We start from the raw sequence: 72,089 nt of genomic DNA, 5'->3' as shown, positions 1-72,089 counted from the left end.
ACAGCTCGAGGACTCAATTAATGTGTTTAGTAGAAATTAATAAATCAATGGATCCATCATCATTTAAATTCATCAAGCAAGGGACCACTAGGAAGAGAGTGCACACCAGAGTTACTGGGGAGAAGAGACAGTCAGGGTCTGAATGGAGCCCCTGAGCACCACTCTGTGTGATGCCATGTGTGTAATGATTCTGGGGTGTACAGTGGTGAGGGCTGGAAATTCTGGATTTGTACAGTTAGCTGAAGTGTATGGATCCCTGCAAAACAAGCAGAAATAGGTATCTTGATCTTTTCCATACTTTTATTTATCTATTTTATCTGTAACATCACACTTAGACCTTGATGTCTGAAGAATAGTTTTAGGTTGATGAATTAAGAGCTACTTAATATTTTGGAGCCAGAGAATGGGCAGGCAACCTTGCATATGAGACAGATAGATCACTGGAATGGGAATTCTAACAGCTAGACTCAGCACAAAAATTAACCAAGGAAATCCAGCTTTGCTACTCATGAGCTATTCAACTATATAAAACTGCTCTATACTTCATATTTATCAATTGGGTCAAATATCACCTATTTTATCCAGTTAATGAAATTAACAAAAAAAGAAGCAAAAACCCCAGCACAGTGTGGAACACATACAGCAGGCTCTATTCTTGCTACTCTTCTCCCCATACCTCCTTCTGTTCTCTTGACACTCAGGGCAGCCCTCCTAAAGTTTTTAATTTGTAAATAATTTTCACTAAGGCTTGATAATCCTGTCAAATATTTGATAATCATATTGTTATCTTAAAGGCAAATGTAATTATAAGAAGTTTTCACAAGAGGGCATTGGCTGTATTTACTGAGCCAGTGATCAGATATGCTTATCATATTGGCTGGCCTCACATAATACTAGGCAATATTGCCTCGCGAGAAAGCAAAGACCTTGGGTATCATAAGGAAGAGACCATGTTGCAGTGGTGGGAGCATCAGCTTAGAAAATAGAAACCCTTGTTTGAGCATCCTTTCACAATTATCCATCTGGCCAAACTTGGCTTAATTGTTTTTAACTGGAGAAAAACACCAATAATACCTTCCAGAGTTTGGTTAAGATTAACTAACAAAAAATTGACAGCATAATTTATAAATCAAAAACATCTCCAATTAGTAGAAATTATTTGTAAATAGCTAAGAGGAGGAGTCAGTCTCTGAAGCATCCTCTCTCTCAAAGACACAGAACAATCCTCACCCCATGCCCTGTTTACACAGCCCATGGAATAAAAGGGTTTCCTATCATCTCAGCCAGTGATTACAGGCTGTTGGTATCGAGCACAACCTTGCTCCACATCACAAATAATGGACCTTTTTTCTTCTTTTTCCAGGCAACAGCATAAGCCACGTTCAGTGGTGCAAAGCCCCCTTCTTATTGACAACTGGCATCTCTTATCCCTGCTGTGTTTTTTGGTCTCTCTGCACAGTCCTTACCTACTCCACTTCCAGATATTGGCATCAAGCATCAGCATGTGGAGATCTTCAGAGAACACTTGCTAATCGATGTCTGTGCTGGAATGAGATCAATCTAATGAGGCTGACAGGGAAAGAGAAAAGAATATGCAGGTATTGGGATAAAATAAGATGAGAAATCAATTACTAGAAGAAAGCGTAATGTGTATGAACATTTCAAAGCTAGGTGTCTTTCCTCCCTGGCTCTAAAAGAAGGCAGCAGCCCACCTTGGTAAAGAGAAAACTTCCATAAAAATAGTCTTACAAAGTCCCCTGGGGAAACTGAAACCAGACAAGAACAGGAAACAGAGAGGGAAGCATGGCTATTCTGCGCTCTCCTTCTGGAAGACCTTTCCTCCCCTCACTTTCTGGGCCTCCCTCTGTTTTTCCCTGTGACCCCTGCATACTTTCCGCAACTCGCTCCTTACATATTGGCAGCCCATGTCCAGCCCTCAGCCCCTGATGGCAGGGATCTGCAACTGGCTTCTTTCCCTCTACTCCCACATCTTCTCCCTGGGTGATCCCACCCCACCCCCCACAACATCCAAATATGTCCCCTGGGCTAAGCTATTCTTCTTGTGTGCCAGATGCACCCCTCTGAGAGATGGGGATAGGGCTGAGTCTAGCAGAAAAGCCAGGAGAACTTGAGCTGAAGAGTGTTAGCCGGCCATCAAACCCAGAGGATGAAGAGGGGGAACCACGGAACAAGGGAGCGGAGGGAAGTGGCTCCCAGTGAGGACCACAGGCCCAGAGTGGACTGGCTCTGCCCCTTTCAAAAGGGTCCCTCCCATATCATGAACACAAATTATGTAATTATTCATGCACCCATTAGTGTTTTCTTCTTGGCAGATCATGAGCTTCGAGAAGCTGGGGCATTATTAATTAGTCATTTTTACTCCAAGTGACCAGTACAATCATACAAGGACTGCTCCATAAGACATTTTGAAAACAAACATTCTTTATCAAGCAAATAAAAAGACAGTCATATGGCTTGAAAAAAAATCTCAACTCACTATTCTTTTAGGTACTCTGAGGGCACTTTGCATGAAAAATTCTTTTGTGGAAAAACAGCAACATTCTAGAGGAGGAGTCAGTAAGACCTAGTTATTGTCAGCAAATGAAATCCTCAAAGTTCAAGGTGAACTCAAGACATTTACTATATTATACCTCTAATGCCAATCCATATGGTATTGAACAGAAAAACACTCCTAGATCTGTAGTCCTTTCCGTGCCATGTTGAGACTCTCTAAAATATTTTAGCCAGTTCACTTACCTTTAGTATACTATTAATTACACTGAGCATCTATTTCTAAAGTCCATTACGCTATTTATAAACTCCTTAATTTCACCATTGACTACTTATTTCTAATGTTAATTATGTTAATTAGCAAAACATCTGGTGTTGACCAGAGTTCAAGATAACTGAAACCCCTCATTGCCATCTGCGGAGTATGTATTTCTGATTAAAAAAAGCCATAACTTCTGCAGTTTAGCTTAAACTATCACATGCATGATGTCATACTGTCCATGCACAAGGATTCTAAAGAAAAACACAGATGTCTTAAAACCTATAATTCCATCATCTCTCTTGGTCTTTGGCACTCTTTAATGAGCGGCCATTTTTTCTGTGCAGCTGACTAAGCAGCCCCCATTTGAGGTCACCACTTTAATCTTTAAAGATTTTAAAATACAGATTCCAAAAAATAAGTATGCATATGTTAATTAGCCCAATTTGGCCATTCCACAATATATACATATTTCAAAAGAGCAATGCTGTACATGATAAATATATGCTATTTTTATTTGCTAATTAAAAATAAATAATTGAAACAAGAAAAAAATACAGAGGTTCTAGATTTCCTCTGCAGGGTAGGAAATAGACTTTTGTAAATACAATGCTGAATTTTCTTTCCTGGGGCAGTGGTGAAGAAAAGCGATGCTAATGCCAGATGTTCTCTTAATAATTCACTCTTTTGCATATAATTTCAACTAACACTTTTTTCTACTTCTCTTTTCATTGATAGGGTTGTAATCCTTACCTATTATTAAGAAAGCTGAGTGTAAGTTGAATAAAGAGTCATTACTCTTGTGGTAAGAAAGAAGAAAAATAAATCCAAAAGGAACAATTGGAAATGTCTTTATGGGAAAAAACAAAAAACTTCAGGGAGGAAGGTGTTCAAAATGGATAGTAATTAGGGAGACATTAATGGGAATCCTGTGCACTAAAATGCAAATTATCGAAACTCAAACTGACCAGGCTTCAGAGGGGAATCCGGACCAGGAAAGCTTTAATGCTTATAATAATGTTAATGCTGGTGAAATGTGCATGCAATATGTTCCCCTGGAAAGCTTCTCTTCTTAGAAGTAGTTTATCTAATAATGAAAGAAAAAATTATACAATTAGAATAGCGCCGTTCTGAAACCCCTAATTAACTAATGGATGACTGTCAATAGCTATTAGCATCACAGAAAGAGAGACATCTAGATATGATGAGCCTCTTGTGAGAGTTACACAAAACTACTATTAAAGTAGTCTTGTAAAAAAAAAGAAGAAGAAAAGAAAAAACCTGAATTTGATTAAGACTTTAGATCAATTGATCAGTTTACAGGAAATACAAGGGACAGAAGCACATGGTAGATAATACCACAGCATTGCCGTCAGTGTAATCCACACTGTGGTCATCTCTACACAATGGGCCTGTCAGTTTCATCAACCAAATAATTTCCAAAGGAGGGAATCTCTGTGGGAGCAACTTTATGTACAGGAAATGAAGAAGCATATCAACTAATTATAGTGTATGTAGCTTATTTATGCTCTAATTCAAATAAACAAACTTTTAAATAAAATATAGGGCCTTGGAAGACATGAGACTATATCTTAGAATTATCAATGACAGAATACATTTTAAAGATAAAATTGGTATTGTGCTATGTTTATAGGAATTCTTATATTTTAAAGAAACCTACTTAGAGATTTACAAAATAAAATGCCATTAGGTATGGGATCTTTGGTAAAATAATTTGAAGTGAAGAAAGGAATTTTGAATATTGATAAAAAAGATTGGTGCTTTTGCAATAATTTTTGGAGCTGACAGGTACATTGGTTTTAATATACTTTGTTACTCTCTCATATATATACATATATATTTATTATTTGTATATACATTCATTTCCATAGTAAAAAAGATAGACAAAAGATCAAAGTATTCCTTGAATGCTGTTTAGGTTTTTCGTGTGTTGTTTTGTCTTGTTCGGTTGTGTTTTGACTTTCATTTTGTTTTTCTTTGTTTTTATATTACAAACATGACACTTTTTTGTGTCTCTCAGCTCTCAGCTGGCCACTTCTGTTTCTGGTCAGTATCTAGATGGGACAAGATCATAGCACAGAGACCACTGGGTGCCAGGCAGAGACTATACTGTTTTATCAATTTAGTCTGAAAGCCTGGCAATGACTCATTGCTTGAGTTCTGTTTCCTGGACAAGGTATTATTAGCAAAACAGAAACAAAGGTTTGAAGAATTTTAATTTGAAACATAGATGGAGATGAGCAATATTTTTTCTGTGTTTCTTGTAAATAGATGACCTCCAGACCATACTCCAGACCATATATATATGAATGTATGTATATGTATGTGTGTATATATCATATGTATGTGTATATATATAAATTTGGATTTATTAAGTTGGTGCAATTTATTTATTATATATGAATGTTTCAAATATATGTACATTTGAAACCTAAAAATGTATTTTATTTTGAAGTTGTGTTTTGGATTTTTCCCAATCCAACATCTGTTTGGTAACAGTCGTAGGTTCACACAAACACCTCCAAGCAAACATACACTATTCCAGTTATCCACCCTATTTTAAAGAATAGACCATTTTACACAAATGTGACATGTGAGTCAGATGTCACAATATTGCAATTCCCTGGAAGCCCTGACTTCTCTCCTGCACGTGGAACCAATCTGCACCAGCCCTTCCAGGGCTCTGCACATCCCAATGCTGGTGTCATCCAGCATGGATAGACCCAATCTTTTAAATTGGGTCTTTTAAACCCAATCTTTTAAATATCAGCTGGCACAAATATATAAGTGACACAAATATTTTTAGTTGAATAAATACTGAGTGCATGACTGCATTGGAATCAGAGCACGGAAAAGATGAGAAATGACTTTAATGTCCACCCACATGTGGGAATAGAGTATCATGGTGTTATGCCTCTCAGTACCTCTTTATCTGGCTACTGCCTACACATCTTGCAAAACACAGCTCAAGCATACCTCTTCCAGGAAGCTTCCTTGATCCGCAGTGCCTGAGTTAAATGCCCAAATTCCATGTGTTTGCCTTTAATATATTCTACTATCGTAAGAAGTGTGCTAGTCTACTCTGCCCCAGTAGACTGTGAACTTCTTGGAAGTCACTGTATATCTCCAGCATCCATTAGAGAGAAACATGCACCCCAAGCGTTATTAGGCAGACCAGAGAAACATGTTGATGATTGTTTACCAGGGAAGCTGGGATCCTCTCAGTTTATATGATGTTGTTTATCTGCCCAGTGTATAATAGACTCCCTTTTTTTCTTTGTAACAGATTCCTATATTAAGAGGGAAACTTTGGATTAACATTGTATGTCACATTTCCCAAACTCTCCTACATATAAGGGTGGTCAATTGTGTATAAAAATAATCCAACAAGAGGGGTTTTCTACTAAACAATTACAGGGAGATGAGTGAGTCAGCTTTAAGATAGAAGCCATTCTGCACTACTCCTCTTTTTTGTTTCTTATTCTCCTATTACATGGAATGTGGACATGAGCACTGGGACTCCAGCGGCCATATTGTGTTAGGTAGTCATCTTCCAAGGATGGAAAATTAGAAATATGAAGGCGGGCTAGGTCCCAGACAATAGAATCACCACATCGGCCCTAGACCATCTAACTCTGGACTTCTACATGAGAAAAAATAAAGACTTTTCTTGTTCAGGCTATTATATTTCAGTTTCTGTTACAAAGAGCTAGAGTAAATCCTAACTTACATAACACTTAATGCTCAAGTAGTGTTATATAGTGTATGACTGTTCAGGAAACCCCTTTGTAATAACTCTTCGCTAAGATGTTTACAGCAAAGGTGATTTGTGGAATATTTCCCAGATTCTTGCAGAGAAGTCAGTATTTGCAGTCATTCTAAAAGCTGTATTTTAGCTATAAAATGAAGTGATAAGGGAGAATCTGAGGATCTGTAGGATTACAAATGTGGAGGGTAATTTTGCTTGTTCAAAGAAGTAGAAGTCAGAAAATACTGAGAAGATAAGGGCTGAGCTGGAAAGAGTGGTAGGAGACTCCCAAAGGCATGACGAGAAGGCAGTTCTGGGAGCAGGAATAGCCTATTTCCTAATGATTGGGAGATATGAAAGTGGTTCATACTTTGGAGTAGACTGCAATGACTTGGTTTGATTCATAAAAAGGAATGTGTAGGTGACACAGGTCAGTGAAACAGTGGTGTATTAGCCCTTTTCTGTGTTGCTATAAAGAAATATCTGAGGCTGGGTAATTGATAAAGAAAAGAGGTTTAATGTGCTCATGGTTATGCAGGTTGTACAAGCATGGCACCCGCACCTGCTTCTAATGAAGCCACAGGAAGCTTAGTGTCATGACGGAAGGTGAAGTGGGAGACAGCGTGTCACAGGGTGGGAGCAAGAGAGAGGGGGCCAAGGTCCTACACTCTTTTAAACAACCACATCTCACGTGAACTAACTTATCGCTACATCTTAACAACATAACAACTTAACACCACTCACTTATCACCATAGGGATGGAGCTAAACCATTCATGAGGGATCCGTGCTCATGATCTGATGACCTCCCACCAGGTCCCACCTCCAACAATGAGATTCACACTTCAACATGAGATCTAGAGGGAGCAAATATCCAAACCATATCAAGTGGTAAGGAATGGGGAGGTCAGAGGAAGAATCAATGTGTCAGAGATGGCCAAGGAGGCCTTCTTGGAGAGGGACCTGTAAGCTCACCTCTGTTTGTATTCAGATGCAATCTTATGAGAAATGCCAATTTTGATGAAAATAAAAGTGGAGCTTCTCTACTTAAAGTAGCAGTGGCGTTTGCAAACTGTGCATCTCAACTTCTTAACTATTTACTCCTGCCACAGGGATCATTGCGGAACCACCACAGGATCCGACAGCTCTGGAGAACACACTTTTACTTTAGAGTCAGTTTTATTAACAAGAGAGTAAAGTTTGTTGAAAAGAAGATGAAGGGCCTATTCCACTGCCCCTAAAGTACTCCCAGCTAAGTGATTGCCTTTCCAACAAGGACAGAGAAGAACAACACTATTGATAATAGTCAGCTCTGCTAACAGTATCTGAGTCTGTATGTCTTAGGCTACAATTTTACATGTGTTATTTCATTTCATCTTTACAACAGCCTTATGAGAAATAATTTGTTTGATGGCAGAGTAGGGTGACTATAGTTAACAACAATGTATTGCATATTTCAAAATAGCTAGAAGAGAGAACTTGAAATTCTCCCAACCCATGGAAATGATGAATACTCTAGATGATGAACACCCCGGATAGCTGGCTATGATGATTATATATTCTATGCATGTAACGAAATATAGCATGAACCTCATAAATATGTACAAATATTATGTATCAATAAAAAATAAAAGAGAAATACTTTGTTAATATTTCTAACATAGAGACAAGAACACAGGCTCAGCAAGAATAAATAACTTGTGGAGTTTATACAGCTTGAAAGGGCAGGGCTGGGATTCAACCCAGCCCTGCTGAGAGTAGAGCCTGTGACTATCTGCACAATATGAGGCGTTGGGGTCACGGAGATGGCCAGCTTTCTTCTTTCAATGACCTGCCCATCAGAAACAGGACTTGACCTCTTACTCCTCACAATCCCCCATATCACCTAGCCCTTGAAGAATTATGGTACTTCAAAAAGGTGGCATGTTCTAGGGATTTTAGGGGAGAGAGCTGGGCTGGGAATTTAGACAAAGACACATTCTTTTTTGCTGTGTGACCTTGAGGAATGTACACAAGCTCTCTGAATGTCAGTTCTTCATCTCTTATTCAGGATAATAATCCTCCCACTTGGGGATTATTGGGATCACTAACTGGGATGTTTCCTTCTAAATCCCCAGCTCACTGCAGTCCTTATCAGCAAATAGCCCTCTACACCTTGCCCTCCAGCCCAGTGCCTCCCCCAGGCTCTGCACATTAAAATACACTCCGCAAGCCATTCATTTGGAGGCCACCACCTCAATCAGATAATAAGCTGCCGGGGTGCTGCCTCCATTGCCAGCCACCTGTGCTTCACAGAAATCACATTCTGTTCAATTAAGTGGACTCTGAAGTACAGTCACATGGCTCTGTCATTTGCCTGATTTAGAAAAAAATAAAATAAAAGCAAGGGGTGGGGTACAATATGCACTCTGGCATTCTGGTCAGCCAGTGTGTGATATGAAGACATAAACAGAACGCTATTTTAAAGACCGCATTTGCAGCTCCCTGCCAGCCCTGAGGGTTCTGTCTAAGCCCGCTTGAGGCATCAGCCCTGATTAGAAGATTTAGAAAATCAGAGTAATGAAAGCAGCCAGCCACATGTGACACCAATGGGGCCACAGAGGTCTGAGGGGCGAGTTAGGTGATGAGTTCTCTCTTACACAGATATTCCTTTGAAATCCTCTTTTGGCATCTGGCACAGTCTAAGTAAAATGTCTTGTCCCACTCTTTTATTCACAGCAAACGTGGATTAAGTATTTTGTTGGTGCAGGGAGCAGAGATCCCCTCTGCAAGATAAGCTGAACTCCAGGGCCGCTGCGTCACTCACTCAGTGCACAACCTTAAGAAAACGCCACACTGCTCTGAATCAATGTTCTCTCATAAAATGGGTATGACAATAGAGTGAAGGTCAAATCATATGACATACTTTTGAAATCGGGAAGCACTGTCAATATGTCTGCTCTTTATTTTTTACATTTTTTTAACATATATTTTTATTACACTTTAAGTTTTAGGGTACATGTGCACAATGTGCAGGTTTGTTACATATGTATACATGTGCCGTGTTGGTGTGCTACACCCATTAACTCGTCATTTACATTAGGTATATCTCCTAATGCTATCCCTCCCCGCTCCCTCCACCCCACAACAGGCCCCAGTGTGTGATGTTCCCCTTCCTGTGTCCAAGTGTTCTCATTGTTCAATTCCCACCTGTGAGTGAGAACAGTGTTTGGTTTTTTTGTCCTTGCTATAGTTTGGCACTACTCACAATAGCAAAGACTTGGAACCAACCCAAATGTCCAACAATGATAGACTGGGTTAAGAAAATGTGGCACATATACACCATGGAATACTATGCAGCCATAGAAAATGATAAGTTTATGTCCTTTGTAGGGACATAGATGAAGCTCTTTTTTTTTTTTTAATATGGAACTTGCATCAGTGAAGGAATAAAAGGCGTATTGGTTTGTTATTGCTGCTGTAACAAATTGTCAAACACTTAGTGGGTTAAAACAACACAAACTTATTATCTTTCAATTCTGGAAGCCAGAAGTCTGAAATAGGTATCCTTAGGCTAAAATCAAAGTGTCTGCAGGGCTGTACTTCTTTGGGAGGCCCTAAGGGAGAATCTATTTCCTTGCCTTCCCCAGCTTCTAGAAGCCACCCACATTGCTTGGCTTGTGGCCACATTCTTCCATCCTCAAAACCAGCAACATCAGGCCAAGTCTTTCTCACATGGCCATCTCTCTGGTTCTCTCTATTCTGCCTCTCTCTTCCACTTATCAGAACCCATGTGGCTACATTTGGAATCCAGACAATCCAATGTAAGCTTATTGGTACTTTAATCCATTTGCAATTTTAATTTCCCTTTGCCATGTAACATATTCAGAGGTTCTGTGAGTGAAGACATTGACATATTTGGAGGGGCTATTATTCTGCTGACCATAAGCAGTTACTGAGCTAGGGTGGATAGAAATTGTAAACAAGACAAACACCAGCTCCTTTTATTAGGTTCATATTTATTTGTAATTTAAGTCCCAGGTTTGAATTCTAGTTCACCATTTTCACATTTTCTAAGCTGTGTGGCCTTGGGCAGTTAACTGAGCCTCTCTGGGCTTCAGTTTCCTCATCTGTTAAATGAAAGTAATAACAATAATGCCTATTTTCTCAGGTTATTCCTGGGTTTAAGTAAGTTAATACATGGTCAATGTTGAATACTCTTCTTGGCCTATAATAAATTGGTCAGTAACTAGTGGCCATCTTTATGGTTATATACCACATTTGTTTAATGAATGAATGAATGAGTGAATTAATAAGTAAATATAGAGAAAAAATAATAGAAGTGTTGCCTAATACAGACTCTGGATGTCAGGTAATCAAAATTGAAACTACATTCCACAGGGGAAAAAGAGATAGAGCCACTTTAGACAGGATTAGAAAAGGTGTCTTAGAGAAAAGACAACAGATTGTATGTACAAACCAGGTGCCATTCTGCTAAGGAATTATACAAATTATCTCAAGGAATCCTATTAATATCCCATCTGATCAAGAAACCTGAAATTCAGAAAAGTTAAGACGCTTGTCTAAAGTCACACAACTTGTCAATAGCAAATTCAACCTTGTAATCCAGTTTGTCCAAATCTGAAGTTCATGCCACCCAATTATTCCTCCCCATTGAGAGGTTAAATATGGTCACTGTGATGTTCTGTGTGTCACATAGAACTTGGCTAGGCTAAGATGCTCAGTTGTCTGGCCAAACACAAGTCTTGATATTGCTGTGAAGGTATTTTTTAGATGTAACTAAGTTTAATAACTTTGAGAAAAGTTGTTAGTAATGCGTATGGGTCTCATCCAATTAATTTACAACTGTAAGAAAAGATTGAGGTTTCCTGAAGAAGAATGGGTTCTGGAATTCTCCTCAAGACCACAACATGGAACCCTTGCCTGAGTTTCCAGCCTGCTGCTCTGTGGAACTCAAACTCAAAACTGCAACCTCAGCTTTTACCTGAATTTCCAGCCTGCCAGCCTATCTTGCAGATTTCAGACATGCCAGGCCCTACTATTGTAACCACCCAACAGATTATTCTTGCCCTCTGCCCACCTAGAGCTGATTTATCAAAACAGGGGAATGGCAATAGAGAAAGATCTTTACATACCTAGAGCTGGCTAGATGGGAGACTGGAGTATCATTATTACTCAAATCAGCCTTCCTGAAGGGAAAATTAGCATTTTTCAGATATTCTGGGGCTGGGGGGGAGTAGGTGGATAAGGAATGGGTGCTGCTGATTAGTTGCGGATGCAATCATAGGGGTGTGGAAAGTGGTCCTCCCACATGCTGAGTTCGCTTCTGGTTGGGGCCACAGGACAGGTTGGTGGGTCAGTCATCAGAAATGCAAAAAAACAGAAAAAAGACATTTCAAAAGGCCAATCTTACGTTCCACAATAGTGATACTATCTGCAGGAGTAATTGGGGAAGGCATAAATCATGTGATCTCTTTACATCTATACCTTAGCAGAACCCAGGCTCCTCTCATCCTCCTAAATTGGTGGTCTCTCATTAGCTTTACATACATGGAATAGTTTTGCGGGAGGGCTATGATTGTTTAAACTAGAAACTAAGTTTATCCTAAAGTTAACTTGGCCCAAATCCAGAAATGATAGGGAAGTTTGAAGGTTAAAGGCAAGATGAAGAAGATCTCTTTTACTGTGATAATTTTATTACTATTATATTGTGATAATTTTATTACTGTTATAATTTTTGCAAAGATGGTTTCACTATTATATGAGTTACTTCTTTAAAATCTCCCTTTCTTTCTCTGTTCTGTTTCTCTGGAGAACCCTGACTAGTGCAGTCATTCTATTCTTTGTTCAAACACAGCAATGCAGATTTGTTTAATTTAGATCAGCTTTAACAATCTAAAGATAACACCAAGGTATGCGTACAGTTTGGTGAAAAGTGAATTTGACCTCAGTCAGGATACTGCATGCTAACCCTGCCTCACAGTTAACTCCCCGTGCCCTTGCGCAAGTCCTCTAGCCTCAGAGGCACCAGGTCCCATGTAATCCAGGTACTCTCACCAGTGTTAGAAAATAATGAACCTGACTCTCGAGAGACACAATGTTTACTCTGGCAAGAAATCACACACAAATCTAGGATACGGTTTAGTGTGTGGTTACCCTTGATTAAACCTTTACAAGTCCCAAATGCTGTAAAACACAAAGGGGCATGGACTTGTTTAGAAGCTGAGTTTTATTGCTAAGAGACCATTAGTGATTGTCATTGTCACCATCCTCTTTCTTCTACATAGAAATAGTGGTGACCTAGAGAGCAAGTGACCAGACTAGGATCAGCTGGGAGTTGGCAGCACGCAGAGTGGGTCCCACTCTGAGCACTTCCAGTGAGTGCTCTTTAGGAGTTCCTATTGTGATAAATGATGTCATTTCTTCCACCTGCCAAGAGGTGCAACATTTTATGTCAGGGTTGCTCTCATTCTTGAGACTGGAAGTTTTCCAGAGAGGATGATCAGGAGGCCCTTTTCACAGAAGAAGGACATTCACAGAAAATGCCAAGTGCTGATTTGCCTCCACAAAGAACCTTAAGCAGTGTCTTCCAAATGTCAGTAGCTTAGGGAAAGACAATATCCAGCCGCACAAATTCAAGGCCCACCTCCGTGAATAGTAATTATTCAAAAGTGTCTCTTAATAAAAATGAGAGGTAAAATGAATTTTCTTATTTTTTTATTTTTTGTTTCCAGAGGTGCTTGCCATGTTTATCCAGGCCTGGGTCAGCGAAATGTTGGTTCTGCTGTGCTCCAAAGAGTCAGGCCCCTCACTATTAGACATTGCTGTTGGTCTACTGTATTCAAGAGAGTTTGCCACTATTTGTCATCCTAGGAATTGGCTAGAGCTGGCAGGGAGTCATTGTCTTGAAAACTGCCCCAAGAAACCCCTAACTTTTGGACTTGATAATAAGATGTGATTTTCCGAAGATAGGGTTACAAGACGTTAAGAAGTGGAGACAGTGAGAGATAAGGCATTAGAGACTGGTCTCAGCTCTCCACTTCATTTGCAAACTATGTAGTCTTGAGCATTTTTTTCTTTCTCTAAGCCAGCCATAAAAAGGGGTTTACATTTATCCCCGAGTTCATGCATAGATGAAAAACACCTAGGATATGTTCAGCACCCATGAAGTGCTTCCTAGCTATAAAACTAACACTTCTATTAGATTTGGAAGTCTTTGTTAGGGGTAGAACAAAGCCCCGAGGCAAGTTTTAGCCAATCACATTCGGTTGTCTAAATCTTCTTGCCTTGGCTCATGGTGGGTTCATTTTGACTATTAAGACTCACTCATTAAGACTCTAAGGCACCACTTACAAATGGTACGTCACGATTCTTCCTGGAAATGTTGATCTCAGGTTATAGGAAAACTACCAGCTGAGACCTGGGAGTACAGGAAGGGTAGTGCCACTCTGCAGTAGATGGTCCTGGAATTGAAACCATCCTTGCAAAAATTACATCAGTAAGAAAATTATGGCAGTGGGGGGATTTTATCTGGCCAATCTCCATCCTGCTTTTAACCTTCAAGCTGCCAGGTGTCGAGTTTATAGTTTAAATGATCATAGCTTTTCCCCAAAACTCAAATGCCTTTGTCAAGTTAATGAGAGACCACTGGGATATGAGGATAGAGGAATCTGAATTCTGCTAAGGTATACACATAAAGAATTGGCATCCATTATTGCAGAGGTCACAAGATATGCAATTTCCCCAATTACTTCTGCAGATAACACCACTATTGTGAAACTTAAGATTGGCCTTTTGTGGTATCTTTTTAGGTTTTTTGCATGTCTGACACCCATGGTTCCACCTGGACCTGACACAGCTCCTACTGCGCCACCCAGAAGTGACTCAGCACAAGAGGACAGCTGCAAGTCTCTATGATTTCATATTGACCTAATCAATCAGTGGCAAGCACTCATTGCCAAACTGCCCCTGCCCCTTCTCCCAAACTACCTGTGAAAAACCTCTAACCCCCAAACCTTCTATGAGATTGACTTGAGTAATAATTCTGTTTTCCATATAGTATAGCAAGCCTCACATCAGTTCAACTCTTTCTTTACTGCAGTGTCATGATCTTTGTTTGTGCAGCAGGCAGGAAGAACCTGTTGGGTAGTTACAGAATTCTGTAGGGTTGCATTGTGAAACATACACTCTTCCCTTCTTTTATTCATTCATTGAACACATTCACTGAACAAGTCACTTTTCAAGGGGTTAGGGACACAGCAGAGGAAAAAAATGACTCATCTACCCTTATCAAGTTCTGTGATGATGGGGTAGGGATACAAAATGAAAATGCAGTACAAACAAAGGAAAAAATATATATATATAACATGATAATAATAAAAAAATGCCAAGAACAAATGAAAGATGATGTGATAGAGAGCGATGGAAGGGTGGGGTGGCATTGGATTAGGCCATCAGAGGCCCTCTTAGAAATGTGACAACTGGGCTGAGCCACAAGCTAAGGGTACAAAAGTCTGTACAGTATCCCAAAGAAAAGGCACTGGATGACCTATGCCAGGTGAGGTGATGAGGATGAGGAGAGGGGAGAAGGAAGAGCAGATATGCATACCAAGCTCTATATGTGGGACTAGAAACTCTTACAGCTTTTGTGCTTCTCCCCAGAGAGAAAGTGAGCTCCTTCAGATGAAAAGCCAAATCCATCTTCACCATCCCCCAGAACTCTCCCCTTCTTAGGTGGTTCTACATAAAAATATGAAGATATTTTGTAAGCCTGATGAGTAAAAGCACTAACATTGCCTTCCTTGTACAGCACAAAACCTTGAGAATGATGTCTAGAAATAGTAAATGCAACTGAGCAGAATCTCCCCCAGAGTTGTTTAGTAGAGGCATGTAACAGCATGCAAAGTAGTCACACGCATCCTCTCTGTCTAATTCACTGTCTCTACTGCCTCTTAATAACAATAGAGTCTAAGCACTCCATGTGGCTTCTGCCCACCTGCTTGGGAATGAGCACCTGGAGAAAACCAAGCTCCTTGTAGTAAAATGCAAGGTTGGAACCTTTAATCTTTAAAACATGAAGCACAGCATCTTTTTTCTGGGCTAGCATCTGGACATGGCCCTGGAGGAGAAAGAACTGCCCTGTGGAATATGGCCAAGGCTGCTCCTCAAGAGAGAGCATCTACATGAGCTTGTGGTTTCAGAGGGAAGAGCGCATTCCAGTAGGTCCATGTTTCCAGGGAGATCTAAGGACAGTGACTCTATTGATCTCCTAGGGTTGTTGTAACAAATTAACACAAACTAGGGCTTCAAATCACAGAAAAAAAGTGTTCTTTCATTGTCCTGGAGGCCCAAAGTCGGAAATCAAAGTGTTGACCTGGCTACTCTCCCTGTGAACAATCTAGAGACGCATTCTTCCTTACTTTTTCCAGCTTCTGATAGTTTCAGGCTTCCCTGGTTTACGAGAGCAAAAACTCCAATCTTTGCTTCTATCTTCACCTGACCTTCTCCCAAGTGTATCTATGTGTCCTCTGTGTCTTATAGGGACACAAATCATTAGATTTGGCACCTACCATAATCCAGGATGATTTCTTCTTCAGATTCATACCTTATTTACATCTGCAGAGACCCTATTCCCAATCAGACAGACATGAATTTTGGAGGATACTATTCAACCCCCTTCAGTGACCTCTTAAATCAAGGGAGAGTTTTGTAGCTTGAGTTTGTGGGGTTTGAAGTCTAAAACACAGAATAGGATTTAGGTTCTATGAGATTTTAAGCATATCCAAATTTTCTAATCTTCTGGAGACAGTAAGAGAGTACTTAATTTTGTATATTGCTTTTGTTTTATTTATATAATAGAGATGCAATTAAATGCTGTCCAAATAAGGATTAATTTGAGGACTGAATAAAAGGTCAGTTTCACTAAAACCAATGAGCATTTGGCATGGTAGGTATAAATGTAATGCAGAGGTACTAAAATGAGGAAAGCTCAGCTGACACTATATATATATATGTGTATATATATTTACCTATTTTTTTTTTTTTTTTTTGAGATGGAGTCTCTCTCTGTCGCCCAGGCTGGAGTGCAGTGGCACAATCTCTGCTCACTGCAAGCTCCACCTCCCGGGTTCACGCCATTCTACTGCCTCAGCCTCCTGAGTAGCTGGGACTACAGGCGCCTGCCACCACACCGGGCTAATTTTTTGTGTTTTTAGTAGAGACGGGGTTTTACCGTGTTAGCCAGGATGGTCTTAATCTCCTGCCTCCCAAAGTGCTGGGATTACAGGTGTGAACCACCATGCCTGGCCGCAGCTGACACTATATTTCATGTTATTTTGGAACACAAACATGTATCATACATGTAAAGACTTAGGTAGTATGTATTTAGTCATTTGTTAAACTAACTGATGACTAAGTATTAGTTTAATATTAAACATATATGTAGTGACCATCTGCTATGGTTTTATTTTCACTTTTTCTGTTGTGATTGGAGTTTTCTGTGTGTAACATGGCCTAGGAGACTTCTACTGCCACTGCAATGCTCTGGCTGATGTGAACGTGTTACCTGACAGAGGATCTTAGAATGAAACAAAAAAAAAATAGCTGCTTAACACAGCTTAATGGATCTTTATTAGCCAGGCATGTAGTCCCAGTTACTCAGGTGGCTGAGGTAAAAGAATCAATTGACTCCAAGGGTTCGAGTTAAAAGTGAGCTATGATCGTACCACTGCACTCCAGCCTGGGTGACACAGCAAGACTCCATCTCTGTAAAAAAAAAAAATTAAATTCATGAAAGTAAAACAAAAAGATATTTTACAGATAAACTTAAAACAGTTTTTGTAAGACAAAATAGAAAGTCTGATTTCTATTTTTTAAATGTTTCAAAGCAAACATGTTTTTACATGTGGTTTTTTTTTTTTCCAGAAAAGTATTATCTGATTTGGGATTATTGCTATCACACCTCCAAAAGTAGGCTAGGAAAAAATAGTGACAGTATTTCATCAATACGGAAATAAAATGAATTTTTAAAAATATAAATAATTGAAACCAATTTACTAAGTACAATTATAAAATTCCTTAGACACGTCTCATTAATTAGAACCCAGATAAAAATATATGATCCTGCCTAATAAAGTGCTGGAATTTCCTTTCCCTCATTAACTGCATGACATTGAGAAATTTACATAATCTCCCTGAGCCTGCTTCTTTAACTGTCAGGTTTTTCACACCTCCTAGAGGACTGTGTGAAAAGGAAATCAGATTTCACATGTGATATGCTCAGTGCCATCCCTGGGGGGCAGATGCCACAGTCTGATACCCCCTTACACCAGTCACACGTACTTGGGGTGCATCTTGAGATGCAGTGAAATGACCTTCTAGATTCTGAAACCTCTTTCAGCTGTGAAAGTTGGTGATTTTAGAGCAAGCCCATGGACCATCAGAGGGCAGATGTGACTCACGGTGCAGCCAATGAGTTAACTGTAATTGAAATAATAGTGCGCCTTGAGTGGCTTCTAAGGGTGTTATTGATACCTTCTCATCTAATCCTTCTATCAGTGTACTGATGCTCATGGGTATTCACATTTTGTCAATGAGAATATGTGCACAGAAAGGTTAAGTAGTTGAAAAGATGGTAGTCTCTCTCTAAAGCACATTTTTAACGCTACCTACTTCGTTACCTCTTTTTCTTTTTTCTTTCCTTCTTCTCTTTCTTTCTTCTTTCTTTCGTTCTTTCTTCTTCTTTCTTTCTTTCTCTCTTTCTTTTTTTTTCTTTCTTTCTTTTTTTTTTTTTTTAGAGTTTTGCTCTTGTCTCCCAGGCTGGAGTACAATAGCGTGATCTTGGCTCACTGCAACCTCCGCCTCTTGAGTTCGAGTGATTCTCCTGCCTTAGTCTCCTGATTAGCTGGGATTACAGGCAGGTGCCACCATGCCTTGGTAATTTTTGTATTTTTAGTGGAGATGGGGTTTTGCCATGTTGGCCAGGCTGGTTTCGAACTCCTGACCTCATGTGATCCACCCACCTTGGCCTCCCAAAGTGCTGAGATTACAGCACATCATGTACACATCATGTACAGCACACATGACACATCATGTCAGATGTGTGTTTTTAGGTGGAGGCACTAATTGCAGTAAAATAAAAACCCAGCTCCATCAGCAGAACATAACACTTACCCTCATTCTTCCAAGGTCTTTTTGGCAGGCTGCCTTCGCCATGTTTCCTCCCAGCAGCTAGAATACCTTGCCATTGTGATCATATAGTATTACAATAATCGACCTAAGAGTTGCAACAGTCTAGGTCAGCTACTAGTCCCATTTACCATTGGCTGGGGCATCCCGTTAGGGAAGAAAAGCTGTATCACATTGGGTAAACTATTAAACTTACTTTTTCATCAAGTTCTTATCTTAAAATCTCACTTAAAATAATAGTAGCTCTCCCATAGGGCTGCTTTTAGGATTAGATGGGATGACACAAGTAAAGCATTTAGTGTCTGATACTGGGTAAACTGCTCACTAAGCCTTGGCCATTTATTATCTCAACATTTGCAGAGTGAAAGAGAGTAAGAAAGTGGTGGTTGTTCGTTAACTATTAGCAGAAAGGTTATAGCAGAGAATAAGTGAAGAGTGATGTGTCTGGAACAGAAAGCTTTAAACAGAAGGCTGACTCTACTTTTAGTACATCTACTTTAGTACATCTATAATGAAAGCACTCCTCCTGTATTTCTAAGTTGTGTTGAAGTGATGTAATTCAGCATGCTTGTTGCATAAATAATACAGCCTTTGGAAAGAAAAACCTGCTGGTCTTTTCTCCCTGCTGTGGGTCAATGGTTATCCCATCCAGCCATATTTCGGTAACTAGAAATTATCTCATCTCTCTGCCTAACAAGGGCCATGCCTATCTTGATAAGCTATTAGAACCTAGACTTACCAGTGTAGCTAAAGCATCCGTTTCTCCCTGAGGCCTGCTGAGGTCCACTAGAAGACCTCAGTTTGTTTATTCATTTAATATTTATTGTGACCCTACTATGGACCAGGCACTATGTCAGGTACAGAAATAAAATGGTGAGCAAAACCAGGCATAATATTTGCTTTTGTGAAGATTTCAGTATGTTAGGAGGGTCAGATTTTAATAAAGTAATTTCATAAATAAATGTAAAGTCACACTCATATAATGTGTTGCAATGAGGCGATAATGGAATGTGGGTATGTAACAGAGAAATGGCAGGTAAGTCAGAGTGGGAGAGGCTAATTGAGGAAACCATCATTGAGCTAAAGTCTGAAACAAGAGAGAATGACTGGCAGATAAAGATGTAAGCTTGTGTGTGTTTAGAGAAAGATTACGGGTGTTAGGTGTGTACTGAGGGCAGCAGGTGCATTTTAGGAGTTTTCAGAAAGGGGAAAAGGCCCTGCAGCAAAAGAAACATGATGTGTCTGAGGTGGTGAAGGGGGTGGGGTGGCCACAGAGGGAAGGTCCCCAAATCCTTGTGATTGTTGGTTTCTCATTTTTATGTGTGTGCACATCCAAGCTCTTCTAGAAGAACACTGTTCAATAGAACTTTCTGCCATCATGTAAATATTCCATGTCTGCACTTTCCAATTTGCTAGCCACTGACCACAGGTAGCTCCTATGAACAAAAGACTGAGTTTTGATGTGATTTAATTCTAACTATTTCAAATATACAAAGACTGATGTGACTGATGTCTTCCAAATGGACTCCCTGGTTCTAGAGTTTGTCCCGCAGACATCCAGGATCAAATCTCTTTGAAACAGCCAAGTATAAAGGGGTCCCCAGAGAAACTCCGACTGGCCTGTGCACTGGGAGAATAAGGTGGAGCCATGGAAGTTTCAGCCCTTTGTAGCCAGGAGGAGCCTGGCCTCTCCTGTACTGGGGTGGAACCTGGAATTCAATCTGTGAGGCGGGAAACTGGCTAGCAGGACTCTAGGTTTGCTGAGAGTCCCTGTTTCCCTTTTTTGCTTTTTGCCCAGTACATTCCATTTTTCTCACCCTTCAATGTGTCTGCAAGCCTAATCTCTCATGGCCATGTGACAAGAGCCCAGCTTTTAGCTGAACTAAGGGGACAGTCCTACGATATCTTAAGTCCATGATTATTCCCTGATCTAACTATGTTATACAAAGTGCCCCCAAACTGTGCCATTATATAGAAAATACTGATTTGATATTTATTAGAAGGAAAATGAGGGGGAAAAGAAAAATCAGAAAGACAAATTGCAAAGGAATAATTGCAATCTTAATCCAGCATTTTGAGAAGAACTATAATATTAATAACGCTAGTGCTAATTGTCATGATGTAGCATTGCCACCACTAATCCATCTATTACTATTACTATGATGAGTTAAATGTTTCTTGAGGTTTCTATTTATGTGCAAATCATTGTTTACATGTGATCTTTACAATAACCCTGTGATGTAGGTGGGATTTTTTTTTTTGTCTCCATTTTACTGACGAGTAAAATGAAGTACAGAGGGAGGACCCATTCTATTTGGCATAGATGTCAATGGCATATCATTGACAACTATCTACTCTTCCTCAGGGGAATATGTTTGGGACAAAAACCTCCCTGCCTTTCCAGATCACCTATTCTGTTTCTGAGTGTTCTTGATAGTTTCTTAATTTGTGAGAAAAAAAAAAAAAAGTCTCTTTCTAATTTCATCCACTAGTTGGATCTTCCGCCCTTGGAGCAAAGAAGGGCAAGCTAAAACCTGAATGGAAAAGCCAAGCAATGGCACCTGCAAATAGGAAAAACATACAATCATGAGAACAGATTTCCATAAAACTGTCAACTCTTAAGCTACATAGGTTCATGGTGAGAGGCTATTTGAAGGTCTCCAGATAGTCCTTTGCTTGTGAATACTATATTAAACAACACTAGAGGAAGCAAGCACTTAGACAGCTTCAGGCAAGGAGGACTGCAGCGAATGCATTGCCTCACCAAACTTCTCCAATTCTTCAGTTTTCTTAAATGGCACTTTCTCTGAATCTTTCTTTACATTCCACCTTTAGGCAGAACAAATCATTGCCTCTGCAGTGTTTTCCTAACCACTTATCTGCACTTCTAATTTTAGCTATTTTGCTCAACACTGTACTTCTAGCACCTAAAATAAGGCATGACTCAAAGCAAGTTCTACATATTTGTTGAATGAATTAGTAAAGGTCAATGGTGCTGCCTTATAATAACTTGATTGTATAGTAATCTGTCTCCCAAGAGTATAAACATTTTAATTCAGGGATTTTAATGGCTGGCAGGTAATATCTGAGGATAGAGAGGGCTTCACTTATTTAGTTTGCTATATATGACGTTGAGTACCTTAGGTGAGTAAGTTTCATTGATCTTTGCACAAACCTATGGGTAGATATTTTAAAGGTAAGAACATGTTAACTGAGAGAGTTTATATAGCTTGTCCAACTTGGTCATTATATTTTAACATATACAAATAGAGGAATCAAAAATATTTATTTCGCTGGCTTCTGTCCCATCTGTATCCCCAAACTCACCCATGTATTACCTTTTCTTTCTAATATGAACTTGGTTCTAGTCCATTTCAGTGTTTTCAGGCTGGAGAAATGTATGGTTCTCCTTGTTCGTTTAGTTACACGTTTTATTTCTTATTTTTTCCATCACTTCTGTCAAGGGATTTATTTGTTTCTAGAAATCTACAAGTGGGGGGCAATGCCTCACAGAATACTTGAGAACTTTATTATATGCCTAGTGAAAAGAGTGCGCTTGCAGTGAGCCAAGATTGCGCCACTGCACTCCAGCCTGGGCGACAGAGCAAGACTCCGTCTCAAAAAAAAAAAAAAAAAAAAGAGTGCCTAGCACACAGAGAGGGAAATGAAGGAAGGAAGAAATAAAAGAAGAAGAAAGTAACGAAAGGAGGAATGGAGGGAGGGAGGGAAGGAAAGAAACAAAGAAAGAACGATGCAATGCAGTTGAAAGAATACATTTCGGTATTAGGAAGATCTGGTTTCACACACTGTGTGACCTTGGGAAGCAACTTAACTCTCCGAGTCTCCTTTTCTGTATCTGTGCAGTGAAGACAACACCCGTGTCCAATATTTGTTTTGAGAATATTTTAAAATCAAGGATGAAAATACTAGGAGAAGGCACATTGCAAGGGTCAGCATGCATGTGTTTTCTTCACTCTGTAATTTGTCCTGGGATAGGGGTTCCTACTGGACTCTGTGCACAGAAGCATTAAATGATGTCCACAGTGGGTGTGGGAACCACAGTCTAGTTAATCTGATTGTACATTACTTTGCTGCCTGCTGAGGTTTTCAGGATGAACTAGTTACAAATTATGATTTCAGGGTTGTTTTTTTTTTTTTTTGGCTGAATTAGACCTGGCTGATAGAGACGAATAATTGTGATAATTTTTCTTCTTAATAAATCATGATAAAAGTAGTATATATTTACACTACAAATTTGGCAGATAAACAAATAAGGAAGGCAAACTATAAATCAATGATGACCTCATATTCAGAGAAAGTCACTCTTTCTAGGCGTTCTCTTTAAGGACGTGGGATTTTTTGTTTGTTTTTGTTTTTTGTCCCTAACTCCCTTCTCCAGTTCTATATCTCTGATTTCTAACATAATGCCTGGCACATATAGCAGGTTCTTAAAACACCTTTATTGGATTAATGGATATTTATATAATTGGGACTGTATTTTCTATAAGGCTGCACATCTTACATTTTTACTTAACATTATCATCAAGAGTGCTTTAACATAGCATTAAACATTCTTTGATACACCATGAAAATAGATGCATAACATGCAATCTTGGGCCATACTATTATTTGTTGAACTAATTTCTGAAGTAGAGAAATTTAAATACCTTCAACATTTTCAAAATTACTAATATTACCATCATAAATAAATATCTTCATTAATAAGTACAGAGGGATAATTGATTGACAGGTCTCAGAACATTGGGAGACCATCAAAATCATGCTTGACTTCTTTAAAGAAATATTCCTTAATATAGATGAAACTAAGTTTATTTTGAGGCTGCTGATGAGTATTGTGAAACTGCAGGCTATAAAGTATTTGATATTTTATATGTCTACCAGTAGTGCATGAGAGCAGTCATTTCAACCTTTGCTCATTACAAACATTGATTTTTGTTTTGGCTAGTTTGCAGTTGACACATGGTACCACATTGTTATGTTAATATTTATTTCAGTGAGACTGGAATATTTATTTTCACTAAAATTATCCAGTGGGATCAAGATGCCTGGTGAAGAGGCAAGTCAGTGTTGGCATGCAAATCTTTCCAAGGCCTCTAAGGAGGATGAACGACAAGCCTGGAAAACCAACACGGAAACAAAAACCCTTCCAGCTTACACTTATGGGGCAAGGGTGGCAGCGAAGATCTGCTCATGAGGAACAGAAAACACTTTTCATTGCTAACACAGATAAACCAACTAATTATTCCTGTTCAAAAATACAGATTTGGTTAAATATTGAAATATTGGCAGAAAGCCCCAAACGCTAAATTTTGCGGTTTGGTTAATTTTAGACACAAACAAAACATAGATAAGTCCTTAAGTGCTTCAATGTAGTATATTTTCGTAACTTAATAAATTCATTTCATCAAACATTTATTATCTGCTGTGTTCCAAGCTTGCCATTTGGATTGTGCAAATCAGTAAGACATGCACCTCTCTTCAAATTTCTCATCGTTCAGAGGAGAAGACAGAAAATTAAAACAGCACTCAGTACAAAGTGTAATTCATGTGATAACACACATATCTACAAAGTACTACAGGAACAGAGAAGGGGACACATAAGGAATGACAGGTGTTGTTGAGATCATTCTTAAGGGATGAATCAGAATTTACTATGTGGCTGAAGATATAAAAGATGTTTCAGAAAAAAAAATTGACATATGTGAAGGTACATAAAATCCTAAGCTGTCTTTGCATAACTTTATACTCTTCAATGTGGCTGCACTGCAGAATCTCAACACTAAGATATCTAGTGATCAGGATGATAAAGTAATTACACAGGAGATTATAAAGACGTATCTGTTGAATGCGAAGGAGATGGAATTTGCCACAATAATGATTGGGAGACCTTAAATAACTTCAAATAAAAAGATTTATAATTAGAAACATCACTATTTTTTTCCATATTGAGAATGGATTGTAAGTGGGAGGTGAATGGAAGTAGAAAGGTAAATAGTCTTGGTGATATTCCAGGGTTCCAGGAAGAAACGACAACAGACTGAGTGAAGATGTGACAATGCGACTGGAGGGCAGACGTCAGTTATAAGAAAGGTTAGGAGGTTATAGGAAGGCAAATAGTCTTAATGATATTCCAGGGTTCCAGGAAGAAATGACGACAGACCGAGTGAAGATGTGACAGTGAGACTGGAGGGAAGACGTCAGCTATAAGAAAGGTTAGGAGGTTATAGTCATTTGCTTCTAGGAGATACTTCAGTAACAAACCACTCCAATTTTCAGTGGCTTACAAAAATGGCTTATTTCTCACTCATTTTGGTTTCTCTAGGTCATTGGGCCTTTGCTCATGTCTCTTCTCATGCTTTGGCTTAAACTGAAGGAACAGCCCTATACAGGACATCTATTATTATAGCACAGAGGAAAGGAAAGAGAATAGCCCCAATATTCAATGACACTAAGGCTTTTGCACCGATGTAGCATATATCATACCCTTTCATACACCTTTGGATAAAGCAACACTTATGGCCAAGCCCTCTAGGAATGGAGATATATAATCCTTTAAGGGGAGGGAATGTTTGAGAACAAAAATGTAATTCATCACAGGAGATAAAACGAAATTAACTTAGAAGTTCATTCATTGCATGGGCCAGTGTGGTAGGGCTTGAGGGAGAATGATCAAACAGATGGAGACATCTAGGTTGATTCTCATGGTTCTTGACTGGCACTGCTTGAAAGAGAAGGGTGCTATTCAACAAAATGCTAAATATGAGAGTCACCTATGTTCAGAGAGGTAATGAGTTCAGTCTTGAAAATATCAACTGTAATTTCCAGGTGCAATTGTTCAGTAGCTATTTCTCTTTATGGGTCTCTAGCTCACATGTGATTAAATCTATTGACCTAGTTTTATTTTTTAAATTAAAAATAGTAACTGCTTGCTCTTTATTACAATTCAATTCAATTTAATTTCCATATTATTAAAAGTGGTAAAAACTATTTTGAGGTGGCCAAATTCTTTCCTGAAGAAAAATGACAGAGAAGTAGTACCTTAGTGTAATGCAACAAGAACGCCATTCTATGTTGTTATTTATGTTGTATGTTCCATCTGCTTTCAAACACAATTGAAGTAGGAATATGGAGACAGAAGCTCAACTCTGTAGCCCCATCTCAATACAACAGGTAGCTTTAGACAAGCTGCTGTCTGGACTTCAATTTCTTTATCTGACAGTTCAAGGTTCCACAAGGACAAAAACTTAATTTTAGTTACACACTCATGTATCACCAACATTCAGAACAGCCCTTGACACGTAATCGATAACAAGTAACTATTTGTTGAGTTAATTGAATTTTAAAAATTAGGTGCTATAATATCTTATGTCTTTCATGGTTACATTGATGCTTATATTCGATGGCAAATGCATTGATGAAAAGTGATCAAACTGTTCTTCAGTTTAAGCCACTCTCCTTCTTGGGTGCTTTTCTTCACTAAAACATGCACCCTTCTAAGAGGAATATGTCCAAGATGCCAAGAAAGTTTCACAGAAAGTGGGCCTCAAAATGTGGGTTTTCAATAGATGGTGAAGAGTCAAAAAATAAAAAATTGGATTCATAAATGTCTGCTCAGTGTCTGCCTATCCAGCATAAGTCATACTGACCTCGTGCATTGCCAAGCACCCTAACTGCACCGAAGGGGAAGCTTTACATAACAGAGGTGGACATTTGGATTTATGAAGTCAGTGTTTACTCGAGTTGCACAGAATGCAATTTTGCAGATCCACTTTTGCGCTTTGAATTTTGTTGCATTTCTACTCTTGTTTTGTCAACAGTTTCTCAAATGGATGCATTTTTATTTCCCCAGGTCACCACTCTACGGCATTAAATAAAACCTGCGCCAGAACTAATCTTTGCGGAACTTAATCTCAGCTGGTTGTGCTTTTCATTGTGCCTCTTGCCATTTTATTTTGCTGAGCCTCTAGGGTTGAAAAAATGGAGAAAAAATTGATGTACAGCAAAATTAAGTGATCAATACATACTTGTATACATTTAGCACAAGCTCACATACTTACACAAAAGACTCATAATTAACCCCTATATACTGCATTAATGAGGGTCTGGTGTTGATTTTAGTCCTCCCTGGATTTAGAAAATAGATGTAAACCTAACTCTTATTTAGAAAAATAAATTACAGTCCTATTCCTTCCTACATGCCCTTTTCTCAGCATCTTAATCTGTTCTATATTGTCATCAGTTTGAATTTATCCCATGCAGTTTATGTCTTCTAAATATCTCTACTACAGATAGGCTTCTTCCTTCCCTCCCTGACATCTTCTCCCCTTCACTTTGACCCTCTTCAGGAACCTGACCTTCCAAGTCCTGGAATGAGCTGTCAACATTCTCCATGACTCTTTTCCATGTGACCGGGTGGGAATCGGTGTCTTGACCAGGGGGATTTAACTCAGTGATTGGGTTGGCAAAATTTGATTTTCCCTCACTTAGAAATTTGGAAGTGAAATGTGGAGATGGGTTTAATTAATCATAGGCTACAGACTAGATGAAAGTCTCATGTGACTCAGGACTGCAGGCAAAGTCAGCGACTGCCAGAATGGAATACGCAAAAAAATGAGGGAATCTGTACATAGAGAAAAAATTATAAAATGCACAAATATGGGAGATGCATAGTTAAAAGTATACAAATGTGTTAGTTTTCTATTGCTGCTGTTGCAAACTACCGCAAATTACCACAAATTAGGTGGTTTTGAAAAGCACACAATTACAATTCCCAGTGCTGTGGGTCAGGAGGCTCACATGGGTCTCACTGGGCTAACATCCAGGTGCTGGCAGGGCTGCACTCCTTTTTGGAGGTTCTGGGAAGCATCCATGTCCAAGCTCATTCAAGCGGTTGGCAGAATTCCATTCCATGTGATTGCAGGACTGGAGCCCCTGCTGGCTCGCTGGCTGTTAACCAGGGATCCCTCTCAGCTTTTAAAAGCTAATTACTTTCCTTGAACTGTGGCTTTTTTCCTTCTTATTCAAAGTCAGGAACGGTGTCGAATGTTTCTCATGATTCACATCTTTCTCACTTCCCCTTCTGCCTCTTCTGTTCCTTGCGCTCTCTCTCCTGTAGCTAATTTCTCCTATTAGGTCCAGAAAGAAATCCTCCCCTGCTCTTATAAGCTCAAGTGATTAGACTGGGGCCATCCGATATCCAGGATACTGGCATTTTATGGTCCCTGATCTTAATTATAGAAATGCTTTTATAGCAATACTTAAGTTCATGTTTAATTAAATAACCAGGGAATTGGAATCTTTGGGGGAATGTTTAGAATCCCGGCTACCTCAGGAAAAGAGAGCACGAGAGAGACTCAGACGCAGAGGCAGAGACAGGGATGCTGAGAGGAGCCGATTGCTTCCTGATAACAATTCAGTCCCCAGTTCAAACCCTTCCTGAAGCTTTGAAGCACTTCCTGCTCTCGGTATTAATGAGATCCCCCTATATCCTTGCTATATCATCTCCATTTACTTATCCTGGCTTAAAAGGATTTTATTAACAAACACATGCCCTATGCCTACATCGTCTTGACACAATTAAAATTTTCCAACATCAAATAACAATTTGGTGTTTGAGGAATTGTACCCTGGTTTCAGTATGCATGGATTCTAGACCGGGCTTCCCCATATGGTAGACATTTCATTCTGTGAGCCTCGTTTTATAAAATCTGTACAATTGGGATGAATTATAGGCTAACTCATAGGCTTCTCATAGGGGTTAAATGGATAATGTGTGCAAAAATGTTCACTGCTGACAACAAGTAACAGAGGTGCAACACAGTAAGTTATGCAAACTTGTAAGTTTGTTTTCAAATGGTACCTCACACTTGACCAATACAAAATATGGCAGGCAAGTTTAGTTTCCCAAGGTCTTCCAAATATATATCAACACAATTATGTATTTTATTATTTTTCTTTTCTTTGTTCTTTCAAACCCATTCTGACTGCAATTATACGTCACCCTCTTCCACTAGTGGGACTGACCAGGCCACAGTCAGCTAAGGAAAATATGGCTTGCTCTAATGTAATCTTACTAACATGATCGGTGACACAATTACTTTAAGTAAAATGAAAAAGTATTTTTGAGCTTTGAGCGCTGGGGTCAAATGTATAGCCTTCTGAAACACTCACTTAGCATGTAATAGGATCTGAGAGAAACGTTAGCTAGATCGAGGGGGTGGAAGAAATGTCTGTAAGTTCCAGATTTGGTGGAGAAAAGACAAAAGTCCTTTTCTGCTGGAGACTATTTTGACTGTGAAGTATGTGTCAAGATTATCTGGTGAAAATACAAGAAGCATGATGGAGCATTGGTGATCGAAGGGTAACAGGATCGTAGAGTTTGAAATAGTCATTGTCAAGAATGGTTGGGTTGACTGGGAAACCATACCAGGCAGACAATACGGGATATAACAACAACAATAGGTAGCATCTCCCAGGCCTTGAGGAGGAGATAAATACCATCACCACAAGAAATGAGGAAAGACGTTTCCAGTGGGGCCATAATTGAGCTGATTCTAAAAGGATGAGAAGCAGTTTGCAGTGTGAAGGAAGAAAGCACTAGAGCAGCTCATGTTAGGATAGTGCTGGACAGGCTCCCTAGGCAAAGCATAGGGTGTACGTGGTAGAGGGCAGCTGAAAGGGGTCAGAGATGTGGATGTGGAGCCCATGCCAGACTGCCCTTGCTAGTTAGAATACAGACATTATTTGATAGACAACAGAGAGATAGCAGAGGGCTTTATATACAGGCTGTGTGAGTCCTTATTCTTTAACTTTTCATTCATTTATTCCATGAATATTTATTGAATTGCCATTAAGTGTCAGGTTTATATTTAGAAAGGTAACACTTGGCTGAGTATGGTGGCTCATGCCTATAATCCCAGCACCTTGGGAGTCCGAAGTGGGAGGATCATTTGAGGTCAGGAGTTCAAAACCAACCTGGCCAACATGGTGAAACCCTACCTCTACTAAAAAAAAAAAAATGCTAAAATTAGCTAGGAGTGGTAGGAGACACCTGTAATCTCAGTTACTTGGGAGGCTGAGGCAGGAGAATCACCTGAACCCAGGAGGTGGAGGTTGCAGTGAGCCGAGATCACCCTAGTGCACTCCAGCCTGGGCGACAGAGCGAGACTCCGTCTCAAAAAAAAAAAAAAAAAAAAAAAGAAACCTAACACAAAAATAACCTTAATAATTCTAATAATAATTATTAAGAGCAAACATTGATTGAGGGCCTAGGAATTTTTCTAAGTGCTGGGTAAATGAGGTACAGAGAGGTTACTGAGCCAAGCTCAAATCGCATCACTATAATTCAGGATCCCACATTTGAATGTAGGCAGTGTGAAGTCCGAACTGGAAATCTTCATGTCCCTTTGCAGGAAGACGTGCGGGAGAATTAATAGGCAGGGAAGGACCTCTCCTGAGAGTTATTTCTCCAGGTCTTAATGTGTTATTGTTTGTTGGGGGAAGGAAAGCAAAATAAAAGAGTAGTCAGAAAAAATATTGGCATGTTATATGAATATTTCTATTTGGCTGATAAACTAGTCTCTAACTGAAAACGGTTCAATCCCCTCAATGAAAAATCTATATTGCTTATAGGCACAGCTCTCTCAACAAGTCCAGAGATCTGATGAACTCTTGGTCGTGAAACACTTTCACATCGCCTGTGGTTTCTTATAGCTCATTAAATTAAGACTTCCAGAGTAGAGTAGATATCAAGTTTATACCAACAGATAAACTGAGATTGTACTTACAGTTTACAGGGGTTAGAAAGGCTGGTTTAAAAGATTCTTATATGTGTGTTCTTGTAACTGGAGCTAATAAAATTGACATAAATCAGGAATAATGGGTGTTCTCTAGCGGATACTTTCACATATTAAATTAATGCTAAAGCAATATTTGTAGCCATTTATAAAAGGTTTTGAAGATGAAAGCCATCCTAACTTTTAAGTTTTATTATTATGTAAAACAGGAAGATTTATTTTTTACAAAGTCTTCAAGACAAGCTAAAACTGAGAAGGCAGTAAAATTCTTATTTAAAAATTATTCAAACAGATCAATAATATAATTTTCTTTATTGTTTTAAGGTTTGTATTATTTCAAGGTTTGTATGCTTTTCTTGCATCCAAAAATTTAAACTTATTGAAATACAAGTAAAATATTTTTATTTGTACTTCTCTGTATTATATTTAAATAATACATAGAGATAAATCAAATAATTTCAACCTGTAAGAATATTTCTATATATTTGGTTTTTGTAGATTTCTTGCTTACACAAACATACACACACACCCCCCACATTTACAAGAAATATATATAACATATATAAGAAATATATATACATACATACACATAGACACACAAGATGCATGTGTTATTTATATATGTGAAAGATAGATAGATAGATAGATAGATAGATAGATAGATAGATAGATAGAAGATAGATAGATAGATAGATAGATAGATAGATAGATAGATAGATAGATAGAATATTACTGAGAGACACAGCTGAGAGCATCTCTTAATACCTGTGGGCCTTGGATGCAGTATTCAAACTGAGGAACTTGATAAAATAGAAATATTTCTTGTTTTCTATATTATTATATGCAAAATGGTAAATGTTCTATAACTGATTGCTGATTTTATTGATATCTAATTACTTGTAAATGCACAAGTCAAAAGTTATATGTTGTATGTCATTTATTTCCTTTGTCCTCAGTTTTGATTTTCATCTTTTATGAAGAGCACTGGTAAGGGCTAACATGTTTAGGCGGTGACTGTCACTGAATTAATATCATTCCATAATCAAATGGGGGGGCTTGTGTTAGGGCTTCAGGTTTTTCATGTAGACAAAAGGCAAAAGTAGATATAGAGGAAAGAGGTTGTGGACTTTGCTAGACATTTTTGTTAGCCACCTTCCCCCATTTAATGTTTGCCTCCTATGCCCTAATCAAATTCTACATAGTATTTTCCCCACCGAGAGAAGAGAATAAAGAATTCAGAAATGCACCATCTTTGTCCATCTGGATCGGATCACAGTTTGGCCCACCTCAAGTCCTCAGTTCCTCCAATTGGCTATTGGTCCTATTTCTGCAACAGCTCCACCTCTTTGACCTTCAGGTCCAGGGGTGCTAACAGCTTCCGGCTATTACTATTTCATGTGCCTCACTTTTCCTTGTTGCTTCCTTCAAACCTGCCTATATTTTTTTCAAATATTGTTATCTTTTGTTTAAACTGTCCTTTTAAATGTGTCATTTATTTTCTGCAGGAATGCTGAATGATATAAGGAGGTAGGGATTTATTTTAAACAGTACAGATAATCACATTCTACTATAGTATGTCTTGAGACTCCGTAGATTTCACACCAATCTGTTACTCTGTTTCAATTTCAAGCAGTAAACTGGAAAAACAAAAACCATAAGGAGAATAATAATAATTAACATTTGCTACAATACAACTTTTGTGGTGCTGCAAACAACCACAAAACCTCAGTGGCATATAAAAATACGTGTATATTGCTAATACTCTGAGGTGGTTAGCTAGATAGCTTGCTGATCTTGCCTGGCTTCATCCAGATATCTTAACATCAGCTGCCTTTTAGTTGATCTGAGATGGCCCTTGGCTGAAACATTAGGGGGAGCTTGGCTCTTCCGTGGAACTCCTGCTGGGAGCATCCCACTATTGTAGGTTTGTCCCTCCCCGTGGTGATGATAGAGGCAAGGACTACAAATAAAAACATGCACATTGATTTTTTTCCAGTCTCTGATTGTGTGATGTCTACTACATCCCACTGGCCCAAACAAATCACAAGGCCTAGCCCAGAGTCACTGTGAAGGCTTCACAAAGATAAAATACATGGGTGTGGGTGAAAAATAATTAGAAAGGTATTTGACCACAATGTCTAATCAAATGACAGTTGCAATTATTTTATATATATATGTGTATGTGTGTGTATATATAGGTGTGTGTATATATATATCTCCTAATTTTAAAGATAATATATCCACTAGAATATTCTTTAGACTTTTTAAACCCTAACACATCTGAATCAGATTACTATATTCTTCTTCCAAACATCACATGGATCCCTCCATCAGTATTCCCCTGCATGGAGTTGACATCACTGTCCATTCAGACCACAGGCTGGAAAACAGGGAATGCTTTCCATTCCTAATTATCACTTCACAGCAGTCATAAGCTATGGTGGTCTTATGTTTACTTCCTATATATTTCCCAGAGCACTCCGGTTTTTTAATATCTACTACTGTTACCCAAGCTTAAGGATGTCTTACGTTTTTAGCAAGCTACTGATCCAATATCTCAAGTATTATTTATATCTTCAATTTTTGTATTTGTAAAAGCACAAATACCAGAGCAATCCATCTAAACAAACCACCTTGCATACCACTCTCCAGCCTACAATTCAACAAAGTCTTTCTAAAGTGTGGGAAAAAAAAGCCTGAATTATGTTCAACAGACCCCTGAATTCCTCTTCATCACCTTCAGACAATCTTCTCTGCTCTACACTTCACTTTTATCAACTGACTTTCCATTTTCTGCATTAAATCTATGATCAGCCAAGTGGCAGCTCACGCCTGTAATGAGGCAGCAGGATCGCTTGAGTCCAGAAGTTTAAGACCAGCCTGGGCAACATAGCAAGACCCTGTCTTTACTGAAAATACGAAAAATTAGTCAGGCATGGTGGTGCACACCTGTAGTCCCACTTAGGGATAGGACTGAGGTGGGAGGCTGAGCCACCGCGCCCGACCCCAGTTTATCTTTTCCATTCATATTGCAAATCACCTTTTCAGGAAGCTTGCTTGAATTCCCTCTGGCTGCGAAAATCAAAACTCTTCTCTTATCCTCATACTCACCACATTGCTATTCAAAATGTTTATCTACATGGTAATATCCTTAAATTTCACCCCAACTAATGTCCCAGCAATGTCCTGAACACAGCAGATGCCCAATAGCTCTTCTATTGTTGTTGCTAAACTAAAATTAACTAAAGCAAACTAGTGTTAAAGTAAGCTCACAAATGACAAAATTGTAATTGAAATTCCAATATTCTAGCTTTAAATTACTTAATTTGAAGCATGGCCAAATTTCATGCTCAGAGTACATTATTAATTAGGTAGCAAATTTTATAAAATGCCTACTATGGGTCTGGTTAATATTCTCGGGAAAAGCTTACATTCTAAAATCTGCTAAATTCATTCTGACATATATATTGGACAGGAGAGGATATTATAGATTTGAGAATGATTTTCAAAAACTGAGAAATAACTTTGAGAGGCCAAGATGGGAGGATCATTTGAAGTCAGGAGTTTGAGAGAAGCCTTGGCAACATGGTGAAACCTCATCCCTACTAAAAATAGAAAAAAAAAAAGGTAGATGTGGTGGCACGTGCCTGTAGTCCTAGCTACTCAGAAAGCTGAGGCAGAATTTCTTGAACTCAGGAGGCAGAGGTTGCAGTCAGCCTAGATGGCACCATTGCACTCCAGCCTGGGGAACAGAGGGAGACTCCCTCTCAAAAAAACAAAACGAAACAAACAAACAAACACACTGAGAAATAAAGCTTAGAGATATAACTGCTCAAAACGTCCTGCTCAGTAAATGCACATTGTCAATTTCTAGTACCACCTTGCTTACCCAACTATCCAAGAATGTGGGTTTTTAAAGCTCAAAGCACTTTGTCCTTTCTAAGAATTAGAAAGCTGCTGCGTATTTAATACTAATTCCCTATGCTTTTTTAGGGCTTACTTTTATATTCTACTGCAAATGCTTTTTTTGTTCCAATAGGATATTAGTTAATGAATGTCGTTTTGGGATTAGATTCATTAGCTTAATTATTCTTCTTCAGGTTCTTGGATCTGTAACTTAATCACGTTAAGCTATAGGCTTCTATTTTTATTACAGCACATACAACTAAATTCCTTAAACTTTGACTAATTTTATGAAGATCATCAGAAGATAAATATGAATAACAATACATTGACTTCGCTTTATATTTTGCAAATAATTTCACCTACTTTATCTCATTTGGTGGCTTTTTAAAATTTTTCATTTTTTCCTGAGTTGTAATTTAGACACTTTCAGAAATTTTTTAAATAAAATTGAAATATTGCTACTAATATATGCAAAATTATTTCTAGCAATTAGATAGATAAACAGAGATGAAGAGACAGATAGTGAATTTATCAAGTATATTTGCACAAAGTTGAAATGATGTTTGAAAATAGCAGTCAAAAGTTGCCAGTATTAAAAAAGGCAAAACTATAGCAATGTATCCTTCACAACCTAAAAGTAATCTAGTTTAAAAATGTGAATCTAGTTGAAACTGTGATGGTGCTATTAATGAGAGTGGAATGAATCATCAAATAAATGTGCTGAATACGTGCAAGAATGAATGACCCTAGAAAAATTGCTGATAAGACTCTAACACTTGATACAATAAGTTTGATAAAAAACTTAAAATATAAAAGAAAAGATGTGTAACATAATCATAGAAATATTCAAAGCTTTTATCTTTATTTCTTCCAGTTTAACCTAAGGGAGAAATCCAGACACATGAAACACTGTGTATTAGGATATTTACCACAGTGTTACCTATAAATGGCAAATAAACAATGCAAAACATCAATACATATGAATCATTATGATACATGATTCTGCTAACATATTATAAAAACATGAAAATATATTAGTTACTATATGGATTCAAGGGAAATTAATGTAATATAATCAGGAGTAATAAAAGCGAGGTGTAATACACTGTGATGAAAAAGCTTGCCTTGGGTAGCTATGGTAAAGACAAGAATGTAATTTAGCCGGGCACGGTGGCTCACGCTTGTAATCCTAGCACTTTGGGAGGCTGAGGCGGGCGGATCACGAGGTCAGGAGATCGAGACCACGGTGAAACCCCGTCTCTACTAAAAATACAAAAAATTAGCAGGGCGTGGTTGGAGGCGCCTGTAGTCCCAGCTACTTGGGAGGCTGAGGCAGGAGGACTGCTTGAGGCGGAGGTTGCAGTGAGCTGAGATCATGACACTGCATCCAGCCTGGTGACAGAGTGAGAGTCCGTCTGAAAAAAAAAGAAAAGAATGTAATTTAAGCACACAACAATACTGAAATGTGTGTGGCTGATTCATGAGTGACATATCAATCACATAATTTGTGTTTGTGTGTGGCAAATTACTTGTAATATTTGTGTGTTTCTATGTGTGCATGGGTTAAAACTAAAAGAAATAAAGGTATAAAAGGGAAAAAAGTATAAAATAATTTATACTTTTATAATTTATCCAAAAAATAATTTCTATCAAATATTAAAAGATAATTTCTGTAATTATAACTGTAAAATAGTGTGCCTCATACTGGTTTTATTAACAAATAGTTTATTGTGAGCAAAATTTCAGGATACATTTTGAGAATTTTATCTAAAATATGTATATATAAACATATGGTTGGGAATTATTTTAAAATGTAATAATTGCTTATTGTAATAAAATACAATATTTCACTTATAATTTAAGAAATATTCCACTTATAGTTTAAGAATGCATTGGTAATATCAGAAATAATTATTTGATTATAATAGCAAATGCTTTGTGGATGATTTATCATGGGTATTATGAACATGAATTATTAAACTGTGTTATATGCTAGTTCTACACAGTGGTACAACCTTACTCCAAATGGCCTTCATTCTTATCTCCATAACTCTTGTAGTTTGTTTTATAAAAATTGTTTAAAAAAAATGGCCTTACTGATGGCCACATGCTATTCTCAGTTCTGTTCTTACACCTTTTTCCTCTCATGTAATGTCCTTTCTTCAGCTGCATTGCTTAGAATCAAAGTCTGTATCTCTTCATCTTAGTATTTAAGGGTACAGTGCCTGAACAATAACTAAGCAACAAGTAAATATTAAATAATTAGTGATTACTAAGGCCAGATAATCAAACTTTCTGTACTTATAACAAAATAGGCTTTTAGCGAGAATCCAAGGGGTACAAGCAAAGTAATTGCACTTTGCCAGAAGTTACACAGTTTTAGATATATTTTTGTGCTTTATTTTATCTTATTTCATTTTATTTTCTCAGATCCATACTCACGGGGTCACTTCCAAAAGTTCAAAATAATCTTAGGTTTAACCCTAAGGTAGTTAGCTCATTACTTTTTTTCTCTTTTTAAATGATTCAATAGGGTCTTCAAAGTTATTCCTAAGATAGCAAAATTCCCTGAAAGAGAAAACACAGTACATCAAGTACTGATGACATTATTCATTGGAATTAAAGTGACATTTCCTTGCAAGCTATACATTTCTTAAATCATGCACGAATCCAAGGGGAACAAACAAAGTAACTGCGTTTTGCCAGAAGTTACACATTTTTAGATATATTTTTGCACTATATTTTATCTTATTTCATTTTTTCAGATCCATACTCATGGGGCCACTTCCAAAAGTGTGAAATAACCTTAGGTTTAACCCTAAGGTAGTTAGCTCCTTACTTTTTTTCTCTTTCTAAATGATGCAATAGGGTCTTGAAAGTTATTCCTAAGATAGCAAAGTTCCCTGAAAGAGAAAATGCAGTATATCAAGTACTGATGACATTATTCAGTAGAATTAAAGTGACATTTCCTTGGAAGCTATATGTTTCTTAAATGATATTTTAAATGAATCTTTCAAATTTCATATTTGACATTTTCTGTCCAAATTTTTTACATACAAAATGAAGAATACATGCCACTTTAATAATTACTTGAGGTTACATTCAAATGAAAGAAAAACGTGTAAAGGAAAAACAAAGAAACCTTACTGTTTTGGAGTTAATTTTTCTCAAACATTAATTAATCCCTAAGGCACTAATTCAACTTTGTTATGTGTCATGATATTAATTTTGCCAGTAGCCCTGAACAGTATAATAAATGTTGGCTCCTTCCTTGTGTAGGAGGGATAAAATGGATGTTCATCTCTTCCTCTGTAGCTCCGGAAGCTGGATGAGGGAATGTAACTAACTAGTCTAAGGTGTGTTGGATGTGATGGTGCTATTTTAGTGTTTTTGGTGGGTTTGGATTCTGCCTTCTGCCATTTTATTAAAAATAATTGGAACAGGGTCATCCACCCACCTGCAGTTGCATCTTACTTTGATAATGAAACGTGCAAGTCATACTATAACATTAATAATTAAGATAAAGCATAATACTTTGGAAACTCTCATCTCATTCTCTCATTTTAAGACTAAGTTATTTTGTGTTACTCTGGAAGACAATATAAGTCCAATGAGGGTGGGGGAAGTACAAAGAGAGAAATACTTTTTCTCTCTCTGAGGAAGAGCTTGTTAAACATAATTGCTGCTGAAGAAATGATTAGCTAAAAAATACAAACGAACAAACAAACAAAAATAAAACAGCAGAACCACAAACAATAACAGAGTCAGCAGACTTCTTTGGTGCTACTATATAGATATGCCATGGACTATATGAAATTTAACGTCTGAAGAAAGTCTTTAAATCTGGTAGTATAAATCATCTAAATTGCTTCTTTTCTAATATGTTTTTGGCTATCTAGGTATTTTGTATTTACACATATATATTCTAATCAGCTCAAAACTTGAAAACAGACAGATAGCATTTGATTAGGGTTGCATTGACTCTATAAATCCATTTTGGGAGAATCAACATCTTTGAAATATTGAGTCTTTCACAATGATACGTCTATTCTTTGATTTAGGTCTTTCTTACTTTCTCTCAGAATTACTTGTAGTTTTCATGGTATATATATATATTGCAAATGTTTGTTAAGTTTACTCCTAGGTATTCAATGTTTTATAACGCTATTGTGAGTGATATTTTAAGTTTAGTTTTCCAATTGTTTGTTACAATCATTATGCAATTGATTTTTATTTTTAAAATTTATATTTGACCTTGACAAATTTAAGGGATGTTATTATTTCTAGTATTATATTTTTAAATTTATTTCTATTTTTCACACACAAAATCATCTCATATGTTAAAAATAGGAGATTTTTGTCTTTGGTTTCAAAACTTAATAATTTAGTTTCTTATTCTTGCTTATTGAAACGGTTAGGCGTTACATTACAGTATTTAGCAGAAGTATTATATAGGTAGGATGGAAGAGGGAAAAACAAAGTGTGAGAGAAAATGAGCATGAGTAAACAAAACTTTTAAATTGTGTTCTAGAAAGAGACATTCTAATAAAACATTGACGGCGAGGAACATAAATCACTAGAAATATTGAGAAGCTTAAATAAATACATAAGAGCACTATATATAATTTAATCTAGAAAAAATGTAAAAGATGTGTTTCAAATATAAATTGTCAATATTGGTTTGGCAATAGGCTGAAAATCTAGAGATTGATTAAAAAAACAAAAAATGGAAAGCGCCTTAGAAATTTTTACAAGCAAATTATTCCAAATCTTCAAGAAAAATAAAATATTCGGGTTAAAAATAAAATATTAGTGCTGAAGAGAGAAAAGTTTCTCACCTCATTTCACAAGGCTACCAGAATATTTAGGCCAACTCTGACATTCAAAAGGACCAAATGTATGTACTTATATTTTTATTTATTTATATACATCATAAAATAATAAAATGATGTGATTTAATAATAATCTCTCCCAGGCCTCTCCCCTAGCTGCTGGTGATTTGCTGTTGTTTTCTCGGTTTCTCTTAACAAAATACAGGATATCAAGTGTCTTAAATAACATAAACTGGCCGGGAATGGTGGCTCTCGCCTGTAATCCCAGCACCTTGCGGGGCTGAGGTAGGCGGATCACTTGAGGCCAGGAGTTTGAGACCAGCCTGGCCAACATAGTGAAACCTCATCTTTACTAAAAAAATACAAAAACGAGTTGGGTGTGGTGGCGTGCGCCTGTAGTCCTAGCTACTTGGAAGCCTGAGGTGCAAGAATCGCTTGAATGTGGGAGGCGGAAGCTGCAGCAATTGACGATTGTGCCATTGCATCCCAGTTTGGGCAACAGAGCAAGACTCTGTCTCAAAAAAAAAATTAAATAAATGTGTAGATAAATAAATAATAGAAATTTATTGTCTGACAGCTCTAGAGGCTGAGATCAAGGTGTTGGCAGGGTTGGTTCCTTCTAAGGGCTGCAAGGAAGCATCTGTCCCAGGCCTCTCTCCTAGCAGCTAGTGATTTGCTGGAAAGCATTCACATTCCTTAGCTTGTAAAATCTTTACCATAATCTCTGCCTTTATCTTCACGTGGATTTCACGTGTCTTGTGTCCAAATGTCCCCCTTTGAGAAAGACAGACAGCAGTCATACTACAAGTAAGGTGCATTCTCCTCCAGTACCACTCACTTTAAATAATTTACATCTGCAATGACCCAATTTCCAAATAAAATCAAATCCTGAAGTGGGCGGTTAGGACGAGACACCACTCAACCCATAACAGATGCCAAGTAATTTTCTATCACTTGATTAATTTTAACTTTGTACATTCAGATAGATAGATAGATAGATAGATAGATAGATAGATAGATAGATAGATAGATAGATAGACAGACACAGCAGTTTATAAGACTACTGGATATTATATACTACTTTCTAAAATTTCAGAGACAAAATATTAACAATAGTATATTCAATAATGCAACAGCTCATGAATAATCATATAATAGTAACTAACCAGCAAATAAATGATGCAAGCCTCACCAAGAAACATTATGATATCATTTCCTTTCAAAAGTGGGTTTTAGCATCATCTGTGTATGCCAGGATCTTTAAACCTCGACCTTTTAGAATTGGTAGCTACACTTCTCTTGCCACCACCCTATATCATCTCAGAAGCATTTTCAAAATATGTTTATCACAGAAATATAAAATTAAAATTGTTTTCCAAATGTGTTAATTTAACAAATCAAAATGGAATTTAAATAGATTTTTAAAGAAAGATAAAAGTTCCCAAACATAAAATGGATTCCAGTTGTTCCTATTTGTTCATATCAGCATCAATCCCAGAGCACCATGATTATTTCACACTTTGGGGAAATCCAGGGCAGGGTTAGTATTATTCCTTAGCACATACCAATAAATTAATAAACAATTGCTACATGAATAATTAGTGAACAAAAGGCCTACATTCTGACAGTTCATGTTTAGAAAGCTTGTTGTTTCACAATAACATTTAATAATCTTGGCTGGTTTTGAAGAAATTTGGTACACTGCCACCAAAATGAGTCATAGAGGTTAATTTTTAATTTATGGTCTGGCAGCCATGTTGGAGAAACATATTGAATGAATAAATTTACTCATATACAAATTAATAGTTTACTTTGCTGTGTTCTGACTAGATTCAATAGCGGTCCTTCACTCCTAAAACAGATGACAGCCCTGTGTGTACTCAATAGGTAACAATGCTCTCGTAGCACTTCAGTTATAAGCATTACCCTTTTGTCCCCTATGATAACAAGCTAAATGCTTTGATGATGAGATTCTGAGTCAATATCATTGATCTTAATGTTTACAGTGTTCTCTTTCCCAAAACACATTGCAAGCTACATAAAGGGATGGCTACATCTAACATGAAAAAGCTAATTAGCTCATATTGGTTATCACTGTGGGGACTTGGGTTTGAGAAATTTTTTTTCCTGTGACTCTTAGGCCAAGCTATCTACTGCAATGAGGTAGGGAACTTTCAATAAGTAATAAGTACTGGTGCTTGAACTTTAACATATTAAAATGATTCCCCAATTTTGGTTTCCTGAAAGTTAGCATCAACATCAACTGAAAACTTGCTAGAAATAGAAATTCTCAAGAACTGAATCAGAAACTCAAGCGTTAAGTCCCCAAAAATCTGCTTACCATGCCACCCCAGTAGTTCTTCTACTAAAGTCTTAGAATCACTTGATAAGACAGATCACTAGGCTTGAGGGGCAACAGAAGTATCTGAACCATCTTAATAGTGAATATATAAGTGTTGTAGTAAATATATATTTATTTGCAAATCCAAAAATGCCAATATATATGTAACTAAAGTATATATTTATATTTTCACATACACACATATATTCTTATTATCAAGTGATATACATTGTTAGTATTTTGGTGAATTATATAAATTATTATATTATAGTAAATTGTGGTTTAATTATAATAATATTAGATGGTATGCAGATGTGCTATTAAAAATAAATTGGAAACAAATACAATTTGGGTAATACTAAAATGATACAATGATTAAAAGTCAGGTTCCTGACTTAGGTAAATTATAGGCAAATTCTTAGAAAAAAGAAAAAAACTGAAAACTCAGTATTATCTCAGAGTCTTACTATTTGAACATTATTATTGAAAAATATGTGATAAATATGAGTCAGCTCTGATATGAAAGGAACTTGGAAGTCATTCCTCCTTTTTTCTCATGATAAAAAGCTGAAAAATCTGTAAACTAATTAATTTTCTTGGTTCATCAGAAAACTGAGGTCACCAGGCAAATCATGACCCCCAAATGGTGGAGCCACAGGTGAATCCAGGGAGTTACAGCCAAGATCTGCTTACTAGAGGGTGAAGTTCCTTGAAGACACAGTATTAGGGGATGCTCCACACTTCCATGGGAACATCTAACAAAGATCCCTTTGGGGACTAGAGGAAACAGTCATTATTAAATATATTCAGAGTCATGTCTATAACAAAGCCTACTCTTCAGGGGAAAGGAATTTGCCAAAATATTATCCAAGCTAGGGGAAGAAAATTCCTCCTCACTCACCCCTTTCCGGGCTTTCTTCATCACCTAGGAGCCCTATATTCATGTAAATACCTGTATGTAAAGACTCATAACTTTTTAAAATAGTTTTTCAAAAGTGGATGTCACCAATGTGACGTTCAATAGATGCTTATGTAAACAAAATGTCATACGTTTATATGCAATTGATTACTTTTCAGCAATAAAAAGTAATGAGCTATCAAGTCATGCAAAAATATGGACTAATCTAGTCTTAAATGCACAGTTTAAGTGAGAGAACCCAATCTAAAGAGGTTACATACTGCATGATTTCATTTACATGACATTAAGTGGAAAACTATAGATAGTAAAGAGAATGATGTTTGCCAAGTGTTTGTGGAGAGAGTAGAATAGCTAGAGTCCAGGAGACTTTTAAGGGCATTGAAGCTATTCTGTATGAAATGTAATGGAGGATATATGACGCCATACAATTGTCAAAACCCATAGAAGTATGCAGAACTTACTAGAACATTTAAAGCATACTTTGATATATGACTTTTTTTAGGAAGTCTGAGGATGGAGGGATGAACCCATACTTTAATAAAAGAATCTGTTATTATAAACATATGGAATTACTGGAGAGGAGAAAAGGTCTAATTAATTTTGTAAAAGAGTGAAGTCTGAAATATTAAAGGTAAAAGGAACTGTGTATAAGTATTGTACTCTAGTTAATAAAGTTGATTCCCTGTGGGGGGAGGGCGAGGGTTTACAATTTTGAAACCGATTTATGAGTTTACTTCAATTGAACAATTAGGTAAGTGAATGTCAAGAGGTGAGATCAAGCTGTCACTGTTGGTGTGGGAGGTTACAGACAAGCAACAGACAGAGGCTGAGATGATCCCTCTGCTACTGGATATGAGTTGGAGGCACTGGTAGAAACTAATGTTTAGCAAAATATAGACAGAAGGGACAAATCTCCCATGCAAAAGGATTCCAAGTAATGTAAGTAGATACTCCTTGCCCTCAAGGATGTGGAGCATAACTTTTCATTCATTAAGCTGTGGTAGAGAGTGACTTCTTTCCAGATATTAGAGTATGAAAAAGAGAAAAAGAAACAATAACTTTGCATGGGAGATGCCTGATAAACACTACCTGAACCAGGTGATCACGGTGAACATAAAGAGCAACAAACCACATGGGAGTATATCCCCTTGACATGCTGAGATGAGAATCGTGCTTTACCTTTGTGATCTTCCAGTGTAAGCAGGGTAACACAACAGACAAATCCCAAAGGAGAGACATCCTACAAAATGCCTTATTAATACACCTTAAAACTGCCAAGTTCATCAAAAACAAGGGAAGTCTTATAAATGGCCACAATCAGAAGGAGTCTAAAGCAGCATGACACCTACATGTAATGTGGTATCTGATGGGATAATAAAGAAACATATAAGTGAATACTGAGAAAATCTGGAAAAAGCATAGACTTTAGTTACTGATAATGTTTTTTAAAATGCTGATGCTTCCATTACACTTCAGTTCATAGCAAGTAAATTGTGAGTTTTTATCAGCTTCTGAACAAATAGAGACCATAACCATTCATTCATTCATCCATCTACCATTTAATTAATACATACTGAATATTTACTACTTACATATGTGAATACTAGCTAGCAGAGAAGGGTGAGTTGACAACATCTACAGCACATCATGTCACTCAGTCACAGATGGAAATGAAAAGCTTATTTGTGTACAAAAAATGGAAATACATGTTTTAGAACACTGTTACACCGAGAGATTTGTGGGGCTCTGGGTTGCTATGTCATATGGCTATTGTTAACAAAAATCAGTTTTGAGTTATTGTGGCTATCAAGCTGACAAAGGGAGGCAATGTACTCTTCAAAAGAGAGATGTCCCCAGATTCTGGTGGAAGGCTGGGGTTAAATAAAAAATACTCCCAGAAAATAAGATAATTAGAGGCTTGTGAAAATAAATTAGAGGATTATTCCCCCACTTTATTGTGGTATAATTGATAATAAAAATTTATATGTAAGATGTGCAACTTGATATAATGTGTATATATATAATATTAACAATATATATCAATTAACATATCTATCACCTCACATAGTAACAATTAACATATCTATCACCTCACATAGTAAGCTTTTTTTTTCTTGGTTAGAACACTTGAAGTCTAACTTGTAAGAAAATTTTAATTACACAGTACAGTATTGCTAAGTATTGTCACCATGTTGTACATTAAATTTCCAGAATTTATTTATCTTGCATGATTTGAACTTTGGACCCCTCCGTTAACATCTTCCCATATCCTCCTCCACTCAGCCTGTGGAAACCATCATTCTACTTTCTGTTTCTATGAGTCTGACATTTTTATATTCTACATATAAGTGGGATTGCACAGTATTTGTCTTTCTGTTCCTGGCTTATTTTACATAGCACAATGTCCTCCAGATTCATCCATATTGTTTCAAATGGCAGGATTTTTTTTTCTTTTATAAGACTGAATGGTAATCCATTGCATATATACACACATATATATAATATAGATATATAGAGATTATATATAATATAGATATATATAGATATATAATATATAGATATATAGATATATAATATAGATATATAGAGATATAATATAGATATCTATAGATATATAATATCTTTTATAAGACTGAATGGTAATCCATTGCATATATACACACATATATATAATATAGATACATATATAATATAGATATATAGAGATTATATATAATATAGATATATAAATATATAGATGTATATAATATAGAGTATATAGATATGTAATATAGACATATAGAGATATATGATATAGGATATCTATAGATAATAATATAGAGATATTATACATTATGTATCTAGACATATAGTTATATATATATTATATCTATAGATATATAGATATATATAGATATATATAGATATCTAGATATCTAGATATATAGATATATATAGATATCTAGATATATATATATAGATATATATAGATATATAATATAGATATATAGAGATATATAATATAGATATCTATAGATATATAATATAGAGATATCTTATATATCTATACATATCTATATATGCACCACATTTTCTTTATCCATTCATCTTCCAATGGATATTTAGATTACTTTCATATCTTGACTATTGTGAATAGTGCTGCCATGAACATGAGAGTGCAGGTATCTCTGCTATGCCAATTTCATTTGCTTTGTATATATACCTAGAAGTGTGATTACTGGATTATAATGTAGCTCTATTTTTAAGGTTTTGAGAAACTGTACTTAACAATACTGTTTTCCATAATGACTGTGGCAATGTTTACTCCTACTAATGATGTACAAGTGTTCCCTTTTCTTCACATCTTATCTCCACGGCATTTGTTATCTTTCACCCTTTTGAAAATATCCATTCTAACAGGTGTGAAGTGATATCTCATTGTTTTAATTTGCATGTCTTTGATATGTTGTTAAAGAGTACAACAGAAATATATTGCTTTAATTTAATTAGTTATTAATAAATATGTAAAATACAGAGATACAGTGTATATTAAGTTGAAAAGGGATTTTCTTCTTCCCTTTATAGACACATTTCTATTCTCCTGTATTAAGCATGACTTTGAGTTTCATATGCATGTTTCTACACTTTTTAATTAGTATTCAAAATTTCATATAATTATACATACATGCACATATATGTATATGTGTATAGATATATGTGCTTGAATCTGATTCAAGCATACATACTATATTTTATATAACAATTCTACTGCAATGTTGGAACACCAGCAATGTTAACATCACCTGGGAAATTCTTAGAAGTGCAAATTTTTAGATTCTACTTTAGAGTTTTATTCTCCAGGTCACAGGTAATTCTTAAGCACACTAAAGTTTGAGAAATGTGTATTTATACATATCATAGAAAAATGAGTAAATACATGTATTTTGTGTGTATGTATGTAATTTTGTACTAGTACAATTTTATGTATTAATTTACACCTTGTTTAACTTAAAATAAAGCAATATACCTTTCCATAAAAGCACACATAGATCTGTTTCTCTAGAGCTGCATTATGTGCAAATAAATAGGTATTATAAATGTATTTCATAGACATATTTTTTCTTTTTCTTATTACTGTTTTATCATTACAAATAGTGCTGGCAATGTGCACCTTGGCTTATATTCACCATCACATTTTCATTAAGAAACAGCATAGAATTTTGGAAAATGGTCTGATTTTTGGAGTTATGTAGACTGAGAGAACTCTGGTTTAATTTCTTATACGAGAGTATCACAGAGAAATTTTGAGAATGGAATAGAATGTATGCATAATACCCAGTGCTGTGCCTGTCACCCAATATTTCTAATAATATAAATTGAGATATTGTGACATGCAGGGTGCAAAGATATATTGGGGTAATTTATATCAAAATATGCACCATGTATAAGTATATGGACATAACTGCACACATGATATGGATAAAAACTTTCAAAAAGAATCACCTTTGGACTATCATATTTTCCTTCCTCACCACAATTCCATCACAAATAATTGATTACCTGAACTCTCTTTTCAGCAAGATGTCTTTCTAACCCAGATGCCATCTGCTGTTGGGTCTATTCTATTGACTTTTTACTGGTCAAATACATCAGAAAAGGTTTAATACCCTAGGGGAACAAAAAGAAATAAGTAAAAAAATAATTTTCTTTTGTTTTGCAACAGGGGGATTTTTGGTCTTTATGTTGGAGTGACTTGCCAAAAAAGATAATGGTCCATTTTGCCCTACCCAAATACAATTAGCAAAAGCACTTCTCATATCTTTGGAAGTAAAATATTATCCACTGGGCATTTAAAAGGTAGTAAACACAGATACTGGAAAAGCTCAGCAGTATAGATAATTTTCACAATTAATCATTAGATGTTTTGCTTTACTCATAAGGCTTCAGGAAGGACTGTGTGAAGCAATTATTATCAAGCATTGTATCATGGGAAATATATTTAATGAAAATACATTTTGAACTTTTTAGCAAGTGCCATTTTTAGTAGTTTTGTTCCAAAAAGTGTCATCGCTGTACATCATGAGTGAGCTACTAATTATCAAAATGTACATCACAATGCTTGTATTCATTTTCTAGGGCTTCTATAATAAACTACCACAGAAGCAGCAGCTTAAACAACAGAAATGTATTTTCTCATTTTCTGGAGGTTAGATGTCCAAGACCAGGTATTCGTTGGTTTGGTGTATCCTTGGCCTCTCTCCTTGGCTGATAGATGGCTGGCTCCCCTCTGTGTTCTATCATGGATTTTCTTCTATGCCCACACATCACTGATGTCTTTACATAGTTCCATATTTTCTCTTCTGAGAGGTACACCAGCCATATTAGATTAGTGTCCACACTATTAATCTCATTTTCACTTAATCATTTCTTTAAAGGTCCTTTTCCCAAATATGGTCATTTTCTGAGGTACTGGAGCTTAGGGTTTCAACATGTGAATTTTGTGAGGACACTATTTATCCCACAACAATGATACTTTTAATAATTAAAATGATGGAGATGTTCTAAATATTCAATAAACTCTGAATTATTAAATGCTTATATCATATCTACAGATTAGATATTATATAACCATTATATATGAGATAACTTGTTTTATGGTGATTGCACTTCAATGGCTATGTAATACTACATCGTATACAGATGCCAGTTGGAATTTAAGCGATATTGTTAACATAGGAAAATGCTCCAGCCAACACTTCTTTGAGTGAAAATAAGCAGTATGCACACTTCCATCTAAAGAATGTCATAATTATGTGAAAAGAAGTATACACAGAATGGTCCTTAACTAGAAATAATAGTCAATTGTTCAGTATAATTATTTTGATTTCTTTTCAAATTTGTCTATCTTGCAGAATATCTATAATGAGTTTGTACTAATTTTGCAAGGAGGAAATTATGCTAGACCTTTACAACAAACATAATAAAATTCCTTAATTAAAATAGGAATGAAAATTGTTAAAAAAAAAAAATAGATCACTTGTGGAGGTCCGTTAGGGTCAGCTGTAGTCTTAGACACTGCTGCCTGAGAGAAACAGGAAGGAGAAAATTGTGCTTTCAGTCTGTAGCATAGCTCTAAACATATATACAAGTGTTTTAGTAAATATATATTCTTATATTTTTCTCCTGATTTATAACTATTTTCCCTGCCAAGAAATGAAGACTGGATGTTAGTGAAAATGATAGTATAAGGAACTTCAAATTCTGCCCCTCCACAAAGACAATTAAAAACTGGAAAACTATCAGAATCAACTTTTCTGAATTCTGGAAATGAACCAAAGGCTTGCAGCCACCCGAAGAAACACTTGTTCATTACAAAAGGCTAATTTTTGGTAATAACGGTGAACTTCGTGGCATTTTAATTTACCCCAGCCCAATCCTCTATAATCCAGTAAGAAACACTTGTTCATTACAAAAGGCTAATTTTTGGTAATAGCAATAAATTCTGTGCCATTTTAACTTACTCTAGCCCCATGTTCCACAATCCAGTATTGTCTATAGGATACAGAGATGAATGGACCTTATTCATAAGGAATTACGATTAATTATTTGTTTTTACCTGGCTTGTGGCTCCCCGACAGACTGGCTCAAATGGATTATCATATTTTTGCCTAACTTAAAATTGGCTTAATGCCAAAGTTGCCTCCTAGGTTGGATGGGGAATATTTGCAGAAAACATTTACAGGCTGTTGTCTCAGTTGCTACTGCGTGTGGGCTATAGATAACAATAGACTAACCAAAAAGCTTAGAAGAAACGTCTAGGGAATAAGATATCTTTAAGAGGTTTGAAAATCTCTAACATATTCCAGGAACATAGAATGCTACACACATGCTCAGGAAAGATCTAAAAAGACCCTCTGCTCTCACCTCCTACTGATATTGACAGTCTTTGGCAGCAGGAAGTAAAAGATAAGGCAAAGTTGTAAACCGCCCAGTGAATGATGAAGGCATGCCACAACAAACAAACATAGCCTCATGGAAAGACTGGAAGATTTATGGTACAAGGCATTTAAGAAAACCTCTCTCCAATATGACATTGACCACCAAAATAATGGAACAGAAAATTCAGGGGCCACACACAACAAAGAATATAGACTTAACAAAATTATTTCAAAAAAGTAACTAAACCAAATGAACAACAACAGAAATAAGCAATAGCAATAACAGATCCTGAGAAAGAGAAGTAATATGATTTTCAGTGTTATCAAATTATAATATTCAAATTCCAATTTTCAACCCCAAGTTTCAAGGGATTAAAAAAGATAGAATGGTTCATACATAGGAAAAAATAAATTATAAAAACTTATGCTTGAACAAGCCCAAATGTTAGAACTTCTAGAGAAAGATTTTAAACCAGTTATTTTAAATATGCTAAATGAACCAGAAACCACACCTCAAGAATTAAGAGAAAGTATGAGAGTGATATTGCAACAAATAGAGAATATCAATAAAGGGATAGAAATTTGTAAAATTAGCCAAATAAAAAATCTGAAGTTGAAAAGTACAACTGATATGAAAATTCACTAGAGGAGCTCAACAGCAGATTTGAGCAAACAGAAAAAAGGAATCAGTGAACTTGAATAGGTTATTTGAGGTAATCCATTCTGAGGAACAGAAAAAATCCAGAATAAAGAAAAATAAAGAGTGCTTAAAAGATTTGTGGAACACCATGAAGCACAATTACATTCACATATTTGAAGTTCCAGAAGGATGAGAGAAAGTAAGAGAAAAAAAGATACTTGAAAGAATAATGACTCAAAATTTATCAAGTTAGACATAAAACATCAATCTACATATATAAGAAGCTGAACAAAGTCCAGGTAGGAAAAAACTTAAAGAGAGTCACATGGAATTACATCCTTATTAAATTGTTGAAAACTAGAACAAAGAATCAAGAAAGCAGCAAGAGAGAAGCAATCATTAGTACAAAAGGCTCTCAATAAGAAGAAGAACAAATTTTTCATCAGAAACTTATGGAAGCCAAAAATCAGTGAGGTGACATACTCTAATTTCTGAAAGAAAAATATATGGGAACCAAAGAATTCTATATTGGACAAAAGTGTCCTTCAAAAATGAAGAGGAAATAAAGACATCAATAGATAAAATATAAGAGTTTGTTACTCTAAGGCCTGTTCTCCAACAAATGCTAAAGAGAGCCTGTGGGATGGAAAGAAAGACCACTAGACAGTAACTCAAATCACATTTAAAAAAGAACACTGGAAATATAACTACATAGGTAAAAGAAAGACATTATACATGCATTTTTCTTTGCATTTTAAAAATCTAATTTAAAAGACAACTGCATAAAGCAATAATACTTAATTCTGGCTGATGGGCAATCTCTGTATAAAAATGCAATCTGTGAAAATGACTGCATAAAATTTAGGAAAAAATATATAAGAACAACATTTTTATATGCTATTAAACTTAAGTTTGTATTAATCTAATCAGATTATTATATTTAAAATTTTAATTTTTATCTCCATAGTAACTACCAATAAAGTATCTAAGGAAATATAGAAAAAAGTATAATTAATATGATTCATGAGAAAATATCTATTTAATTTAAAAAGTCGGCAATGGAGGAATTAAAGAACAAATAAGACACAACACATACAGAAAATAAATAGTAATACTGCAGGACTAACTTCTGCCTTATCAGTAATTAAATTAATTATAAATAAACTCTTTAAATTTAGCAGAATAGATTAAAAATAAAACATAATCCAACCTTACACAGTCTACAAGAGACTCATTTTAAATTCAATTGTACAAATAGGGTTAAAGCAAAAATATAAAAAAATTAATTGCAAACAGTACTCAAAAGAGAGCTGAAGTAACTGTGTTATCAGACAAAATAGACATTAAAATAAAAATTGTTGAGTGACAAAGACATTATGTAGTGATAAAGTTTCAATCAATCAAGAAGATATAATAATTATAAACATATAAGCGCCTAAGAACAGATCCCCAAAACGCATAAAACCAAACTGACAGAATAAAAGGTAGACAAATCAACAATTATAGTTGGAGGCTACAATACTTCACTTTCTGTAATGGATAGAACCACTAGACAGAAAGTCAATGAGGACATAGAAGATGTGAACAACACCATATACCAACCATTAGGTTGGTGCAAAAGTTATCATGGTTTTTGCCATTACTTTCAAAAGTAATAGGGGCAAAAACTGCAATTACTTTTTCACCAGCCTAATAAGTCACAATATGTATATTATATGTAAACAACAATAGGTAAAAAATCATAAAATTCACGTGATCACTTCAACACACACTAAATGGTCATGTGGCAAAATCCAACATGTTTTCATAGTAAAAATACCTGATAAACTTGGAATAGAAAAAGACTTCTTGGCTGGGCACAGTGGCTCACACCTGTAATCTCAGCACTTTGGGATGCCGAGGCAGGTGGATCACTTGAGGTCAGGAGTTTGAGACCAGCTGGGTCAACATGATTAAGCCCTGTCTCTATGAAAAATACAAACATGAGCTGGGGATGGTAGTGCATGCCTGTAATCCCAACCACTTGGGAGTCTGAGGCATGAGAATCACTTGAACCCAGGAGATGGAGGCTGTGGTGAGCTGAGATTGCACCACTGCACTCCAACCTGGGCAACAGAGTGAAACTCTGCCTCAAAAAAATAAAAGAAAAACAAAAAAAAGAAAAAAAAAGAAAAAAATTTCTCAATCTGAAAAAGAACAAAAGGACAATTGTGAAAACTCCACAACAAACATCATACCTAAATGTGAAAGGCAAAAATCTTTCTTCTAAGGTCGGGTGTAAGACAAATATGTTTATTCACACCATTTCTGTTCGCATTGCATTGGAGGGTGTAACAAAAGGAAAAAAAAATGAAAAGACAGAAAAAAGGAATAAAAAGTGTTCATTTGCATAGGAAGAAATAATAAAATTATCGTTATTTGCAGATGACATTGTCTTATATATAAGGAGGACCTACTTCTCTCCCACCAAAGAAAACCATACAAGACAAAAAGAAACCTATTAGAGCTAATAAATAAGCTTAGCAAAGTTGTAGCATACAGTAACAACATAAAACACCAGCTGGATTTCCATATACTAACAAAGAATTATCTGAAAGTGACATTGAAAAAACATGGTATACAAAAGAATAACATACTTAGAAATTTAACAAACGTTCAAGACATACACTAAAATCTATAAAACATTGTGTGTAATTGGCTTATAATAGAATAAATAGGATTGTGTATAATAATTTCATAATTATTATTATTTTATTACCTTTTGGGTGATTACCATGGGTATGAGTTCCAGAAACTAACACCAGACCTGATATTAGGTTGTGTGACAACAAAATATGAAAGGGTCTGAGGACAGAAAAGTCAAAGCCCAAGTAAAATACCAAAAATAGAATGCAAATACAAACTATAAAATGTTTCTAGGTCTCTGACAGTAGTCATATAAGTCACTTAAATTATGGGCAATAATCTTGAGATATTAGCAAAATAGGGACTGAATTTCTGAATTTAGGATTGAAACACCTTGGTGTCTCCCCTTCAGTTACATTTCCTCCTCTTACGTCCTCATACCCCCAAGAATCAATTCAACTTGTAGCTGAAAAGGCCATCAGATGGACATCCAGGCAGACATTTTTTGGGCAGCTTCCCCGAAACTGAATTTTATACTACCATCACAAGGACTTTGCAGTGGATTTGACACTATTTGTCATTATTCCCTAAATGTCCCACTGATATTGCAACTGGAACAATAAGCCCAATAGATATATTCCAGTATTCCCAAGAATGGCCTAAGTTGTATGTCATTCTGAAAAGTTTCTCTAAATAAAGTTTCTCAATCTTAGGACTTCTTTGTCTACACCTTTCTGTTCCATAAAGCATTAATATAAAAGAAAGTGAAAATGCTAATATTTTATTTTCTTAGTATATTTTCCTCCTAAATGGCTTCAGGGTAGAAATTGCAAATTGCAGAGCTCCCAGATAGTAAATGCCACTCGCCCCATCTGTTAATACAAAAGCATAAAGTCCTTGTGCTAGGCTTTGAGGATGCTGTTGCTTTGCAGCGTAAGGACAACTAGCCCATCTGGCCTTAACAGTCGTGTTGCTAGAGCCTCAATTTGAACAGATGGATTCTTGGATTAATAAATTGAAAAGACCAGCTGATGTGTTGGCTCAGCGTATTTTTATCAACTGTAAGGTGGGAAGAGTTGGAAGTAAGTGTGGCAATATTTCTGATCTAATTATTGTCACCTTCAAGGACATAAAAGCTATCAGGTACTTTAAAGGAAACAGTGAGAGACTTTGAGTCTATATCAAAGGTCAGCAAACCTCCCAAAGGGGTAAGACAATTGTTCTGGATTCTTTGTAAAATGCCATGATACAAATAAAAAAGAGATATTAGTAAAAAAAAAAAAAACAAAAAGCACTTTGTCTATGAAGAAGAACACAACCACGTGAATAGAAGGGTAGAAATAGTTTATCCATTGATATATTGTTTGGTTGAGAAATTAATTCATACATTCATTTACTCAACAAATGGTTATTGAATATGTGAATCTGCAAATTTGCCTCAGATTTTCTTTCTACACTTATCTCTTATCATGGATAGTTGTACATCTTATATTGTAACAACACTGAACTAATTACAGTTATTGGAAACCACAGTGCCCTTTTCTGTTTCTAAATGGCCAAGTATATATTCATTTGTAATACTCATTTTTCTACATAGGATTTACCAGATCATTTTTAAGATCTTGTTTGAATTTTACATTCATGACATTACCTAAGATTTTTTAAAGCAGTTAATGTGCATTTTGTTAGATTCCTACAAACAATATACAACTTTGCAAGTTCAATTATTCTAGAAAGATGAATAGGCAAGTCATGTAAGTTACCTGTGTGCCAAACAAATTCTTACACAGATGAATTAGTCTGTTCTTATATTGCTATAAAGGACTACCTGACACTGGCTAATTTATGAAGAAATGAGGTTTAATTGACTTATAGTTCTGCAGGCTGTACAAGAAGCATGGCTGGGAGTCCTCAGGGAACTTATGATCATGGCAGAAGGGTGAAGGGGAAGCAAGCATGTCTTCACATGGCAACAGGAGAAAGAGGGTAAAGGAGGAAATGCTACACACTTTTAAACAACCAGATCTCATGAGAACGCACTCACTATCTCAAGAAGAGCAAGGGGGGAAAATGCACCTCCATGATCCAATCACCTCTCACCAGGTCCCCCCCACCAACATTGAGGATTGGAATTCAACATGAGATTTGGGTGGGGACACAGAGCCAAACCATATCAATAGATATTTGAAAAAAACAAGAATTTGGGTATAAAACTGACCCTGGAGAAAAAAAAAAGCCTTAAAAATGGAATAGAACTATAAAAGTCAAATTAGTATCCTTGATGGCTTTCAGAAGGACATTGCATCCATACAAAAGAGAACTGGAATGCCCAAGAAAGTCAGGGGCAAACATTCAGAGAAAAGGAGCAGCTAAGTGAAGACTAATGGGCTTTGGCCTGGAGGATGGGAGGAAGGGGCGGAAGGCAGAGCTGAGTTTGAAGCATTTGAGCTGATAAAGTCTCTAACTACCTCCATCACAGGCAAATGATTCACAGCCCATCTACCTTCCAAGCCCATTAATGCCCTGTTTCAAATATCCGGGAGATAGATTACTGTACTAACTACTTTGCACACTGTATTTACAGGGAGGATTTAGTGAAATACTACCTCTTCCAATAAATCACACTATGAATATTGATTGTGGTGCCCTCTACTTATCTAAAAGTTTTATGTGGATTATAAAAAAAAAAACGCAGTGACTGTTTCAGTGGAAGGGTTTGGAGGGGAAGGATCTTGTTGAGAAAACGAATCTATGGACATGTTCTAGAATATGTGATGCCAGTGTTTATAGTGTGAGGAATGAGTATATAACACAGCACTGCCGATTGGTACCAATTTATTAGATGCTATACAAGTGCTAAACTGCCTTAAATCAATAGTTTGCAAGACAGCAGAAGGTTGGGCATGATAAGTCATCATCTTAATGAAATATGGATTATTCCAAAACTATTAAACAAGTGGTTGGTGTCAAGAAAATTGCTCACTTTTCAGAGCTAAACAAAACCATCTATTTCAGAGCAGAGAAATCAATAGACATCCGTGGCCTGCCATGTAGCTTAAATATATAAATACATATATGGTTAAAATTTCTCATTGACAGCTGGCTGGGTTATATGCTCTTCATTGTTATTTAATTTCTGAAAAATAATTTTATATAGCGTTTGCGAAGGAAAGAACAGAAGAAAATACTTCCCATCTCTCTCCTCAACTTTATTTTTCTTCTCCTTTCTTTTCTCCTCTTTTTCTTTGCTGGCTTTTATGGAGCATCTATTATGTGTTTATCGACACTGCCCTTAGTTATTTGTCCACATTATTTTAGATAGTATTTAAAACAATACTGAGAAATGGAAATTATTACCCTATTTTTCTACCTAAGGAATAGATGTGATGGTAAATGATCCCTAGGTCTCTAGCTAATGTGCAGCAGATCTTGGGAATTCTTGGCTTCCATGATCATGTAAGTTAATTCCCATAATAAATTTCCTCTTTCTGTTTCTCTGGAGAATTATAACTAGTACAATAGAGTTGGAGAACAATTATGTAATCTGCCTGAAGTTAAATAGTTAGTAAGTGTAGAAAGGGCATGGAATTCAGACATTTTAATGAGCTTTGCTTTTTATTGGGAGGTCTGGTGAACATAAAATCGATCTTTATATAGAAACCAAATGGCCTTATGGTGTACAAATTCCTCTTTACAGGTCCCCCCTCCTTTTACGTGGCATAGTGCTGTGCCTTCTTCTGAGAAAAACACTTCCCCAACAGGTATTTCCCCATGTGACCCATCATCAAACAGACTATGGATCTTGGTCAATAATACAGATTCTGCCAACCATCCGTGAGTTATTAATACAAGGGAGATTTTTAAGTGGAAGTCTGGAGACTTTTATTTGTTTTGGGGGAGGTTCCCATGGCAGTATTAAGGGAAACATTCAAATAACATATCTCAAGCTACTTGCTGAGATCTGTGGATTCTGAAATCTGCTATTGAAGCCTCATATCCTCAAATAAAAGAATAAGAGAAAAATCAGTTCCTTTTCTTTGTCTAAGTGGTCGTCTTTCCACTCCATTTTATTTTCTTGCTCTCCTTTTTTTATTTTTATTTTTCTGAGACGGAGTCTCACTCTGTCGCCCAGGCTGGAGTGCAGTGGCGCGATCTCGGCTCCCTGCAAGCTCCGCCTCCCGGGTTCACACCATTCTCCTGCCTCAGACTCCCGAGTAGCTGGGACTACAGGCGCCCGCCGCCACGCCTGGCTAATTTTTTGTATGTTTTAGTAGAGATGGGGTTTCACCGTGTTAGCCAGGATGGTCTCGATCTCTTGACCTCGCGATCCGCCCGCCTTGGCCTCCCAAAGTGCTGGGATTACAGGCGTGAGCCACCGCGCCCACCCTCCCTACTCTCTTCTTGTATTACTTTTTATTAATGCCATCAGTACATTCCTACCCCTCACCATTTTAGTACATTATAGATATATTTTAACAGGTTTTCATGCATGCTTTGGCTCATACATTCAATAAATATTAAGTGCCTGTTTTGTGACAGGTATGGTGCTATTTAATCATCATGGCAAAATTGTAAGGTACATCCTATTATCAACAGCTTTTATAGATGATGATTAAGATTGTTCCTTGATTTACATTAAGTAGAATATTCAGAACTTGATTTAATTTTTTTCTTTTTTTTTTTTTTGAGACAGTCTTGCTCTGTCACTGAGGATGGAGTGCAATGGCACTAACTTGGCTCACTGCAACCTCCGCCTACTGGGTTCAAGCGATTCTCCTGCCTCAGCTTCCCAAGCAGCTGGGATTGCAGGCGCCTGCCACCACACCCAGCTAATTTTTGTATTTTTAGTAGAGACAAGGTTTCACCATGTTGGCCAGGCGGGTCTCAAACTCCTGACCTCTGGTGATCCACTCACCTTGGCCTCCCAAAGGGCTGGGATAACAGGCGTAAGTCAGAGCTCCCGGCCTGATTTAATTTCTTATAATAGAGAGATAGAATCTTTCCAAGGTGTTTCATGTATGTCAGCTCACTTGGACCCTTAATAACTTTAATTTTTTCCTTCTATAACTAAGTACACATATTAATTTATTCTTCATAAATATTTTTAAGATGGCTTTTAGTTATTAGTTGCTGAGGATAAAATGATGAGTTTAAAAAATACATCCACCTTGGTTTCCAAAAGCTATAGTCTTTGGAAGGCTGACATGAGATAATTGCTTGGGCCCAGAAGTTCGAGATCAGCTTGGACAACACAATGGGACTCTGTCTCTAAAAAAAGATAATAATATAAAAATATAAAAAATTCACTGGGTGTGGTGGCATGCACTTCTATTCCCAGCTACTCCGGAGACTAAGATGAGAATATTGCCTCAGCTTGCTGAGCACAAAATATGTACCCAAATAATACACGATTATAAATTATGATTAATGTTATTAAGAAAATTATAAATTGCTATTAGACAACAAAATGGAGAGAGGCTTGTAGGGTGAACACAATTTCCCTGAAGAAGCAATTTGTGAGGTGATTTTTTTTTTTTCTTAGGGTCTCACTCTGTCATCCAGGCTAGAGTGCAATGGTGCAATCACGGTTCACTGCAGCCTCAACCTCCTGGGTTCATGCAATCTTCCCACCTCAGCTTCCTGAGTAGCTGGGTCTACAGGTGCGTGCCACTGCACACAGCAAATGCTTTTAGATATTTATTTATTTATTTATTTATTTATTTATTTATTTATTTATTTATTTATTTTAGATACAAGGTTCTGCTATGTTGTCCAGGCTGGTCTCGAATTTCTGGGCTCAAACAATCCTCCTACCTCAGCCTCCCAAAGTGCTGGGATTACGGACATGAGCCACCACACCTGCCCTGAGGTGATTCTTGCAACCTGAAAGAGCATGAATGAGGCAAAATGGGGAAACTTATTCTGTACATCATGAGCAAAAGCGCTGAGTCAGCCAGAGGCCTGGCAGCAGGAAGGAAGTGAAAGAGAGACGGAGTGGCTGAGCAGATTAAAAAAAAGGGGGAAAGTCAATATTGGGCTGCAGAGCTAGACAGTGCAAAACTATGACAGAGTTTTCAGGTTGTGTGAGCATCTAGGTCTGTACACTTGGAAAAAGAGACATGAAAGGATACTGAACAGCAGAATGATGCGACCAGGCAAACTGGAGCACAGGAGGCTTGCTCTCCACCCTGTGATACCTCCTCCACTAGCGTGGAATGTCACCTTTCACAACCTTCAGGGTCTTGCCTGTTTGCCTTCATACCCACGTGCATCTGCTACCTGCTCACCTCTGCAGATATCACATGGACCTGTGGCATTCTTCATAAAGTTTCAAAGATAATACAAGCTTCATGCACTGTCCCATGAAACGTATGCACAATCTAGTGGGACTAACAAGTATATAAACAGGTGACTATCCACCTACGTGATCATTAGAAGCCTTAGCTTTGGAAGAGAGTGACTTTATCTCTTTGCCATAATACAAATTAACCAAGCTTGGTAGTTAGGATGACTCCTAGGGCTCACATTGAGAAAATGTGTGAGAGAAGCTGAAAGAGTAGGTGAAAATGTGAGTCTAAATAACACTGTGGATGTGTGCAGCATGCATCAAAAGACCTAGAGGTGTAAAATGAAGCTGTATTAAAGGGAGATGTCAGAAAATGACCAGGTGATAAATTAGAATGGTAGAAACAAAGGTGGGAAGATATATTTGGCCTTCAAATAGAGCTTGAGGAAGATATTTCTTCCTTCGAGTTGATGGCACAATGGTTGTGGAGGCCGTAGTAACACAATTCAAGGTAATGCATCTGATTTGTAAATATTTGGAATCCGTGCTCCCCCGCACCACCTACAGTCCATTGATGGATTGCATAATAATCTTGTAAAAATCCACACCAAATGTTATGAAGTAGGAACCCCAACCACATTTATCTTCCCTGGAAAACAAATGCTCAATTTTTTATTAAGTAATGAGTGATATAATGCAATTTGCTTCTTTACATTAATTACCAGACTTTCTGAAATAGTTTATGCTGTGCTTTTCCATTGCTTTAGGTGTCGAATTGATTTATTTCTTATCCCCTGCTACAATTCTTTACTTAAAAAACATAGTTTAGCATTTGTATCCTTTTATTTTTCAAAAATGCATGTGATTTTTAAAGCATGTAACTCCAAATCCTGTTTCACATGGTGACATAATGTTTACAAAAAGAAAACTAATGTATGAGTGTCCTTTGTTCATTATCTATCAATGCATTTGCCCATGATTATGATGCATAGAATTTGTTAGCAGTAAAGCACATCTATTTAATGATCAGCCTAAGCTGATCCACGGTGATGTCTTTAAAGTTGGCCTTTAATGTGTGAGAAGTACTAGTACCCCTGGTGCTGCCTGTTTTTAGCAGTTTTGCCTCTTGTGCATTCATTTTATATTTGCAAATGGGGACAACACTAACTATTACAACATTGTGAGGATTAAGCAATACAGTGACACCAAGCAGGCTGTCAGGAAGAGATACTCCCTTTTCTATTTAATAATTCCTCCCAAGCGAAAGTATTTAATGATTCTAACAAAGATAATAGCTAGCAAGATTTAAATTTTATTCCTACCAAATGGTGCTGGTGAACATAGAGGGATAAGATGCTAATAAAAATCTCCTCTAATTTCTCAAGGCTGCTAAATTAAGCTAGAAACAGCAAAGCACCAGTATTCTTCAAAGACATTTGCAATACTTCAGCCTGTACTCCCTTCCTGAAATTCCTCTCATACCAGCTTTTGTACTTTAGCTTCACACCTTGAGTTCTCGGTGCAGCTGGAACTGCAAAGTGTTAGGAAAGGAAGAATAAAATTATTAGCATTTAATGCTCAGTGAACATTATAATTCTGAAAACTCTCTGCCTAGGAGAACTTATAATCTGGACAATAAATGTAGGAAGATACAGGAAGACATTTTGGCACTTAAAAAAAAGTAGCCAAAAATAAATCCTTCAGGCCCAGTTGGTTTAGAAAGTAAAACAAGTGTCCCGTTTGCAAATACAACATGAATACACAATTCAAGGAGGAATTTTTTATTCTTTTCTGGGAAGTCTTTTTATTATAATTCTTCTCATCATGAACACTGTTTTAAGAATATTGCCAACATTTCTGTTAAGCAGAAACATTGCACTCCAGTGCCCCCAACTTGCTATAAAATGCAAAGAAAAAAATGATTACTGATATGTGGTTTCCACATAAGGAGTTTGTCTCCTGTCTTTGTGCATAGCACTTGCTATATGCGGAATATTTTTCCCTTCTCTCTACCTTGCAAACTTTCATTTGTCTTTTGAATCTCAGTTTATCTGTCATTTCATCTAAAAAGTCACCCAAATGCTTTCTATACATAAAAATTAACTACTTCCTTTATCTTGATATGTGCACTCTAAACAAAAACCACCCTTTGTCAAGCCAAGAGCTCAGCATTTTATTTACATTATATAATTTAATCATCATAAACATCAATGTATTATTGTCTTCATGGTGCAGGTGTTGAAACCTAGGTAACTTGGATTCAGTTATTCACCCAAAGTCACCTTGTAGATGTCTGGACTTATATTTGAATCTAGATATACCTGGCCCCAGTACTGGATCTCAAAATGACCCTGCTTTACCTTTTTTCATAATTCTCTTACCCACCTTTTATATAGGTGGATAAATTACTCAGACCTGTTATATTTTGTGGCATTTGGGCTGAGACAAGTAGTTGTCCACATAGGACCTCATATTAGGCTTGGAGATGTCAATCATTGGATTTGCAGAAAGGCAAGCCTGTTTTTAATTTTGGGTTATTTCCTATTGCTTTGTGGCCTTGGCTAAATTAGTTTAGCTCCTTTAAGCTGCAATTTCCTCATCTGGAAAAATAAAACAAAATGCAACATTATCTTACACATACAAAGCTTTACTTTATAATTTTCTGATGGTTAATTGAGATATCAATGAAAGTGATTAGAGTGCCTGTATTAGTCCATTCCTGCACTGCTATAAAGAAACACCTGAGACTGGGTAATTTATAAAGAAAAGCAATTTCATCAACTCACAGTTCTACAGGCTGTAATGGAAGCATAGAATTTTCTGCTTCTGAGGAGTCCTCAGGAAGCTTACCATCAAGACAGAAGATTAAAGGGAAGCAGAGATGTCTTACATGGCTGGAGGAGGTGGAAGGGAAAGAGGCAGGAGGTGTCACACACTTTTAAACAACTAGATCTCACGGGAACTCACTATCACCATGACAGCACCAAGGAGGATGGTGTGTGAAACCATGAGAATCCTGCCCCACCGTGATTCATTCACCTTCCACCAGGCCCCATCTCCAACATTGAGGAATAAAATTTGACATGATATTTGGGTGGGGACACAGATTCAAACCACATAATTCCACCCTGATCTCTCCCAAATATCATGTCTTTCTCGCATTGCAAAATACAATCATATCTTTCCAACAGTCCTCCAAAGTCTTACCTCATTCCAGCATTAACTGAAATGTCCAAAGTCTCATCTGAGACAAAGCAAGTCCCTTCTGCCTATAAGCCAGTAACATCTAAAACAAGTTAGTCACTTTCAACATACAATGGAGGTATAGGAATTAGGTAAATAACCCAGTTACAGAAAGGAGAAGTGGGCCAGAAGAAAGGGATTAGAGGCTCCACACATGTCCAAAACCCAGCAGGGCAGTCATTAGATCTTAAATCTCCAAAATAATATTCTTTAACTCCATGTCTCACATCCAGGGCATGCTGGTGCAAGGGGCAGGTTCCCAAGGCTTTGAGAAGATTTGGCCCTGTGGCTTTGCAGGTTTCAGCCCCCAACAGTTTCTCCCAGGGGCTAGCATTGAATGGCTGCAGCTTTCCCAGGTGCAGGATGTAAGGTGCCAGTGGATTTACCATTCTGGGGTCTGAAGGCTGGTGGCCCTCTTCTCACAGCTCCACTAGGCAGCGCCCAGTGGGGACTCTGTGAGGGGGCTCCAATCCAACATTTTCCCTCGACATTGCCCTAGTAAAGGTTATTCATGAGGGCTTTGCCCCTGCAGCAGGCTTCTGCCTGGACATCCAGGCTTTTCCATACATCCTCCAAAATCTAGGTAGAGGCTCCCAATCCTCAAATCTTGTATTCTATGCACCTGCAGACTGAACACCATGTAGAAGCTACCAAGCTTAAGTCTCATACCCTCTGAAGCAGTGGTCTCAGGTGTACCTGGACCCCTTTGAGCCATGGTTGGAGCTAAAGCAACCAGGATGCAGGAAGCAGTGTCTCAAGGCTGCACAGCGTAGTGGGGCCCTTGGCCTGGCCCACAAAACCATTCTATCTTCCTAGGCCTCTCGGTCTGTAATTAGAGGGGCTGCCACAATGGTCTTTGATATGCTTTTGAGGCCTTTTCCTCATTGTCTTGATTACTCACACTTGGCTTCTTCTTACTTATAGAATATTTCTGCAGCCTGCCTGAATTCCTCCCCTGAAAATGGGCTTTTCTTTCCAATCACATGGATGGGCAGCAAATTTTCAAATCTTGTATGCTCTGCTTCCCCTTTAAATATAAGTACTAATGAAAACACATGGACACAGGGAGGGGAACAACACACACTGGGGCCTGTTGGAGGGTGGAGTGAGGGGAGGGAGAGCATTAAGAAAAATAGCTAATGCATGCTGGGCTTAATACCTAGGTGATGGTTTGATAGGTGCAGCAAACCACTATGGCACACATTTACCTATGTAACAAACATGCACATCCTGCATATGTACCCTGGAACTTAAAACAAAAATAAATATAAAAAAAAACAAATATAAGCTCCACCTTCAGGTCATTTATTTGCTCATGTATATAAGCATAGGTGGTTAGAAACCTCCAGGCCACAGCATGAATGCTTTGCTGCTTATAAATTTATTCTACCAGATACCCTAAATCATCACTCTGAATTTGAAGGTTCCATAGATCCCTAGAGCAGGGGCACTATGCAGTCAGGCTCTTTGCTAAAACATAGCAAAAGTGACCTTTACAACAGTTCCCAATAAGTTCCTCATTTCCATCTGAGACCTCCTCACCCTGGACTTCATTGTCCATATCACTACCAGCATTTTGGTTACAACCATTCAACAAATCTCTGCGAAGTTCCAAACTTTCCCTTATCTTCCTGTCTTCTTCTGAGTCCAAACTTCCAAATTGTTTCAACCTCCATCCATTACCTATTTCCCAAGCTACTTCCACATTTTCAGGTATCTTTATAGCAATGCCCCACTCTTTGGCACAAATTTTCTATTTTAATCCATTTTCACACTGCTATAAAGAAATATCATAGACTGGGTAGTTAATAAAGAAAGAGGTTAAATTGGCTCACAGTTCTGTGGGCTGTACAGGAAGCACAGCAGCATCTGATTCTGGGGAGGTCTCAGGAAACTTATAATCGTGGTGAAAAGCAAAAGAGAAGCAGGCATGTCTTATGTCTTACAGTTTTAAGCAACCAGATCTCACAGTGACTCATTATCACTATGACAGTACCAAGGAGAATGGTGTTAAACCATGAGAAAACACTTCCATGATCAAATCACCTTCCAGCAGGCCCCACCTCCAACACTGGGGTTTACAATTCAACATGAGAGTTGGGTGGGGACACAGATCCAGGCACAATTTCAGTGCCTGTTTTACGGTGTCAATACATACATAATAGCTATGAAGATAGTAGTTATCATCATTATCATTCTAGTAATAAAAGATGTCAAAACTAAAAGGAGAATTAATAAGTAAATATGAGTACAGTAAAATATTCTGGGCACTTGTAGACCTCTCTCCCTAAAAGTTCTTCTAATACTTATATTAAGGTATTTATCCATTAATTGATTTATCAAATTTTTTTTCTTTTTTAATATTTTTTAAAGTTTTGTGGGTTCATAGTGGATGTATATATTTATGGGTGTATATAAGATGTTTGGATACAGGAATGCCATGTGAAATAAGCTCATCATGGAGAATGGGGTAACCATCCCTTCAAGCATTTATCCTTTGAGTTATAAACCATCAAATATTTATCAAGCAGCTAGTACATTACAGGCACTATTCTAGTGTTGGGAGTACCATTATTTAGATTTTGGTTCAATTCTCACTTCTTCGGAGAAACATTTTCTTCCCCTCAAATATAAATAAGGTCTCTTCATGATTATTTCCTTAGCACCATGCTTGTGCTTTTTGTACATATTTGGAATAATTTTATTTGTTTGTTTGTTTTATATCTCTCTCCCTCATGGAGAACAAAAACCAGAACTTGGCATGGTGCTAAACAAATCAAAGTTATCCAATCGGTATTAAAAAATGAATGACATGAACTAAAAAAAGGAGTTTAAAAGTAATCAAATAAAAACTATTATCCCAACCTAGCCAAATAGGAGTATTGCTTAGAAAAAACGTAAGTATTGCTTAGAAAAATAACAAGGAAAAACTGGTAAGAACAAACGAAGTAGACCCTATCTTGAGTGGAACATGTAGTAGACCCTATCTTGAGTGGAACATATATTAGAAAATGAACCCCTCATCTAATACTTAAGGAAATAAGCAAAATGTAGTAAAATGAGTGAGACTACTGAGCAAAAAAAAAAAAAAAAAAAAAAGACAATAAAGAGAGCACAAATTAAAGAGTAGCTAAAGAAGAAAAAGACAATTCCATCTTTATAAAATATTCCATGCCTTCAACATATCCAATCCCCTAAATATTTGTTCACGCTGAGTGAAAGATACCTGTTATGGTAGCACCTGATGTCACTTTTAAGTAATGAGGTTTGCAGTGATTTATTTCATTGTTTTAATGCTTTTCGATTTTTAATAACCATGTATGATGTTATGACAAAATATACTTTTTAAATTTAAAATGAAAATAACAATGCCTAGATTCTAACAGTGGTTAATTCCAGGAGATACGGGATGAGGATGATTATAAGTGTATAATATTATAATATTTTTCCCTCTTCTTTTCTGTATATATTTTTATTGTAACCCATAAGGCATTTGATGAATTGCTTGATGCAATTATGTAAGACAGTGTCTGAGTCTTCTGATGACATTTGTATGCCAGAACAGTGGGGCATGTCAGAAAAAGTGTAGGTCACGTTTGAAATTGGAACAGTTACATACCTTATGTAGTGATTTATTCTTGAATTTATGACACAGCATTATACAGTTTTTATTGTTTATATGACTCTTGTGCTAGAATATGAGACCCTCAAGATAGGGAGTTTGGCTTATTTCTTCACTTTCTATAGGATCTGACACATTGTAAGTGCTTCACAGTGTCTTGAAAGGAAGTGAATTGTCTTAGCTCTGCTACAAAAGGTTGTGAACGCTCAGCCGTGCCAGGTAACATAACTTTGTTCTTCCTGATAAGCACATTTTCTATTATCCCCCTCATCAACAATAGAATATGATCTTTCCTGCTCCAGGAATAATGTTTCCAGATGACAAAAATCTTTGGATACTTCAACTCAGGTGAGACACTTGGGTTTCCTCCAAAAAGAAACAGGGCTTTAGAAGCTCATCATATGCTTCATTTAATTACTTGCCAGTTCAGTGTTAAGTTTCTCATGATGCTAATGGAGCCCTTGAGAAAGCTGAGAGAATGGTATAAAATGTCCTGATGTTTTAATGGGGTTGAGGGTGTTGAGTGTTAGACATAATTTAATCTATAGGAACTAATAGCTTTTGAAATAATCATGCCACTTGACTATCAACTGGAAAGCTACTCAGAGTAATCGAACACATATTCCAATTCAGAAAAATGTTGCATATTTCTTTATTTTTGAGATGAAGTTTCACTCTTGTTGCCCAGGCTGGAGTGCAATGGTATGATCTCGGCTCACTGCAACCTCCGTTTCCCAGGTGCAAGCGTTTCTCCTGCCTCAGCTTCCTGAGTAGCTGGGACTACAGGCGCATGCCACCACACCTAGCTAATTTTTGTATTTTTAGTAGAGACAGGGTTTCATCATGTTGGCCAGGATGGTCTCGAACTCCTGAACTCAGGTGATCTGCCCACCTCGGCCTCTCAAAGTGCTGGGATTACAGGCATGACCCACTGTGCCCGGCCTTTGTGTTCTTGATGTAAATATTGGAACAAGTGGTTCTCACTTTAAGAACACCAGCGGGCAGCACCAAGTATGACTTAATTCAGTGATCACCTTAAAACATTTTCACATATACATGTAAATTTAAAAAAATGAACATTTTTTTCTATAGGTATGTGTGTGTGTATATATATATCTTAATGTCTTTATATATGTGTTCGTGCATACATTTAACCATATTAAGTAATTTATTTCTAAAATGTGAGAAAAATATGTATGAAAATTGTTCTATTTTACTTTGACACCCCAGTAGATCAATCTGTAAATCTGGCAGGATCACTGGAGACAATGCCATGAGACCATGCCGCTCTGGAGACCACTCACTAAATAAAGGCTTGAATTAGACCATGTGGGCATATCCTGTCTCCTCCACCAGTTAGTTCTGGAACACAGGAAGACTTTTACTCTCTCTGGGCTTGATTTCTCCATCATGAAATGTTCTCCCCCAGCAACAACAGTCGGAATCTCACTACCACTTCCGTGCATATGGCCCACTGCAGGTACCTCTACTGAGCCCCCTCTGCCTTTCCTTGTGGCTGTGGCATGGGGATCTGCACCCCCACCCCCCACCACACACAAACACAAATGGCTCTAGAGCTCAGCACTGTGCTAGGAGCTCTTCAGAAGGGGCTTCAGGAAGAAGCCTGTCAAATAATGACAATACATTATTATTTATTTGATTTGCTTTGTTTTGTGCTTCACCTCATTCAAAAATATTTATGGGATTCTACTTAGGTACCAATGTCTGGCTTATAGGAAGTGTTCAATAGATATTAATGGTTACATTCCTTATAATGGTTATCTTGAGAGGACTATACATCCTGCCAACAACCATTTCTTGAGTGTGTTTGGGTTATATCCCAAGGTACTTGGCATGCTACATTATTAGAAAATAGACATGGCTCCTTTCAATAAAATACTCATCTTGATATTATTTATATAGAAGTTATATATGGACTGCCCTCCATTTAAAAGTTTTTAATTGGAAAGTATCTTAAGTTGTGGCCTGATATATTCTCCTGTTATGTTTTCTTTTTTTTTTTTTTCCTAAGCATGGCCTCCCAATTATCTTACCGGCAGGATCACTTGAGACAACTGTCAGAGGGACAGTGGAATACACATTGTGTAGTTCAACAAAAATCCAGCTATACCAAGAGGTACACCAGTTAAAAATGACATTATTAAAGAATAAGTTCTGAGCATCTGTCCAAAGATCTGGTTAAAGATAAATAAAACTTATATAAAGCACAGAATTTTAACATATTAAGATTCAAAGAGTGGGGGCTCTTAAACCTTACCTCTAAATGTTTGGCAATCCTCTCATAAAAAGGTGAGGAATAATTCCTTTTTCCTTGAATATAAACTTGCTTTAGTGACTTTTATATAATGCACAGAATGAGGTGGAACCAATGCATTGTGACTTTTGAGGCTAAATTAGAAAAGGGGCTACATCTTCCACCTCTTTCTCTCTCTCTCTAACTCTCTCAGAATGTGTCTTTGGAACCCTGAGCTGCCATACCGGAAGTCCAGCTACCTGAAGCCACCGTGCTGGGGAGTCCACAAAGCGAATGATACTGGAGACATTGTCCCAGCTGTTCTCACCCCCAGAGCCAGCTGAAGCCAAATGGAGCAGTCATGACCTACTGCCAATTCCTGTCCAAATAGTACATTCATAATTAAAATAAATATTGCTACAGCTGTATGTAAGTAAATATCAGTGAAGTTTGTTACATCAATAAAAACAATACAACGAATCTTCATGGTGCAGGGGGTTATATAATGAAAAGGAGAAATATATTTTAAGATCCTGTAGTTTGAAATTAAAACAAATATTCTTTACTGTAAAAAACCCAGTTTTTTCCATTTCCAAGATTTATTTAGCCCCACATGCCTCCGGAGCCACCTCCTCAATGGAGAGCTCCAACAGGTCTGTCTCCTGGTCTTCTACAACTACCATCTTTTTGTCTTTTTCAATATTCCTCCAGGGGAGGATCAGCCCTCAGCAGGCACTCTATTGCACCCACTGCAGGGAGCCAGCTACAACAGCTGCAGTGCTGTATAATCCAAGTGTCTACAGAGTCCCTGGCCCATCTTGGCAATAATTAAACCAAAAGAGAGCACTGGTTATGGCATGGTTTAATAGATAGGATAATTCAGCATGAGAAAATGTTAATTATAGTGGCCAATGTTATTTTTGCTACTCAGCATCTATTAACCCACCATCTGGTAACTTTAACTTAATTTTGTTTATTGTTTTCCAACTTGGAACGTAGGGCTTATTAAATGTGACCTCTCCACTGATTTGCAAATGTTGGATGCGAGGGAAAATACAAGATTTCTTTGTTGACACATACCACTAAATGTAAAAGCCTAGATCCATAAAGCCAGGCTTAAAGGTAAATGTTTTATGCTAGAATATGCCATGAGCCTACAAGAAGAATCTAAACACAACCACATTTTTCTTGCTAATTCACCTACTACTTTATCATAAGGCATTGGATTATTGGTATAGCGTTTAATCTGATTCTAGTGCAGCAAAAGTAGGGTTGTAATTAGTAACAACTTTAGAAAGTTTAAATGTTTATAGGACAGATTATTTGATTAGTTGTTACGTTATGTAAACGTTCAACAAAGTCATCACCAAGAGAGAGAAAGGGCAAGAGATAGAGTGAAGAGAGTTATGATTGTATTAAAAGTTCATCTTTTCATTCTCTTCAGGGATTAACTTGACGGATAGGCCTATGGTCTGAACTGTAATTTAGGTTTTTCAAGGATAACATGTTCTCTGGAGTAGTAAGAAAATCTTGTCGCAGTATTTTTCCTATACTTCCCTTACACCTGCAGAACATAATTTTGTGTGCATGGGGGGATATGATCACTGTACCTGAAGACTGCTCTTCATTGTAGTAGTGGGGCCATGTGTCTCTGTTTTCATGGAAAGAGTCCAGTTTCCAGGACCAAAAAAAGGACCCATCGTGCAAGGGAAAGTCATCATTAATTTAGATGCAATTTTATTTCTGAACACTTGTCCTAGTAGTTCATCTCCTCAAGACCTCTTGTTAAGCCAACCAAACAATAATGGAGGTCCCAACCCCATACACACTTTCTGACATGCAACCAACAATCAATGTTGATCTCTGGAGAAGGAAATTAAAGTTATCTGCTGTTTCTACCCATACATCGCATCTATGTTCTTTTCTATTGAGATCTGGAAATGTCCAAGTCATTTTTCTCTTATTGTTTGTGGGTTTTTTTTTGTTTGTTTTTTTTTTTGAGACAGAGTCTGGCTCTGTCACTCAGGCTGGAGTGCAGTGGCACAATCTCCGCTCACTGCAACCTCCACCTCCCGGGTTCAAGCAATTCTCCTGCCTTAGTCTCCTGAGTAGTTGGGATTACAGGTGCACGCCACCACATCCAGCTAATTTTTGTATTTTTAGTAGAGACGGGGTTTCACCATGTTGGTTAGGCTGGTCTCAAACTCCCGACCTTGTGATCTGCCTGCCTTGGCCTCCCAAAGTGCTGGGATTACAGGTGTGAGCCACCACTTCCGGCCTTCACTTATTCTTTTAGTCTTTTTCTAACCAATTCTCTCTCATTCTTTCTTCCTATTCATTTATTTAGTTATTACTCATTTATTTTTACTTGTTTCCATATAGATACACAAGAGACTTTTAAGTATGCAGACATATCAGTAGCCTTTCTGCCTTAATTCCACAGACATTGGGAAGTATATGTTCTATAGGTTTTTGACATGTCCTGTAGTAATAAGAGTTAGCTTTCACACCCTTAAATACTGGGGCTTAAAACAACAACCACATATTTAGCTTTAAAATTCGGAGTTGGGAATTTTATCTAAATTCAAATGGGTGATCCTTATTTCCCAGCTTCGCTCACTCATGTACGTGCAATCAGCTATTGAGTCATCAGGAGGCCAGATGGTCTAGCCTGCTGGAAAATAAAAGACAACATGAGCCAGGACAAGTTAGAATAACTTCCCACTACAAGCCACAGACATAAAAGAGAGCAAAGCCAAAAGTTTAGCAAAGGTTGAACTCAGACGTTTTCCAAAACACAGAATCATGAGCTAAATAAATGGTAATTTTAAGTAATTGGGTTTTGAGATTTTTGTTAAACAGTAATAGCTAACTGATACAGAAGTTGGAATCTAGGACTCGGGAACTAACATAGTATCTTTCATTGGCTTTGATAAAGAGTGGCAGAAAGAAGCTGAAAAGCAAGGAAACACCAGAGGCTGGGAAAACATTGAGGTAACTTTTGGAGCTGTCTGGGTAAATGGCAGTCCCTTTCATGGAGTATCAAAGTAAATGGCAGAAACATAGCCTACAGCATTTTGAAAGGTTAAAAAAAAGTATCAAATAAACTTTTCATTTAACTGAACAAATCTGTAGTCAGTATGCTGTAGATAACAGCTAGTTGTCATAGGTACTGCAGATCCCTAAACAATGTGGAGGTGAGGGAAAACCAACCCCCCATGCAGTTTAAAATTTATGTACAACTTTTGGCTTCCTGCAAACTTAACTACTTATAGCCTACTATTGACTGGAAGCCTTACTGATAATATAAACAGTTGATTAACTCATATGTTGTATGTTGTATGTATTATATACAGTATTCTCACAATAAAGCAAGCTAGAGGAAAATAAAATTTTATTGAGGACAGCATAAGAGAAAATATATGTCCAATCCATTAAGTGGAAGTGGATCATCATATAGTCTACATCCTTATTATCTTTATGTTGAGTAGCCTGGGGTGGTGAAGGATGATTTGGGGTTGGTCTTTTATATCAGGGGTGGCAGGAGTAGAGAAAGTCTGCGTATAAGTAGTCTTGTGCAATTCAACCCCATGTTGTTCAAGGATCAACTGTACATAGTGTAAGTCTACAAGCAGGACATACATAGAGAAGATCTTCAAATTGCCAAGTAAAAACTAAAGCTGTTTCTGAGCTAGACTGTCTCTAGGAAATACAATTCTCTAAGTCAAATTAAACCTGAAGTCAAAGCTTAAATATTTAAGAATTCATAAATAATTAAGGTGATGCCTGGTAGACCCTCTCAGCTAGATGAAGGACTTCCCAGGATCTCACGGGTGTTGTTAAATACTTGTCTGACACACCAGTTACAGTTTTGGATTAGCCCAGAGAGCAAAATATGTCGTGACAACAATTAGAGTGTGGCTTTTGATGATGAGGCTAAAAGGAATCAAATTCATAGATGGCT

The sequence above is a fragment of the Hylobates moloch genome, unplaced genomic scaffold, assembly GCF_009828535.3.
Source record: "Hylobates moloch isolate HMO894 unplaced genomic scaffold, HMol_V3 SCAFFOLD_9, whole genome shotgun sequence".
NCBI classification, from domain to species: Eukaryota; Metazoa; Chordata; class Mammalia; order Primates; family Hylobatidae; genus Hylobates; species Hylobates moloch.
Note: the sequence above shows the minus strand (reverse complement) of the source record.